General features: G+C 43.4%; 1 protein-coding gene across 1 annotated transcript; it reads left to right on the top strand.

Moving 5' to 3' along the window:
• Positions 1-5,578: 5,578 nt before the first annotated feature.
• NPTX2 (neuronal pentraxin 2) lies at positions 5,579-33,634 on the top strand. Its single transcript, XM_033167624.1, has 5 exons — positions 5,579-6,039; positions 10,524-10,740; positions 23,860-24,104; positions 28,620-28,799; positions 32,444-33,634. The coding sequence occupies exons 1-5, from the start codon at positions 5,605-5,607 to the stop codon at positions 32,669-32,671; spliced, it is 1,305 nt and encodes a 434-aa protein (XP_033023515.1). The 5' UTR covers positions 5,579-5,604; the 3' UTR covers positions 32,672-33,634.
• The last annotated feature ends 27,314 nt before the right edge of the window (positions 33,635-60,948 follow it).

Raw genomic sequence — 60,948 nt, 5'->3', positions numbered from 1 at the left:
TTAATACGTATTAAACTGAAGTTTTATCTTTGCTTAGCACTAAGATGACAAAGCAAAATGTGGGCAATAGCGAAGGCTGATGGTGCTAATATGAGACAATCCGTCCATCTCCACCATGTGATTTGCCTCACCAAACAAAAAGAATGTGCCATATCTCATATTGCCCATGTTAGACTTCTCCGCAATTGTATTGACCTTGCCTGTCAAAGCAAAAGACATACGGCTTTAATACCGAACAACACTTCGTTCTCATAACAAAGCTCTGTTGCACGTACCGCACACTAGTGCTCAATAGCCAGGAAAGTTGAACTCGATCCTGCTGCTTAGCACTTAGCTCTCCTCACTGGCTGGCTGACACATGTCAAAACTTCAAAGCTTGGTCATAAACTATAAGCCACAATCTTGGTGTAATCAGCAGCAAAATCCCCGTTGGCTGTAAATGTGAAAGTCCAGGGGTTGCAAGCAATGTTTCTGCACAAGCTAACCTTATCATCCAGTCCTTGCAGGGTGCTTCAGCCACGGAGAGAGATTGGCTTCGGATCAGTGTAGTCTGCGCCCATGGTGCCGTTATTTCAGCTTTAGTACATGAGGCCTGCAAAAAGTCACATCAAAGGGAGGAATTCACTTTGAGGCTTGCAAATAGTCCACAATGTTTTTGGTGAGTGTCAGAATCAGGTTCTGCCCTAATAAAATGTGGTTCAACTCATGTTTGGATCTTGCCAACATTGTTGTTGTTCAGTCGTTCAGTCGTGTCCGACTCTTCGTGACCCCATGGACCAGAGCATGCCAGGCACACCTATCCTTCACTGCCTCCTGCAGTTTGGCCAAACTCATGTTAGTAGCTTCGAGAACACTGTCCAACCATCTCATCCTCTGTCGTCCCCTTCTCCTTGTGCCCTCCATCTTTCCCAACATCAGGGTCTTTTCCAGGGAGTCTTCTCTTCTCATGAGGTGGCCAAAGTACTGGAGCCTCAACTTCAGGATCTGTCCTTCTAGTGAGCACTCAGGACTGATTTCCTTGAGAATGGATAGGTTTGATCTTCTTGCAGTCCATGGGACTCTCAAGAGTCTTCTCCAGCACCATAATTCAAAAGCATCAATTCTTCGGCGATCAGCCTTCTTGATGGTCCAGCTCTCACTTCCGTACATTACTACTGGGAAAACCATAGGTTTGCTTTAAAAAAAATTCATTATAGGAAGAGCTGTGTGAAGCTCTCCTAACAAAGGAAACATTCATACCTCACATTTAAAAGTAGTATTATACCACTTTAGTAGTCGCGGAGATTCCTGAGAACTGCAGTTTCTTAAGGGTGCTGAGAGTCGTAGATTTGCAAGTTCAGCACCTTGAGCAAACTGCAGTTCCCAGAATTCTCCATGACTGCTAAAGTGACATAGGAGTGCTTTAAATGTATGGTGCAGATGGAACTGGAAACAAGAAGACTTGACTATGAATGGGTGTGGGCTTTTTACCGTTAGCCACTAGAGGGCAGACAGAGTTAACCTTAGCTGAGTCAGCCCCAGGATCAATACCAAAGATCAGTGCATGGACCTGGAAATCGTAAAAATAAAAGTGCAGTTGAGCATGTGTAAAGTGGGTCACAACTGAGAAATTTCAACCAACTCACAAACATCTGGATTGGAAAAGGATTCCTGGTCAAGAGGTCTTCCTGGTTTTCGGCCAGATTTATCCCTAAAAGAAAAGTTCCAGTGCTATCTGGAAATCTTACTGTCTGCTCTGGAAGTTTTTTCCTTTCCCCACAGATATATGGGCTCTTTTGTTATGGGGGCGGGGGGGGGGAATGATACTCTCACTGTGCAGATGTTCAAAGAGGTTCTGATTGTTAGTGTGGGTTTGCACGTTTGGGCTGAACTTTGAGTAAGCTCAGGGCCTGCGCAAGAAATGACACTGAACAAGGAAGAGGTCTCTCCCCCCCCCACCCACACTTTACTTGAAAAATCACTTTACACCATATATGCCCACTTTGATCTGTACATAATATGCATTTTGCAGTTGCAAAGAACCAATCCTTCAGTGTGGCAGCTTTTTGGGGGGAGCTGCTAAAGATTTATTTTGTTTAAGTGAGCCTACCCAGACATCTACATTTGACATGTATTTTAATATGTACATATTATTTTACAATGCATATTTTAAACTGCTGACTTCATTGGTAATTTTATTGTATATTTAATGTAAGCTGCTTAGAGGATTTGATGATTAAGCTGCATATAAATCCTGTTAAAAAATTATAAAAGAATAAAAACAACCTTTCTCTTTATTCGTGTTCCACCAGCAACTGAAGACACTCATTTTTAAACAAGCTTTTTAAATTCTGTTTCAGCTTAATGTATATATTGTTAGTTCTGCTCTTTATGTGCTGCTGTTTCTAGTTTGGTAATTTGGGTTTTAATGGTTGGATCATTTTCGTATATATATTTGTCGGCTGCTGCAAGGAGCTTCTTTGTGGAGGGAAAAGTGGGATATGGATTTTTTTAAAAAGAAAATGAACAAGTCAGAATTTACACTGGGCTATTTTGAGGGTTCGTTCTACAGAACTAAACTTTTTTTTGATACTTCTGCAAACTTCTATAGTACTTCTACTGCTGCCTCCCTCTAATGGACAGATGTTGCCAATCTGGCTGTGTAAGTAATGACACTCACAGCTTGGACATTGGAAAAAAAGAGGAAATAATTAACCAACATGCTATCATTCTTGTCAGGAATTATGACCCAAATTTGTACCTCTCCTTTTTTTGTTGTGGGAGAAGTTTTCATTTTTATTCTCTGTATTTCCTTCCTTCCTTCTTTCTCTAGTTCCTTGTTTCAGGGATTCCCATACTGTGTGGCTCATAGACCACCAGTTGGTCCATGAGCTTCATTCAGGTGGTTCGTGGAGTGTTGGTGAAAATACAATTAATCATGTAGCATCTACTGAAGTGCATTACCATTGGTACAACAGGCAGAAAAAAAACCATTAAGTGGTCCACCAAGAGCAATTGCAAAGTGATCCATGGGGATGGAGATGGGAGTGTGGGAACCCCTGCCTTATTTCTTACATGGTTTTGAATTGTATGTTTTTGATTAAATACATTTTTAAAAAGCAATATTAAAAAATTATTAACAGGCATTATTATGTTTCGAGAAGGAAGGCAGTGAGAAAAAACAGCCAATTTTTATGACTTATTGGAATAATAAGGATTCAGCCTTGAAGAATATTGGGAATGTTACAAAGGAGGTGTTGATATGAATAAGACTTTGGCACTGGGTGGTTAATAATGTATCTGGTTAGCGATATAATGGCTTAGAATTTGAAAAACAAAACAAAAACAAAGGCATGGCATGGCATTAATTTGGGAGTAGGAGGGTGGAAATTACTTATCATCATTACATTTGAAGCTATAGAAAAAGTTTGTACAAAGCATTTGCAAAATTTAAAAAAAATGCAAATGAAAAATTATTATGATTTAATTTCTATGTCGCCATTCCTCTCACAGTGCAGAGCAACATGGCAACACAACTTGATTATTGCAATGTGCTTTATGTGTGGCTACCCTTGAGCCTGGTCTGGAGGCTCAAGCTACATTGTGCGCCCAGTTTTATGGAACTCCTTCCCAGTTGATGTCTGACAGGCCCTCCTTCCTTATGGCACCTGCTGAAGACCTTTTTATTCCAGTGGGCATAGCTGCCAACTTCTTGGGGCCCTGGGTGTCCAAGCACCCACAAAATTCCCCACGAAAGGTGCCAGGCACCCACAATTTTCGGTGCCAGGGCCATGCACGCTGCATGGCACCCATGACCCTGGGCACCCACGGTCGTGGGGCCAAGCTGACACTCCTGGCAGCAGGCATTTTAATTTACCGGTACGTTTGGTTTTGTCGTTATAACTGATGTTTACTTTTGGGGCATTGTATCTTTGTAAACTATTTCGAGATGACTGCAGTTCAGAGATACATGAAGGTTTTGAATAAATAAATAAAATTTATAACAATCACTTGCAAAATCACTTCTGAAGAAGTGTGCATGCACACGAAAGCTTATACCAAGAACAAACTTAGTTGGTCTCGATAAGGTGCTACTGGAAGGAATTTTTTTTTATTTTTTATTTTGTTTTGCAAAAACTGCAGGACCATGGCGAGTCACTATTTCTCAGCCCAGCCTGCTTTGCAGCGTTGGGGTGAAGAATTGGTGGGGAATCTATTTATGTTATCTTGAGCACCACGGAAGAAAGGCATGTTGTATAAATGTAATAAATATGAAATACAAAAGGTGTAGTTTCTTCTCACACATCATTGCACAGCAAATCTCTTGGGTCATTGTCCCTGAAGGGCGCTTTAATTGTGCCCAGACTCACCACAGCTCACTCAGTCTCAAATAGTATCGCGTTATAACAAAGAAAGTGCCTCTGAGAAATGTGCAGAGTGCTTGTTATTACATTTCAATCCTACCCTTCCTTTTTTATTATTATTAAAAAAGCACACATTCTTCCACTTTTATTCTCACAACAGCCTTGTGAGGTAGGTTAAGAAGATGAGTTAGACTCGCAGAAGATAATGCACATGTTCTGTGGCGCTGAGGAGTGACTTGCACCCAGGTTTTCCCAGTTTTATTTATTACTGTACACTGCTATCCCACCTTTCCTCCGAGTCCAAAGAGCTCTCCTCCACCCCATTTCATCCTCACAACAACCTTGTGAGCTAGGCTAAGCGGAGAGGCTGGTGAGCTCCATGGTTGAGTGAGGGGAGTTGAACCCTGGTCTCCCAGGTCCTAGTTCAGCACTCTAGCCGCTACACGACGCTGCTCACCACACATTAATAATAATAATAATAATTTCACTGAAATTTCACTGTTTCAACCCACATAGGAGAGAAGAGCTGCGACGGGCTGTGAGCCCAGACACCTCTCCTTCAGATTAGATGAATGAGCGAAAGCTTCTCCTCAGGGAATAAAAGCGAAATAAGCTTTCGCGCCTTTTCTCCCGCGCTTTGCTTCGCGCCAAAAAACCCTGCGCCCCGGCCCCCAACGAGCACGCGCCTTTCCCCATCCTCCTCGCGCGCATCCTTCTTTCTCTCCCAAGCGGGCAACGAATGAGGAAACTTCCCGCCTTCTCTCTCTCTCTCTCTCTCCCCCCCCCCCATACCGCCCCTCTCCACTCTTCCACCCGCCCCGCCGGCCAAGAGCTGAGAAGGCGTCACGCGGGCTTCCCAACCGACCGACCGACCGACCAACCAATCAGAGCGAGAGGCCGCCACGGCGCGCGCTCCCTTTGCCCCGCTCTTCCACGCCCCCTCCTTCCTCGGAGCTTACCCGGCTCAGCCTTTTAAGAGCGCGCGCGAGACGCTTCGCAGGCGCAATCCTAGTTTGCCGTCTCTTGCAACGAGTTGCTGCTGGGCGTTGCAAGCTTTCTCGCTCCGCACTTTCTTCTCCTGCGAAGAAAAGTGCTTCCCCACGCGGAGAGACGCTTGCCTGGGCGCTTCCCGACGGCGAGCCGTTTGGAAACCCCACCCCAGGAGCTTTCCCGGGTCTGGCAGCCTCTTCCCCGCAACCCCATGCTGAGCCAGTCCCTCCCGCAGTAAGTTAGCGCCCACCCCCCCACCCCACCGGCCGGCATGCTTCTGCCTGTCTTAGCGGGGCTCGCTTTCTCCGCGTGGGGGGCAGCGGGCGCCCAGGAGAGCCCCCCGGGGAGCCGCTTCGTGTGCACCTCGCTGCCTCTGGACGCCGCCAACCCGGGCTGCCCGCTGCCCCCCATCCCCATGCAAGGGGGCGGGCTGCCCCCCGAGGAGGAGCTGAAGGCCACCGTGCTGCAGCTGCGGGAGACGATCCTGCAGCAGAAGGAGACCATCGGGAACCAGAGGGAGGCCATCCGCGAGCTGACCGCCAAGCTCGGCCGCTGCGAGACCCCCGACGGCAAATCGGGCACGTGGAGGAAGGAGTTCGGCAAAGGCAAGGACACCATGGGCGACTTGCCCCGCGACCCCGGCAAGATCATCGATCAGCTCAGCCGCACGATGCAGACGCTCAAGGATCGCCTGGAGAATCTGGAGGTGAGGACGGGGGAAGCGGGCGGAGCCAACCGGCAGGAGCTGTCCGCGGTTCTGAAAGTTTGCCGGAGTTGTCTGTGGTGCTGCAAGGTGGCCTCTGGTACTGGGAAGCGAGCGCACCCCGTTGGGGGTGATTGACAGGTGGTAGCTAGGTGCGGGGTGGGAGCTGTTCTGGAGCTGTTTGTGGTGCTTCCATCTCTTTCTGGAAAAGAGAGCGGCATCCTTGTGGGTGACATCTGATGCCAGGTAGCTAGTGTTTGGTTTGAAGTTGAGAAAGTCACTTTGCCTTTGAAACTTCACTCTTAGGGAGTCCTAATAGGGATAAAACCACCTTTTGTGTGTCCGGGATGCTGAAAATTTGCTACTGGTGTGGATAGGTCCTAAAGGGGGCAAGCTAGACTTATGCTGCAATCCTAAAAGTAAGCCTTACTAGGGAGCAAGCACCACAGGGAACATTGGAATTTACTTTTTTAAAGTATTCATTGCATTGTAAGTATCATTGAGTTGAACTCTAACCCTTCCTCGACAGAGTTGAAGGCAATATATATATATATATGGGAAGCTGCCTTATACCTGAGGCAGACCGTTAGGTCCAGCTACTTCAGTATTGTCTGCACTGACTGACAGTGGCTTTCCAGGGTTTCAGAAGGAGAGAGTCTCTCTTAGACCTATCTGGAGATGCCGGAAATTGTGCATGCAAAACAGATGCTTTTCCACTTTGCTACTGCTCTCCCTCATGCCTCCCTGGCTTTCTTTATCGTTGTGTGACAGTTGTAGGCTGAAATACATTGACTAGTCCCAAGGTCACTCATAAAGCCTTGGACTGAGATTTGAATCAAAATCTCCTCAATCTACACCCCCAGGCTCTAACCACTATACTATACTAGCATGATGGCTAAAGGGAGCCTCCATGTGTAGGGGGACTGTACCTCTGAATACCAGTTTGCTGGAGGAGGCAACAGCTGATCACGGCAATAGCCCTGTTTGCAGGCTTGCCAGAGGCGTCTGGTTGGCCAGTGCAAAATGTTGAGCTCGATCCAGCAGTGCTATTCTTATACTGCTGTATAAATAACCTACACATTCTTCTGAGTAGTTGTAGTGTCAAGGAACAGGATTTGATATGTGCCCAGATCCCATTATAGCAGCTTTGCAACCTTCATTTTCTTAAAAATAGTCTATTGCTGTCCATATCTAGAGAATTGTGTGAAATATCTTCATTCCTAGTCTATGTGTCTGGTCCATTCTATAGTATGGTGCTGTTCCAAGTTCAAATACCAGGTTATTGGTTTGGGAAGAACTCCATATATGTACCCGCCTCTCTTCTTTTTTGCCATTTTCTTAGCCATTCAACATTTGTAACCTATACTGTAGTTTCATCTTCTAGGCAGCTGAAGGTGCGTCTCTCCTTAGGGGATTGTTGTCACCCGCTAAATATACACGTCGTAGATTATCAGGGGAGCAATTAGTGAAGTTTCAGCCTTCTGGGACACTGCAATAAACTGGCTTCATTTCCCAGAAACTCTTAGTCATTGTCGCATCTTTAATGGGATTCTTTTTTAAAAGAAAGGCTGCTCAGGTTTTATGTAAATCACTTTCTTGAACTTCTCTTTTATAAAAGGGGAACTTTATTATCACATTAGGCAGAGAAGCTATACTTTAATCCAGGCATAAGATGCAGAATATGAAGGGTAAGTGAGATTCAGAATTGGTCGATTTATCCAAAGAAATAAAATACACACCAGCTCCTGGCCCAGCAATGCAATGCTTGTTCTGAGCCCCGGTGCATATTTTGGTCCTGTGAAAATTGATTGCAACAAGTACAAACTACAGATCTGGTGTTTATGAGCTGCCATTTTCCCCAATGGAAGCACAAAAGGGTATAGATGTTCTGTGTGTGTTTACCAATAAAATGGATTGAGAGCAGATTTGAGGGTTTTATTTTCCTGCCCTGGTGCTTTTCATTTCTTTTTCTTAATCTCAGCCTCAGCTAAGAACATAGTTGCTTAAGAGGTTGCAGTGTAACATTGACATCCTAGATAATGTGTCCTTGGCATATGGTGCCACGTAAGAACATGAAGGTTTTTATTTCGTTTTAAGTGTTAAGTGCTGTTCCATCTTCTCAACAGTTTAACTATACAACCTGCTACAAAGACAACTGGAATGAATGAGACAGTATTTTAGATATTATTATTATTTTTATTATTAGATAAGATTATTTTAGATATTATTATTTTTCAGCCCAGTGGTCACTGATGCTTAAATATTTATGTGAAGTATATCTCCTCTCCCAATCCAGCTGTCATTTTGAAGGACATAGTTGAAAGCTTTTTGTAATCAATGCAGAATTCAGTGTTTGAAGCAGCTCTTACATTTGCTTGAAGTGCTGTCAATGTATAATGAGGAAGTCTCATAGTAATCAAATATCAAGGATATAACTGTTAAGGACAAGTTTTTCCCCTTCCTCTTTGGAAAACAACATTATCAGTAAGCTGCATCACCTTTGGAAATGCTAGATGCTTTGTTTGATTACCTGTGGGACACAGTGAGGCAACCTGTGGCCCAGAGGTCACAGGTATCCCTCTGTTTCATTTCATTGTGGTTTTTTTACTATGACATTGAATAAACATAAGGATGGATGAGCTCAGTAACATCAGGCCTATAAAAATGTAAATAAAACGGCTCGCAGCAATGTTTTTTATTGCACAGTTCAAAAGCACCCTCATGAATGCTACAGTAAAAGGATTCAAAGAGTTAGCCATTCAGTGACAATTTACACAAATTTATCTGCATTCCCCAAAATCACATGTCTAGATTGGCATGAGACCTCTGTCACATGCGCAATAAGCATTTAACAATTGTTCGTGCAAATAATAATAATAATAATAATAATAATTTATTTGTACCCCGCCCATCTGGCTGGGTCTCCCCAGCCACTCTGGGTGGCTTCCATCAAATATTAAAATACATTTAAAATATCAGAGATTAAAAACTTCCCTAAACAGGGAAGAAGTTTTAAAGCTGGCAGCTAATGCCCCTGTGGGAGCTATTGCATGCCACCAAAGTCACACATTTCCCCCCAAACATACCTGCATAGAAGTGACATCACTTTCTGTAGAATGGAGCGGCTTAAGAGTTATCAACCGTCCATTTGTAAACCAGTGTCAAAAAGTTGACTTCTGGGCATAACTGAAAGTGTTGGTTTGACCCAGTGGTAGCCAATATGATGCCCTCCAGACAGCATTCGAAATTCGCCAGGCACTAGGTGCATTTTCTACCTGGCTATCGGCCACTTGCGACCACGTGAAGATGCTTGGGGCACCAGGACGGCACCTGGTGTCTCTACTCTCTGGAGGTGCATGCCTTGGGATCCTTGGATCTCGCCTGTTTGCACACACTAGCAACACAGCCTGTAGAAGTCAATCCATTATATTTTATCTGCACAACCAGAATGAATTTTAGGAACCAAAAAGTTGTTTTGAAAAATATGACTTTTGAGCCACATGGCAACTAGGCATTCCATTTTAGTGACTGTAACCCTGATTTAAGGAGCCAATTGGCTCATAGCTTATATATCTGAGTTTTTAACACTGCCTCCAGATGTTTTCAGCTTCCAGCAGCTGCAGCCAGCATGGAGACCTATATACTTCCAGAAGTCCTTTTCCCACAGCTGATCTCCGTATTGATTGCTGAATTGCAATTTTTAGAGCATGAAGCCAGGCCATTTCTAGCATTGCTTCATCTTTGCAGGGTATCCTTCATTTTCGAAGACCCTCCATTTCTAATTTCCTAAAAAAAGAGAGGCTAAAACTTTATTTATTCCAGGAACCCTCTACAGTTGCCAGAATGAGATCTGTAAGGTCTAGCTGTTGGGGATGCTAGTGTGGACTGCTTTAATTCATTGTTTCGCAGTGCCTGTTTTATTTATGACATAGTTCATCTCCCCACACCCCCCCCCTGCTAGTTGTTTTTTTTTTAAAGGAGATGTGTTTTTCAAATGTGAACTATTGCTGCATTATAAATTGGAATTTAAAATAAGGCTGTGTTCCTAATCATGCTTATTTGAATATTAACAGTGTTGTATCCAATGCTATTCCTACTCATAGTAGACTCCTTGAAATTAATGGGAATGACTCCCTTGGGATACTGTTAATCAGCCATAGTATGAAGAAGGGGGAATTGAATCCCGCTGCTCTCTTCCTTCCTGCCCCGAGAGGCTGATCTGTGGAAATCCAGCTTTTTAAAGAGAGGGTGGTTTATTGGGTTCTGCATATACATCCCCAAAGGAGAAATGTACACACGTCTCCCATTTGCACACATGGTTCATAGAGATATGAACTAGAGAAGCTCAATTTTTGCTGCATATGGTTTGACTTCTAGCTGCCCTGGGGCTTCTGAGAAGATAATATATTATTAGTGCCTGCTTAAGTTTAATAAATGAGAATTGTGGCGTTTTGTTTTGTTTCCCCCTTGTCCCCTCTCCTTTATAGCATCAGCTCCGAGCGAACGTGTCCTACACAGCCCTGCCTCTCGATCTCCGAGAGATGCTTCAGAGGAGGCTGGGAGATTTAGAGCGCCAGCTTTTAAGCAAAGTGGCAGACCTGGAGAACGAGAAATCCCTGCTTCATAATGAGACTTCCACCCATCGGCAAAGGACAGAGGCGGCCTTGAACGCACTTCTTGAAAGGGTTTCTGAACTAGAAAGAGGTAATAATGACGCCTAATTTACATCCTCCTTTGTATATTCCGGCGTGGATTTATTTGTGTTTGACTTGTTGACTCAGCGGGAGCTCAGATGTCCTGCACCACTCCAGTCCTATGTATTGATTTAGGGTACAGTGATGCCTGGAGAAACTTGCATTGCTGGTAGTGGATGGGGACAGCCGTTTCTGCATTGGTCTGAATCTAAGCTGAATAAATAAATAACAAAATAAGGGCATCCTGAGTGCAGACTTATACTCACATTTGGGCAATGGATGAGCAGTACCTCCACTGTTGGAGGCAACATGTCTCTGAATACTGGCTTCTGGAAACCACAGCAGGAGAGACTGTTGTCGTGCTTGGGATCTGCTTATGGGCTTCCCAGTGAGGCATCTAGTTGGCTACTGTTAGAACCAGGGCTGGATTTAGGTTTGATGAGGCCCTAAGCTACTGAAGGTAATGGGGCCCTTTATATGTCCAGCTGTCCTTTGTCAACAACAAATGGTCGCTATTTTTTTGTGTTGAATATATGCTGTGTGGTAATTTATGGACCCAACAGGTATCTCAAGCCATTTGCACATGTTGTCGCGCAACCGGTCCATGCAGAATGTAGGCACCCTATATATAGAAATGAGCAAACCAGTGATATTTGAGGGAGCAGGCTAGCAGGCGGGGTCCATTACTTACATCATAGGAGCCTACACAACACAAAACACTGTTGCTGTATGTAGGTTTTTTTAAATCTTATATTTTAGAAATGTACATGCAGTTTCCCCCCCTTTTATTTTTTGGGGGGGCCCCCAAGAGAGTGGGCCCCTAAGCTATAGCTTGTTTGTTGTTGTTCAGTCGTTCAGTCATGTCCGACTCTTCGTGACCCCATAGACCAGAGCACGCCAGCTTGTTTAGCTTATACGTAAATCCGGCACTGGTTAGAACAGGATGCTGGGCTAGTTGGCCAATGGCCTGATCAGACAGGGCCCTTCTTATATTCCTATGTTTATGTAGCACCCCCTGTTGTTCAGTGCAGAATCTGCAATGCAGGATGCAGCTGATGTATTCCTGACCGATGGTTGCACAGCCCCTCCTTAAACACACCCATTGAAGGAGATGCCCACCACCTCTTGCTGTCAAAAAGCTCTGGCTGTTAGGAAGCATCTCCTGATGTTCAGCTAAGAACTGCTTCCTTCCCTGCAATTGACAACTACCACTTGGTTCTAGTCCTGCTCTCTGGAGCAACAGATATGAAGTCTGTTCCATCTTTGCATGGCGGTCCTGTAGCTATTTGGAGGCTACTGTCATGTCTCCATCACTACATGGAACCCATTCTCATGATCTCAAAGGGATGGTGTCGCGCAAGGAAGAAGGGGCTTCAATCCTGCACGATCCATTTCTGGCAATGGAATTCCTGCGGCCCCCTAGCACACTTTTCATTTGCAAAGCAAGAAGAGGCCTTGTGGATCAGGCTAGCAGTCCATCTAGTCCAGTGTTTCCTCAAACTTGGATCCCCAGCTGTTGTTGGACTACAACTCCCACCATCCCTGACCACTGGTCCTGCTAGCTAGGGATTATGGGAGTTGTAGTCCAACAACAGCTGGGGACCTAAGTTTGAGAAACGCCGGGTCTAATGGTGGTGGCTGGTGCTGCTGATTGGGACTTCTAGGGCGGATGGCAAGGAGACCAATAGCAGGCACATCCAGAGCCAATGACAGGCAGAGCCACCCACTGACTGGTTGTATGCAAGAAGGCAGGTGGTGGCTGGCTAAGGTCAGGCTTAGGTAGACAGGGCATTGTCCCATTCACCGTAGTGGACCAGCTTCCACTGTTTAAGAGTCTGTTTCCCATAGTGGCCAACCAGATACCTCCAAGGAAACCCAAAATCAGGGCATGAGGACAATAGCTCTCTGCCATTTTGGCTCCCCAGCAGGTGGTATTCAGTGGTTTACAGTCTCTGAACCTGGAGAATGCATACAGCTACCATGACTAATAGCCCCTGATAGACCTCTCCTCCATGAATTTGTCTAATCCCCTTTCAGAGCTATCTCAGCGGGTGGCCACCACCACCACCTTGTGGCAATGAGTTCCATAAGCTATAGCACAAGTCTGTCCATGTAATGCACAGAAGCAAATCCCATTGGATTCAGCATTGCTTATTGTTTGCAGGATTGCAGTCTGACTTTAAGTGTTGTGTGAAGGAGTACTGCATTTTGTTTGTCCTGAACCTCCTATCAGTTAGTTTAATTGGTAGACAGAGGAAGAGAGAGGTACTTACCCTACCTGTAAAGATGTCTTCTTTGCCTTTGAGCAAGCTGTGAAATGAGACAAACTTCCCTTTTCTTTTTTGCTTTTAATTAATTGCTGAATGTCACTTCTGTTCACTCCACAGACCTTGGGGCAAGCATGTCCTGTCTCAAATGCGCAACCTTTACTGTGGATTACTCCTGGAGCCACTGGGGGACACTCTTAATCCTAATCATTTAATCAGATCCTTAGATTTAATTACTGGGAAACAGCACGCTTGGCTAGAGTTTGTGTATTTAAATTTCAAGCACACATGGCAAGGGAGGAATAACACGAAACTGTCTGCATAATCATTTTTCCTTTCCCCCCTGTTTTTACAGAGCAAGGGTGTGTGAATTGTTTAAATATAGATTCTCTTTAAATGATATTTATAGTATTAAGCAAGTCTGGATCAAGACTTGTTCAGGCAAATTAATGATTGTACCTCCGAATTGTGCCAACAGATGCATTTTGTGAAGGTTAAGCCCCAGCCTTTGCAGGAGCCAGGTTGCATGCTATTACTCTTATGGGAAAAGGGTGCAAATGTTCCTTAAAATAAATCTCCAGACCACATAAGCACCTCTGGTTTCTCTTTTTTATTGTTCGTTGTTGTTGTTGAACAAAAGCAGGGGAATCTTCATTTTGGATCGCTTAGTTTTTGTTTGTTTTTGCCATAATGCGCTAGTTACAGGGATGTTTCTGATATAGGAAATCTAGTGATAGGAAGAGAGAAGGCTGCTGTGCTCCTGTTCTGCTTTGCAACCTTCCCAAATGCAATTCAATGCCTCCCTAAAGGCCATTTTCTCGGTCCCACCACCTTCGCAGGCATGTTTCGCGAGGACATGAGACAGGGCCTTCTTGGTGGCTGCTCCCAGATTGTGGAACTCCCTTCCACAAGAGGCTAGGCTGGCCCCCTCTGTGCTTCCCTTTCACTGGTAGACAAAATATTTGTTTGTTCAGACAGGTCTTTGGCCACTAACTGACTCTTTTGGCAGAGTATTCCATGGCTGGATGTTCTACTTTGGGTGTGGGTGGGTGGGTGTTTTTCAATGTTTTTAAGGGTTTGCAGTGCTCTTTTTTTTAATACAGTGGTACCTTGGTTTACGATCATAATCCGTTCCGGAGGTTCGTTCATAAACCAAAACAGGTCGTAACCGAAGGCGCGCTTTCGCCAATGGGGCCTAAAAAAAAATTGTTTGTAATCCTAAAAAACTGGGTCGTAATCCAAAAAAAATTCGCAAACCGGGACGCACATTTGTGGGTTTTAATTGGTCATAATCCAAAATGGTCGTAAACTAGGCTGTTCGCAAACCAAGGTACTACTGTATGGTTAGTTACTAGTTTTTTTAAAGAAATACTGACACTCGTTGTGTGTTTTAATACACTGATTGTATTTGTTTTAACTCATGCTATGTCCTCCCACTGGAAGAAATGTAAATCAGACAAATAAATTTGGTTGGCCGTGGAGGGAATAGAATGCTGGAATAGATGGGGCTTTTATGAGACTCAGCTCAGCTCCTCTTATGGTCTTGGGGAATGGGAGACATCTTCTCAGAATGAAATCCCAAACACACACTGTTGCAAATGAGTGTCTGTGGAATGAAAACAGACTCAACGCCTGAGACTGAAATTAGATGTGGTGGCGACGGACTAATGTGGTTCAGCCTGGCTGTTTCACATTTGGTCCCAAGGTATGCTCTGATGACCTGTCAGTCCCACAACCTTGCTGAAGCTAAGCAGGTCTGGTCTGATGGGTGATCACTTGGGAACCAAATGTGTTGTGTTGGCTTGGATTCCAATACATTGTGTTTCTTTGTGTGTGCAAGGTTCCATTGTAAGAGCAAATGGGACAATATCTAAGGTAGACCAGGGATTTGTATTGTGTCCCCAGGTTGTATAAAGCAAGTGAGGGGAAACTTTTGCCCTTTTGCCCCCATATGAACCAGCTGAGACTCTGCAGCCTTCAGCAGAGTCCCTTTTCCATGTGCCCCCTGAGGGAGGTACAGAGGGTGGCCACACAAAAAATTGGATTTTTAAGTGGTGCTCTGTCCCATTTCTGGAATGCTTTCATCAGGAAGATGCACCTGACACCATCCTTGTCCATCTTTAGGCACCAAGACTTATTTTGCTTAGGCCTTTGGAAAAAAAATGGCAACAATGTATCACAGCCCGCTTTTTTTTTTCCTTTGTTGGTGTTTCAGTGACTGTTTACCAGTGGAGACATTCTGACTTTTTTGTAACCAGATACAAGTTACTTTGTGGACTTTGGTGGTAACACTGCAAGTTAGGAACTGTGACTGACTTGGGCTACACGAAAATGGGCCCTTCTTGGCTTTAAGGAACTTATATTTTGGAAAATTAAAACCCTTTGCCTAAAAGTTGGATTTTCGGGACTGGTGTGGGCTCCTGGCTCAGCAGCCTCTTTGTTCTCAGGACTGAGCTGCTGGCCACCTGGTGTTTACTTTTGGGACTGTTGGCCTTCTGCTGTGAATGTCTGAGATTGTTACTACAGAAACTGGAGTGACCTTGAGATTACAGTTACAGAGCCCACAAGGAATGGAACTTAGATCAAAAGGAACTGGCTCTGAAAAAAGAAAAGGCTCTGTTTCCCTAACTCTACAGGAACAAATGGAGAAATTAGTTGTTAGTGTTGCAGAAATTGCAGCAGGATTGAAAAGCGTGACTGACGGGTTGAAGCAAACACAAGATCAAGTTTCATCAGGAAATACAGCAGTGAATTCAGCAATAGAAAAATTACAAGCTGATATAAAAGCTGACATTAAAAATTCTACGCAGACCCTAGAAAAATCTATCGGACAAATTGAGGAGAACGTAAGGAAGAACAGAGAAGAGATTAATAGGATTGGGCAAGAGGTGACCACCTTGAAAAAGGACTCAGAGGAAATTAAAGTGGTCAAGGAAAAAATAAAAAAGGTGGAGGAAAAATTGGACAATCTAGATTTGGAACAGATAGAGAATATTGGATCACGACAGAGGTCTGTGGAAGAGTCCCTCGCGTTTCTGCAACTACATCAAAGAGAGGGCAACATCCGCCTAAGAAATCTTCCAGAACTGGAAGGGGAAGACCTAAAAGACTACATAGTGAAGTTATTCTCAGGATTTTGGGAGATAGAAGAAATCAACGTCTCAGCACGCATAGTGAAGGCCTTCAGATTTGGTCCAAGAGGCTCCAGAGGAAAGAAAAGCAGCAAAACAGTCAGTGACTGTTTGATTGTGCTACACGACCGACACGACAGAGACTACTTTCTGGACTTGCATTATAGAAACAACCTGGTGGTTGAGCAGAATAAAGTAATTTTTTATAAGGATATCCCCAGATTTTTCCTTGACAAAAGAGTTCCCTACAACGATTTGGCAACTGAGCTTAGAAAAAGGAAAATCCCCTTCAGTTGGGAATTTCCAGAAGGCCTGGCATTTACGTTTGAAGGAAAAAAGATAAGAATAAGGTCCCTGGCGGAGAAGCAGAAGTTTTTGGACAAGCACCTGGAACAATTTAAAGGCACACCACTCGACCCAGCACAATTCTACAGGTTTCCAGAGGTATTTCCACCACCGCCGGGACCACCACCAAGCCTACCCAGCCCAGGCAAGGATCCAGAGGAAGACAAGAAAGGAGAAGCAACTGGAGGAGAAGACTAGAGAAAGGAAAATGGCGCTCAAGCTAATGACATGGAATGTCCGGGGATTGAATCAGAGACCAAAGAGACGCAGAGTGTTTTACAGCATAGAAAAGAAGAATTTGGATATAATATGCTTACAGGAAACCCACATAGCCCGACGTCACAGAAGATTATTACAGAACAAAAAATTAGGCCAAGAGTTTATATCATCGGATAAGGCCAAGAAGAGAGGAGTAGTGATATACGCAAAGGAGAAATATAGCCCAAGACAGCTTTTTAAAGATGAAGAAGGGAGATACATCGCAATTGAAATTAACATACAAGGCGAAAAATTCTTGATTCTGGGACTTTATGCACCAAATGATGGAAAGTCAATTTTTTATAAGAAAATACATGATTTGCTGTTGGACTATTTGGATTATAAATTAGTTTGCCTCGGAGATTTTAATGGTGCAGTTTCCACATTAATGGACAGATCTCAAAGAACTAAATTAACGAACGATGGGAAACTCCCAAAGACTTTTTTTGAAATGGTGGATAATCTGAATTTGGTGGACTCTTGGAGATTAAAAAATCCCACAGATACAGAGGCAACATACTTCAGCGAACCTCAGCAGTCATGGTCGAGGATAGATTATATTTGGATTTCGAATGAATTGGCTCCAAAAATACAAAAGGCAGAAATTGGCCCTAAAACTCTTTCAGACCATAATCCTGTACAGTTAAATTTAAAAATGATTTCCAAGGACTCTTTTAGATGGAGAATGGATGACGCTTTGATGAGAGACACCAAGCTAGTGGAAAGAGCGGTGAAAAAGATGAAAGAATATTTTCAGATAAATTGGAGCTCCGAAGTGGAGAAAAGAATTGCTTGGGATGCAAGTAAAGCTGTAATGAGAGGATTTCTCATTAGTGAAAAAGCAAAAAAGAAGAGACAACAAAATGCAGAGATGGAGAGATTGTTGAAATCAATCAAAGAAAAGGAAAAAGAATTAAGAGGACATCCCAGATGTGTCAAAATCCAAAAAGAAATTAAATACTTGCAATCCCAATATGCTAATATAATGAATCAGGACATTGAATGGAAAGTGAAAATGATGAAGCAAAGAACATTTGAATCGGCTAATAAATGTGGAAAATTACTAGCTTGGCAATTGAAGAAAAGACAAAAGGCAAATGTCATCAATACCTTGGTAGTAAATGGAAAAAACGTGGAGAAACCTGAGGAAATCAGATGGTGTTTTCAAAGATTTTACAAGCAACTGTACAAGGAGGAGAAGATAGATGAAGCAGAAATTGACCGATTTCTGGAAAAGAATGGATTGCAAAAGGTCCCAGAGGAAAAACTAGTTACTCTCAACCACCCAATAACGACACAGGAGATAGAAGATGCAATAAATAACATGCAATTGGGGAAGGCTCCAGGACCGGACGGTCTAACAGCAAAATATTATAAGACATTGAAAGACTGGCTATCGCAGCCACTAAGAGAAGTATGCAACAAGATACTAGAAGGAGATAGGGCACCAGAGACGTGGAAGGAAGCCTTTATCACACTGATTCCAAAACCAGATACTGATAAGACTCAAATGAAAAACTATCGCCCAATATCCCTTTTGAATGTGGATTACAAAATTTTTGCAAATATATTGGCTACAAGGCTGAAAAGAGTGTTGAAAGACTATATACATAGAGACCAAGCAGGTTTCTTGCCAGGAAGACAAATTAGTAATAACACGAGAATTATTGTGGACATTTTAGAAAAACTGGAGAGAAACATAAATACAGATGCGGCACTATTGTTTGTTGATGCAGAGAAAGCATTTGATAAAGTCTCTTGGACATTTATGAAAAAGAATTTGGAAAGGATGGGAGTTGGTCAAAAATTTTTGAATGGCATTAATGCCATCTATACAGAGCAAAGAGCTAAAGTAATAGTAAACAGTGTGATATCGGAGGAGTTTGAAGTTGAAAAGGGAACAAGACAAGGGTGCCCTATCTCCCCTTTACTTTTCATTACGGTCCTGGAAGTCCTCCTAAATATGATACGAAAGGACAAACAGATAAAAGGAATTCGTGTGGGAGAGAAGGAATACAAACTACGCGCCTTCGCAGACGATTTGATGTTATCCCTGCAAGAACCGGAAAGCAGTGTCCCCAGAGCTTTGGGAATAATCGAACAATTTGGACTTGTAGCTGGTTTCAAGTTAAATAAGCAGAAAACCAAAGTTTTAGGAAAAAATATGAGTGCAGAACAAATTCAAAGAATACAGGAAGGCACTGGCCTCAATTTTGTCAAAACAGTAAAATATCTAGGTATCAATCTCACAACCAAGAATTTGAACCTGTATAAGGACAATTACGAAAAACTGTGGATGGAAATAAAGAAAGACATGGAAATATGGACAAGATTGAAACTGTCGTTAATGGGAAGAATTGCCGTGATAAAAATGAATGTCCTACCAAGGATGCTGTTTTTATTCCAAGCCATACCAATTTTGGACAAACTGGACTGTGTTAAGAAATGGCAAAAGGACTTATCAAAGTTCATATGGCAGGGCAAAAAGCCAAGAATTAAGTTTAAGATCCTAACAGACTCTAAAGAGAGAGGAGGCTTTGCCCTGCCGGACTTAAGACTTTACTTCGAAGCAGCGGCCTTTTGCTGGTTAAAGGACTGGTTTAAACTAGAGAATGTTGATGTATTGGACTTGGAAGGGTATGATAATATGTTCGGTTGGCATGCATACCTTTGGTATGACAAGGCTAAGATCCACAGAACTTTTAAGTCTCATATAGTTAGAAAATCCTTATACCAGGTTTGGTCTAGATATAAAGACTTGTTAGAGAGAAAGACCCCTAGATGGATCTCTCCAGTGGAGGCCAAGGCCTACAAGAGACCGAACATGTCTGCAAATTGGTTAAGATATATGGACATATTGCAGCAGGAAGGGGACTCTTTTAAGCTAAAAAGCTACGATCAAGTGAAAAGTCAGGTCCCCGACTGGCTGCATTATCATCAGGTATATGAAACATTCAAAATGGACAAAAAAGTTGGTTTTCAAGTAGAAAAATCAAAACTGGAAACAGAACTGATAGAATCGAACTTTAAAAACCTTTCCAAAATGTATAATCTTTTGCTAGAGTGGCATACGAAAGATGAATTGGTTAAATCGTCAATGATAAATTGGGCGAAAGATATAGGACACAATATTATGATGGATGACTGGGAGGGATTGTGGCAAAAAGGTATTAAATTTACTGCTTGCCATAGTTTAAGAGAAAACATAATGAAAATGGTTTATAGATGGTATTTGACACCAGTTAAGATAGCTAGGATGAATACCAAAATGTCAGATGTATGTTGGAAATGTAAACATGCGAAAGGTACCTTTTTTCATATGTGGTGGCTGTGCCCAGCGGTAAATGCTTTCTGGGATAAGATTTATAATGAACTCAAGAAGGTAATGAAGGTTACCTTTTGTAAGAAACCAGAGGCATTTCTCCTGAGCATAACCAATGAAGAGATACCCAGTCAGGATAGAGTGTTTTTTATGTATGCCACAACAGCAGCTAGAATCTTATTGGCAAGAACATGGAAAGGCGAAGAGATACCAACGGTGGAAGAATGGCAGATGAAGATGATGGAATATATGGAACTCGCAGAGCTGACCGCCAGAATCCGGGACCAGAGGGAGGAGAAGGTGTCAAGGGATTGGAAGAAATTTAAGGATTATTTAGTCAAAACAGTAAAATTGAATATCTGAGCAGAATTAAATAGAATAGCGGCTTTAGTAGATATATGTTAGATAAAATTGTTGGTAAGATATTTTTGTGTGAAAAACTTAATTGTTAGGAATGGTGTTAAGATTTGGTGTTAAAGTTAAGATATGATTAAGCAAAGTAAAGTGTATTAAAAATTGAGTTAATGTGAATAGAACAAGATACAAAGCTACCTTGAAGATATATATGATTTTGAAGACAGTGGAGGGAATGGGGGAAGTCCCTCAAAACAGAGAAGATAGTAACAAGAAAAGTAAGAGGATAAATGTTAGTTTAAAGGTTTGTATATGTTTCTTTTTATTGTGATTGTCTGATTATGTTTTTGTATTGTGTTTATGTATTGTATTTTGTATTTTTATATTGTGAATGTTGTTGTTTATGTTATGTTTTTCCTTTGTCTTAATAGAAAATAATAAAATCTTATAAAAAAAAAAAAATATTTTGCTTAGGCCTTTGGTAATTAAGTTGCATCCTGTGGTCATTTTTTAGTGGACTTGTCCTTATTAAAATGTTACTGGATGAGCGTTTTGTGTATTTTGTAGTGCTCATTGTTTTAATTTTTTTCTGGTTTTAAAACATTTTTAGGTGCTGTGTTTTGTCAAATAGCTTTTAGATTTTTTCGTTTGTATGAACAACTGATAAATGCAATAAATGATAATTATATAGTGCATAAAATTGCAGTGGTTGATATTTACATTACATTATATTTAAATACTCCACCTTAGCTCCCCAAAGCTTAAGTCATTATTCATGGTTTTTTCCCACTTGCCCCATTTATCCTCACAACAGTCTTGTGAGGTAGGCTAGCCTGGAAGATGGTGGCTGGACCATTGGTCATGGTAGCTGGGGCTGATGGGAACTGGAGTCCAGCCACATCTGGAGTTCTGCAGACTCTCTATCTCTGTACACAGGAGGTCCTCCTGTGTAACTACAGCTCCCATCATCTGTGACCATTGGCCATGGTGTCGGGGACTCATGGGAACTGGAGTCCAGCACCATCTGGAGAGTCATGGATTTCCCATGCCTTCTTAAACCTCTAAATCACACTGACCCTTTATATGAGGGCAGGGCCAGCATTAAACAAACAGCTCGGTTGCTGCTGCATCCAGCTTGAACCTGAGTAAACATGTATGGAATCAGGCTGAAAGATGGACACGGTGATAAAAAATTAACAGAACCTTTCATCCAAGGTGAAAGGCAGCATGCAATGATAATTTTCATCTTCTCCCCAGGGACACGTGCTGTTCACAGCTGGGTTTTAACCTCTTAACAGGGTGGCGATGCATTCATAGAAAGAGCTTCCAGAGGCAAGCAGGCTGCTGCAGAACTTGCAACCAAATACAGTTAAAGGGAAAATGAGTCTGAGAAAGCTGCAGGTTAACTGCTGCAAAGCAAATCCCCAGGTCTTTAAAAGCAGTCAAAAGCTATTTTTAAAAAGCTGACCTGCTAGATTTCTTTAAAAGCAAACCATTTGGGACTGGTAGTGTCGAGATCTGCCGGAAATTGCCACGTGCAGTCTTGATGTAAGTTACCTATATCCTCAGTGTAAAAAAAACACATTTACGGCGAAGTCTGCTCCATAGAAATCAAAGGCTTTGTGTTCTGTTTCATTGCAAATGAATGTGCTTACCAATTTTTTTCATATATATATATATATATATATATATATATATATATATATATATATATATATATATATATATATATATGTGTGTGTGTGTGTGTGTGTGTGTGTGTGTATGTGTGTGTGCGTGCATATATATGTGCATATATATATATGTGTGTGTGTGTGTGTATGTATATATATGCCACACAGAGGAAGGAAGGAATAAAACTCATAGTGATTTTTTTAATTAAAAAGAAGGCAGCCATTCACCGGTAAGCACAGAATCAGAACGTCTAATCAAATGAAGATACCGTTGCTCAGTGGCAGAACACATACTCTGCAGAGGGTCTTGGGTTCAATCCTCAGCATTTCTAATTAAAAGGAGCAAGCTGCCTGAGACCATAGGGGACACTGCCAGTCAGAGTATGTAATACCCAGTTAGATGGATAAAATTGTCAGAATTGGTACAAGGCAGCTTCCTATATTTCTAATCCTGACCCAAACAGCCTACAGTCTGCAATGTTTGCTTCAGAGACTCAGGCAAGGGATATCTTTTCAGCACCTGTGGCATGACACCCAATAATCCCCACATACCCCAGAGGAGATTGCAGTAAATGCTGCTGTCCACCAGAAGCTGCTCTCTGGGTGAGACTGAGCCATTGTGTTAGCTTCCTGGCAGTTGGGTTGCTGTTGCTTACCCAGGAGGGATGGAGGCAAGGCAGCGGAGAGGTTGCTACAGTGCAGGTACACTTGCAGTGCAGGTACTGGATTGGCTCTGCTGTTGTGTTTGCACTGCACCAACCTCCCCGCCGACTCACCCACCCCTCTTCTGGTAAGCAACAGCGACCCACCTGCTGAGGAGCTAGCATGGTGCCGCTGCCCCACTCAACAAGGCTGTTCTGTGATGCCTGCTATCTATTTTCAGATAGACATGTGGAACTCACAACAAAATATTACACTTTACAGTATTGGTCACCCAGCCATGCTCTTTTTTCAAGGTTACTCCATTCCATTCCTACTCCTGCCCGATCTCCCAGTCAGTTAGCATTCCATGCCTACTGAGCATGCTCAGTCCTCATTGGGCTTCCATAGAGCTTTCCTTTCCCTAAATATTTGTTATACTTTTGTTGTATGGGTTGGCTTCCCCACCTACAAATTTGTTGTACTTCTGCAAATCTTGGGGTTCTCCCAAGCCTGCTGATACCTCCCTCTTGTGTGTGGGTGATGCTGTTTTGGCTTCAAAAGCAACACAGCCGTCACAGCTTGATAGGTTCAGGACAGCTTCTTAACCAAATTGGAATAAGTGGGTTTTCAGAGTCCTTTTAAAATCCAGCACTTGTTGTTGTTGTTGTTGTTGTTGTTGTTAATCCTGTTATTAATTTATATAAATCTTATTGCCAGAAAAGGCTTCTTAAACAGTGTTCAAGTATAAAAAGCAATTCCACAAGCATTAAAGTATAAACATCCACAATAAAAACACACAATAAAATGATCCCATTCAAACTTTCAAATACAGGGGTCACCACTGAAAAGGCACTTTCTCCTGTCACATATATCATGAAGATCCATGAAATAGATATATTTTATGTTTTAATTTTAGACACTTAATATTTCTGGGGGAAAACTTTCTGTGCAGAGATGAAGAAAGCACGCTTCTTAGTTTGCTTTCAGAGCTCTTGTGTTACTTTTATGCAAATGTGATTGATTGATTGATTGATTGATAAACCAGGTAAAACCTGTACAATGAATCAACTTCTTTATATGATTGACTTCCCTGCAATTTACATGGGTAACCTCGTGTCCTTTGGGATATGGCTATAGGTACCAGCGCCTTCAAGTCACCGGATGAATTTAAAGTCTCCCTCCCTCTCCGCACCAACTACTTGTATGGGAAGATCAAGAAGACGTTGCCTGAGCTGTATGCCTTCACTGTGTGCTTGTGGCTGAAGTCGAGTGCCTCTCCGGGAATAGGAACACCCTTCTCCTACGCTGTCCCTGGGCAAGCTAATGAAGTGGTGCTGATCGAGTGGGGGAACAACCCCATTGAGCTGCTCATTAATGACAAGGTGAGGAAAGAGTTACCTTCCAGTGAGCCAGTGTGGTGTAGTGGTTGAGAGTGGTGGACTTGTAATCTGGTGAACTGGGTTCAATTCCCCACTCCTCCACATGCAGCTGCTGGGTGACCTTGGGCTAGTCACACTTCTGTGAAGTCTTTCAGCCTCACACACCTCACAGAGTGTTTGTTGTGGGGGAGGAAGGGAAAAGGAGATTGTTAGCTGCTTTGAGACTCCTTAGGGTAGTGATAAAGCAGTTTATCAAATCCAAACTCCTCTTCTTCTTCCTCCTTTTGAGAATCCCATTTCTTTCCATCAGCCAAGGCAGGGAGAATAAAGAACTCCTGCTGTGCAATAGTGAAATGTTAAAGGATTAAGCTCTGCTGCACCATAAGATGTAGAAGAGTTTAAACCTGCCCTGGTAAAATAGTAGGGCAATTCTTCATTCAGTCTGGAGGGTCAATGCATTTGAGCCCCATTCTTGTTAAAACCATAAACAAGCATATGGAGTGTCTTGGCCCCAGGCCCCTGGGATGGCAATCCTGTGCACGCCCACTCCCTAGCAAGTCCCATTGAACTGAATGGGACTCGGTTCCAAGTAGAGATGAGCCAACCGCTTTCTCGTTTTTTACCCAATCTTAAGTTCTCCACACCTTTACATCAGTTTGCATAAAATAAAAATAAAAATCCTCATGGAAATTCATTAGCATTTTAGTGCAAATATCTTCTGATAGGAACATTATTTGTACGCAATTTTGCCTAATGCACACATTTATGCAAAGCAAATTCTGCTAATATAGCACATTTTTGCACATTATTTTCACCAGTGTAGTTTGGTACCCATTACTTGTCTGCAGAACTGCACTACAAAGAAAGGTGAATTTTGAAATATGGCTTTGTTTCATTCTGCATATTGTTTTGTAAAGTGAAGATTTGGGAGGCCACATGACATTTACTTGCTTGTAAAGGGAAGGATGAGGCTCCCAGACTTGCATTGCTGCAAGTACGCCCAGTTGATTGATCAGGTTGTAAAGCTGCAGTTCTTGAATTACTTTGCCGGTAGAAGCTCCTTTCACCAGAGTGCGGCTCGTTGGCTTGGCCGCTTTAAAATTAGGCTGTAAGTCACGTAACAATTAATCAGGTTTGCAACTGACCTATTACAAATGTGGTCATAATAAGGCTCTGTCAGAGGAGAAATGTGTTTGTGTGTGTCTGGGTTGGGGAGGAGAAAGTGCCTGTTGTTCTGTGCAGATGCATTGTCGTAGTCTCATAAACATCGAATCCCTGGGAGCATTGTAAGAGGTTGCTAAGAGACATATGCATCATTCAGAATTTGCCACAGTTTATAATATATGCACACAGGGCTTCATCAGCATCCAGGTACAAAAATCAATTCTACTAGGCAATTCTAAATGTACCGTATTTTTCGCTCCATAGGGCGCACCGGACCATAGGGCGCACCTCATTTTTAGAGGAGGAAACAAGAGAAAAAAAAATATTTTTCTGGTTTTCCTCCTCTAAAAGCCCTGTTTTTTTGAGGATCAGCTAAAAGTTTTGCAGCTTTTTTGCAAAGGGAAAAGCCCTGTTTTTTTGAGGATCAGCTAAAAGTTTTGCAGGTTGTTTTGCAAATTAGGAAAAGCAAAGAAGAAAAGCCCCATTTTTATGGGGTTCAACTCACATTTCTGCAGCTTCTAAAGGAAAGGGAGCCTTTTCTACAGTTTCCAAACATATAATCTAATCAGCCAGTCACATGTCACGGGGAAACAAACAACCTTCCTCTGCAGCACATTCAACAAAGGAGGGCGGGGCTGAAATGCATCCTGGGACTCTTATCTCTCTCCCGATCTCTTGCTGATCAGCTGCTGAGCGGGGTCCTTTCAACAACCCCTTTTCTCTTTGTAAAATAAAAAGCACGGTCCTCTGTTGGCCCTTGGGCAATTCAGCTCCAGGGACCACCATTCGCTCCATAAGACGCACAGATATTCCCCCTTACTTTTTAGGAGGAAAAAAGTGTGTCTTATGGAGCGAAAAATACGATATTTAAGCCCGTTCAGAGGATATTGCTGTTACCACTGGGGAGCTACAATGATTCCAGATAGAAAGAATTGTAGAATTGTTGGAAAGGACCCCAAGCGTCATCTAGTCCACCCCTTGCAGGACAGGAATCTCAACTAAAGCATCCCTGACAGATAGCCATCCAACCTCTGCTTAAAAACCTCCAAGGAAGGAGAATCCACAACCTCCCAGGAGAGTCTGTTCCTCTATCAAACAGCTCTTACTGCCAGAAAGTTCTTCCTGATGTTTGGTTGGAATCTCCAACTAAATATTTATGGAACCGAGGACGAGTTTTTGTGACAGACTGTATGTCAGGCCTTTTCACTTTCCAACACAAAATAACTGAGAAGATTTTTTTCTTCGTCAGACCAACGGCTCATCTAATCTAGCATCCTGTTCCCACTGCGGCCAGTAGATGCCTGTGGGAAACCTACAAGCAGGATTGACCGCAACAGCACTCCCATCCACTCATGATCCCCAGCATTCAGTGGCATAGGAACCTGCATTACACCGCGTCAGGCCATTGGCCTATCTAGCTCAGTATTGCCTACACAGACTGGCAGCAGCTATCCAGGGTTTCAGGTGGGGCATTTTCTCCAGCCCTAGGCAGAGATGCCATTGGGGATTGAACCAGGGACCTTCTGCAGATGCTCTGCCACTGAGCTGTGGCTTTTCTGCTTCTGATACTGATACTGCAAGTTAGCGCATAGCCTTCATGACTAGTAGCTATGACAGACTTCTCTGAATGTGGCTAATTCCCCTTTAAAGCTTTCCTAGTTGGTGACCCTTGGCTGCAGCTTTTGGTGGAGAATTCCATAGTTGGGCTATGCGCTAAGCACTTTATTTTCCCTGCCCTGAATCTTCCCACACTTACCTCTGGTTGTGCAGTGTAAAACTGGTTGGAGGTGTCATGGAATTCTACTCAGTATTGATCCGGAGCCAGACTCCAATGTATAGTTAGCAGAGTAAAAACTTAAAAACAGGTTGCAGGATCCAGCAGAGCTTTACTGCTACTGAAGGCAAAGGAGCATAATGGTCACAAATCCCATACGTTCGGGACTGGCACTGTCCATAAGAAATCCAGTTGCAGCAGCCTTAACTTAAACTTAACAATAAGTCTAAACCTTAACAGAACACCACACCAGAAGGAAAGGAGATAGAAAGAGAAAGTGAAACCCAGGCTCCTTCTGGCCTCACTTTTATAGTCAGCATGACCTTGACAGAAAGAGATAAGACAACCATTTTAAACCAGCTGTACTCGGCTTCTCTGAAGGAATAACGCAAACATCATGAACCTTCTGCTTGTTTCTTTCACACAGAGAAACTTGCAGAACCCTCTTGAATTAATTAGAACAGGAAAGATCTGTACCCGTCGGATCAATACTTTCTGCACTAAGAAATGCAAACTGACAGGAGGATTGTTGGGGAGGGTGCACCTCCTTCCGCCCGCCCCCATTGAGAACTCTGCAGTGTGTTAGTGAGTGTCCAATCTTCACAACTCTTTTCCTTTAGGATTTGGGTTCCCTGAGGACTAGGCTCTTGCCGCTCAGCAAAGAGGTCCAATGGATGCTGTTACACTTTGGGATGAGCAGGGCAGAAGGCAGGGAAGCCAGCGACAGTTTTGTCCCCACCTTCCTCCCTGCTGAATTCTACAGTTCAGCGTGATCCTGCTGCTTAACATCTGTCTCTCCTGGCTGACTGGACACATGTAGGAATTGCCAAGCTTCGCCATAAAATACGAACCAAGATTCCAGTATAATCGGCAGCAAAATCCTGTTGGCTGTAAAATGGGAAAGTCCAGAGATTGCAAGCCATGTTTCTGCCCTAGCCAACCTTACCATCTGTTCTTTGTAGAGTGCTTCAGCCACTGACAGAGACTGGCTCAGAATCAGTGTGGTCTGTGCCAATGGCGGCTGGTGCCCATTGGGACTCCCAGGGAGGAAGGCGAAGAGGCCAATGGTGGGTAGAGTCAGTGACCAGCAGAACCAGTTCATTCTAGTTTTGTCCCCATCCTCCTCCTCGCTTCTACAAGGGGCAGCACTGAGAGTAAAGAGGAGGGAGCTGGCAGGCAGGGCCTCCACTTGGATTGGGTGCAGGTGAGAAGAAGAAGAAGAGTTTGGATTTGATATCCCGCTTTATCACTACCCGAGGGAGTCTCAAAGCGGCTAACATTCTCCTTTCCCTTCCTCCCCCACAACAAACTCTCTGTGAGGTGAGTGGGGCTGAGAGACTTCAGATAAGTGTGACTAGCGCAAGGTCACCCAGCAGCTGCATGTGGAAGAGTGGAGGCGCGAACCCGGTTCCCCAGATTACGAGTGAGAAGGCAGGCAAGCAAGGGTTGGCTGAAGACATTCTGAGTTTTGGTGATGCAACATGCCACTCACCCACACAGACCAGCCTTCGCTGGACAGGCCTGCACCCTTTGGGCGTAACACTCCAGGCACCCACAATAACCTTTATTGTCTTCAACAGGTCGCCCAGCTCCCGCTCTTCATTAGCGATGGAAAATGGCACCACATCTGTGTGACATGGACCACGAGGGACGGAATGTGGGAAGCTTTCCAGGATGGGGAGAAGCTTGAGACAGGGGACAATTTAGCCCCTTGGCACCCCATTAAGCCAGGAGGGGTTCTGATCCTTGGTCAGGAGCAGGTGAGTTGTTCGAGGAGCTTACTTCCCACCCTTTCCTCCTCCCAAGAAACTAAAACAACAACAACAACAGGAAATTGTCATCTCCATTCCTCTCCCAGAGCTTTAGTTCACAGAGTAGTAGTAGTAGTAGTAGTAATTAATTATTTATACCCCGCCCATCTGACTGGGTTTCCCCAGCCACTCTGGGCGGCTTCCAACAAGAGATTATAAATACATTAAAACATCAGTCATTAAAAACTTCCCTAAACAGGGCTGCCTTCAGATGTCTTCTAAACGTCAGATAATTGTTTATTTCTTTGACATCTGATGGGAGGACGTTCCACAGGGCAGGCATATTTCAACGATCAATCACTTTTCAAAAGGGTATCTGAGAGTTTTAGCTCTGTGAGGGGAATAGAAGGCCTCATAACAATTCTCATCGCCCTTAAGAAACTACAGCTCCCAGTATCCTTTGGGAGAAGCCATGACTGTTTAAAGTGGTATCATGTGGTTTGAATGTGGCCTGAGAGGTACCTGCAAAGTCTCTCCAGATATCCTTTTTATTGTGCATTCATGGAGTTGTATCCAATATTAGTCTTGCTCAGTGTAGACTAATTGAAACCAATGGGAAGAAGAAGATGAAGATGAAGAAGAAGAGTTTGGATTTGATATCCCGCCTTTCACTACCTGAAGGAGTCTCAAAGTGGCTAACATTCTCCTTTCCCTTCCTCCCCCACAACAAACACTCTGTGAGGTGAGTGGGGCTGAGAGACTTCAGAGAAGTGTGACTAGCCCAAGGTCACCCAGCAGCTGCATGTGGAGGAGTGCAGACACGAACCCGGTTCCCCAGATTACGAGTCTGCCGCTCTTAACCACTACACCAAACTGGCTCTCATGGGCATGGCTAATTTAGACCTATTGGTTTTCAGTGGGTTTACTCTGAGCAAAGTATCATTGGGTGCAACCCATGATGGTGTAAGGGTGGTTATACACGATCCCACTTTAAATACTGTTTGGGGCAGACACAATGCTTCATCATCAATCAGTGTGTGCCTTGCAACTTCCTGTTGGAATCTAGTAACTTTTTATACCACAAATGGCTCAGTGTGTGTTTTGGTTCTGCTTTTGTTGCTCTGTAGTGCAAGAGTGCCCTTCTCTGTGGCAATAATGCTGAAGCATTGCACGATAACAAATATAGCAGAATGATGTGACCAGTATAAATCGTAGAACTGTAGAGCTGGAAGGGACCCTGAGGATCATCTAGTCCAACCCCCTGCAATGCAGGAATATGCAGCTGTCCCATATGGGGATCGAACCCTGCAACCTTGGCATTATCAGCACCACGCTCTAACCAACTGAGCTATCCAGGCAGTAATGCACTGTTATTGCTTCAATGACATGTTGCAGAAGAATGCACCTGTCTTTCAAAAGAAACAAAAACCAGTAGTTCAACTAAGTGCTATGCACAAAATGTGTTTCAAAATACAGCTTCTGCCCACAATTTTGCAAATCAACTATGGGAGAGACCAATATAGAAGGGGAAAGAAACATCCCCAAAGGGTGTGATTTTCAGCTGCAGAATGGCAGGGGGGAAGGTGGGGAAGGGAGGGAGGAAGAACACATAGGGAGCTGCCCCATACAGTGGTGCCTCGCAAGACGAAATTAATTTGTTCCACGAGTGCTGTCGTATAGCGAAAATTTCGTCTTGCGAAGCATGGTCAGAGGAAGCGTGGCTTTACGGGGGGGAAACAAAAAAAAACCGTAAAAAGTTTTCGTTTTGCGAGTCACGGCCATAGGGAAATTCGTCTTGCGAGTCACCCTTTCGTTAGTGAATGCCTTTCGTCTAGCGAGGCATTCGTCTAGCGAGGCATTCGTCTAGTGAGGTACCACTGTACTGTGTCTGATCATTGGCCCATCTAGCTCAGTATTGTCTACACTGACGGGCAGCAGCTCTCCACATTCCCAGCCTGACCTAGAGATGTCAGTGATTGAAACAGGGACTTCCTGCATGCAAAGGCAGATGCCATACCATTGATCTGTGGCCCTTGAGACTCTCCTTCCTCTTTCCCTAGTATCTTGCTTCCCACACTTGTCTGGCAAATGTTTTTGGGAATCTCATAACCAGTGCCCAACAGCAGTAGCCCTTTCTGACGTTGCTGCCCAGCAACTGCAACTCAGTTGCATGCTGCCTCCGAACATGAAGGAACATGATCCATCTTGTTATTTCTGGCCTGCTTTTTTAAGCCCATACCCTGGGGCAGGTTACAACAAATCAATAAAACGCCACATTAAAATTTGAAATTCAAAAGCATCTCTTGAGCTTTAAAATAGCTGCAGTAGAGAAAAGTTGTTAAAACGCTGCACCATAGTTCTTTCAGCTAGGTGTTTGGGGCCTGCCTAAAGGCCAATGAGGAGGGACCAAACCTGGGGGTGGTGTTCTAGGAATGCAGGGCCACCACAGGAAAGGCCCTCTTCTTCTTCATCTTCTACAGGGAACATCTGTAGCTCATGGGTAGAGCATCTGCATTGTATGCAGAAAGTTGCCGGTTCAAATCCCTCGTGTCACCAGGAAGAGACCCCTGTCTGAAATCCCAGGGAGCAGCTGCCAGTCAGTGTAGACAATAAAGGCTCAGTATAAGGCAGCTTCCCATTTTGTGTGTGGTTATTATCCTCCACCATCTCTTCCCCTCCTCCTGCTAATGTATTATAACATAAAAAACCTAACACATCGCTGACATATTGTTGGCCATACCGTATTTCTTTATTACGTGTGTCTTTTACCTTTCCACCAGGAAAGTGTCATGGTTACAAAGCAATATTTTACCCAGCGTGGGGCTTGATCCCACGACTCTGATGTTAAGAGTCTCATGCTCTACTGACTGAGCTACCGAGGGCCTCACATATGAGTACATCAGTCTCAGTATGTTGCGAATGGCAACACCACACATGCTGCACACAAGTAAAAGATTCATGGTTGTAACTGAACACAGTGAATAAATCATCCTTCACATTCCTGCGCTCACCATCCCTTGCAAGGGTACTGATTCCATTGTGCTAATGAAGCTCATTGCATCACTATGGGACTCCCCATTCAACTCAATAGAGGGGCACGTCTACATGGGGAAATCTGCATCCTCAGGAACAATTTGTTTATTGGGGTGCAGTCTCCCCAAAGCTGTGTTGCATTCTTGCATTGCAGGGTCTTGGATTAGATGACCCTTGGGGTCCCTTCCAACTCTACAATTCTATGATTCTGTGTGTGACCTAAGGATCAACTGGAGGAGATACTAGAAATAGGAAACCAGAGTTGGAGTCCAACAATACATGGAAGTTCACAGGTCCCCCCACTCTTGGTATGTAGGACTTGTATGCAGATGGCCCTAGATTCAATTCCTAGCATCTCCAGGTAAGTCTGAGAAAGGCTCCTGCAGTTCTTCCACCACCGTTAAATAGTCAATACTGATCTAGATGCACTGGTGGCTTGACATGACACTGAACAGCTTGCTAATTGAGAAAACCAGGTCCCCAGCTTTCTGCCTATGCAGAAGTAAACTGCACTGGTTTCTTTTTCACCTCATTTCTGCAAACATAAAGATACTGATTTGGCCATCTCTTTTAAGGACGGTCTTGAACTAATCCAAGCTTTGGTTTTCATTCACTTTAAGGACACTGTTGGAGGAAGGTTTGATGCAACTCAAGCTTTCGTTGGGGAGATGAGCCAGTTCAATATATGGGACAGAGTCTTGAAGCCTGAAGACATCATGAATATTGCTAACTGCTCCACCAACATGCCGGGCAACATCATCCCCTGGGTTGACAACAACGTGGATGTGTTTGGAGGTGCAGCGAAATGGCCCGTAGAGACGTGCGAAGAGCGTTTGCTCGATTTATAGCCATGACCATAACCCATTGAAGTGCCCCATTTTTCTTAAGACAATCTCTCGTGAGGTCTGACGCTCTGATGCCCCTATCCACTTCCTTTAATTAATGTTAATTTTAATTACCCCTTAGTAAACTCACTGCCAGGGTACCAATGAGAGGCACAGTTCTCCACAAGTGCTTGCATCAGTCTCACTTAAATAAACGGAAGGTGGTATACAAGACAAGGGTTCCCAAACTGGTCTGCAGACCACCAGTGGTCCATGAACTTCATTCAGGTGGTCCATGACATGTCTGCAATAATACCATTAAAAATCACACAGCATCTAGCTCAGTGCACTGCAATTGCTAGAGCAGGCAGAAAAACCCTTAAGTGGTTCACCAGGACCCTCAGCAATTTTCAGATAGTCCATGGCGGGGGGAGTTTGGGAAGCATCTGTACACTATTATGCCCTCAACCTGTCCATCTTTGATTCTGCTCAGCGGAGCTCCTGCAGAAGAGGTTCGTGGCCAATTCTGTCTGTTACTTGCATGGGTTCCTGGCACGGATTTCCAAAACCATCAAGCTCTCAGACTTGTGCCATGGATCCACATCCAAAGCTTACCTCTATCCCTCTGGCAGAAACCCCATGTCCCGTGAAAATACTTTGTCCCTGCTTAGTGACAGAATGCGTCCCCTCCTTAACAGCACATGGTGTCAATAAAGCACAAACGTCGTAGGGGTTAAGTGTAAAGACTTACATGCAATTTGGTCTTCGCAATAGATTCATGCTGTTTCCCACTGAAACTGTAATGCCCACCCCTGTGTTTACAGCCAAATGGAGGAGTTGGGAACACTTGTGGGGCTGAAGTGAAGGATGGGAAAGGGGAGGTTCCTTAAAGCAGGGGTGAATTACTTCCTGTGGCCCTCTGGGTTTCTCTAAATGGCCCTATGGAAATAGCAAAAGGCCCTGTCTTTCCTTTTCCATGCCCACTTCAGGCTGAGTTCCAAATTTCTGGAGGATCCCGTCATGTGAGAATGAAACTTGTGTCATGGAGGAAAAGGCTATCGATGGCTACTAGCCACAATGGTTGTATTGTCCACCCACTGTCATAGATGCAGGATGCCTCCGAATGTCGGTCGTTGGGGACCCCAAGTGGGGAGAGAGAGGTTGCACTCAGTTCCCATTTTGAGGCTTCTTGTAATCTGGTTTGCCACCATGGGAAGAGGGTGCTGGACTAGATGGGCCAGTGGTCTGATCCAGCAGGCTCTGCTTATGCTAATAGAAATCCAGCTTATCGGGGTTATGGGTTTTTGTTGATCTTCCTTTCGCTTTAGATTTCCACATGCAAATTGTTGTGTTTTTTTTAAACCACTAGCAGTATTCAAACATATGGCATATGCAGCCTGCAGTCTGAAATGGTCTGTTTCTGCACTTCTGAATCATGTCAAGGAAGGGGTAAAATTAAATGTGTCTATTGCCCTGGTTCAATGGGACTGGGACTGGAACTTTGATGCAGACATAAGCTGCCCTGTCGACAGGTTTCCCTGTTCTTTTCCAGTGGAAGAAACAGACCTGTGAGCTCATCCTACCTTTACACCAGGTGTCCTCCTTTGCGACTTGGGATGGAGGAAGAAATTTGATTCCATTTGCACTTAAAGGGGAACCAAGCTAATGCACACTTTCAGAAACAATCTACAAATTGAAACACAGCCGTCCTTTGAAATCCATTCTTCTCTGAATTTTGCAGTGCAATTCTCCACCCAAGTAATGTGTACAAAAATGCATCTGCTAGGGTAAAGTATGTATTAAAATATTCATATCACTGAAAACAACATTTGAAATGCATTATATGAGGGGGAATTGCTTTGCAGAAACATGTCTGTTGCACATAGTTGCATACAAGCATGTTTATTGAAAGGAATATGGTGGATTTTCATGAGTTTTTTAAAAAATGCAAAGTGCTGTGAAAAATGTAGATAACTTACTTTAAGATTGTAAGTGAGAGACTTTGAGAGAACCAGAATTCTGCAGCCGTTCGTGAAATTGTTTTTTAAAATGCTCATGAAAATTCACCAGCATTTTAGTGCAAATTTCTTCTAATAATCACATTTTTGTATGCAGTTTTGATTCACGTGCACATTTTTTGCAAGCAATTCCTCCTAATAAAATGCATTTTGAATGTATTTGTTTTTGTGCACACTTTCCCCTAATATATGTATTTTCGTAAACGTTGGTTGGAGAACCCTATTGCAACATTCGAATAGCTGCAAATTTCAAGGGATGGCTGTGTTTGGTTATATTGTTTGGGAAGTGCGAATTTAATAGATTCGGCTTCAGATGAAAACTGAATTGGATTTCTCCACCATCCCTGGTTGGAAGTAAATCCAAATATGGCTATGACAGGTTGTGAATCTTGAGGCACGTTGCTGCCCTCCTTTCACGCTTCCTCTTCAGAGTATATCATTTGCAGTTCTTCTAAAGTTCTTAGGCAATAGTTAGGATCTCTAAGTAAACCCAGTCACAAAGAGAGCCCAAACCTTTGCTAATAGGATCCTGACCTCCCCTTTCCTCAGACTCCAGCCCCTGTGTTTTGGTAGTCCTACCTTTAAATAAAAAAGCACTTTTTAAACGCTATGGTAACTTTGTCTTAATATTGCATCGTTCAGGCCCTTAAAAAGCAAAAGATATGCACTATTTACATTGCAAAAAGTGTTGCTGTACAGCTGAGAAACGGGAAACATCTTTCTTGGTTTTGTTGTATGTGTGTGTTTGTGATGTAGTACAATGTATAGGAGTCTGTTTTGCGGCTCGCCATTTCACTCCAGCCTCGCAGGAAAGTGTTAGCAGCAGCACCTACCCTGGATGTACTCCTGAGCAAGCCCCTCTGAAATGAACCTTGGAAGGTGGTGGACTCTCCTTCCTTGGAGGTTTTTAAGCAGAGGCTGGGTGGCCATCTTCAAGGATGCTGCAGCAGCAGAGGATTTCCTGCATCGGACAGGGGGTTGGATAAGATTACATTTGAGGGCCAGTTGTGCCAAGAACTTGGTGGTGCCCTTCTGCAGCTCCCCCGCCCCATTCATTTCAGTGGAGGCTTGTGCAAGAGAGCTGTTCAAATGGATTGTGCCATCTGTTTTTATTTGTTCATTTTATTTGACCAAATTTATATACTGCTTGATTGTAAATAGGACTTTACAAAAAACAAAACATTAAAATTGTCACTTTAGCAATTCTGATGGCGTTCAGTTTAGCCAGCAAGGGATCTGCCCAGGGTCTCTCTCTCTCTCTCTCTCTCTCTCTCTCTCTCTCTCTCTCTCTCTTTCTTGTATCCACTACTAGTCCTAGGCTGTGTACACACTATACAGTACCTTTAAATCTCATTCAAAGCACATTTCCCCCCACCACAAAGAATTCTGGGCACTGTAGTTTGTTAAGGGTTGCTGGGAATCGTAACACTGAAGGATAAACTACACTGCCCAGAATTCTTTGAGGGGATAAATGTGTGTATGCAGCCCAACACAGAATAGACCTGTTGAAATTAATGGACATGACAAACCCAGGCTCATTAATTTTAATGGGTCACTTACTTTGACGTAACCCTGTCTTCCTCCAGGGCAGTTCAATTGTTGCTGGGGCTAAGGTTTTCTGATTGTATCCATCGTCCTTCGTTGGCTGATGAATGTACTGGAAGTTGTTTGCTGGGTAGTTACATGGAAGCGAACCCAGCCCTTCCTCCGTTCCTGATCCGTTACGCTCGCATCACACAGTTGCATGCACAGAGATTCTGAACAGGGTTGCCAACTGACCGGAAGGAAGTGATCTGGGCTGCTCTTGTGCCTTGGCCAACAGCTTGCACTGCATAAGGGGAAGCTTTTTGCAGCATGAGTCAGTGCATCTGGCTGTTAATCAGAAGGTTGGTGGTTTGAGCCCACCCAGGGATGGTTGTGGGCAGGATTCCCACATTGGGGTCCCATCAAACTATAATTCTATGAGTGTGTGATCCTCTCTACTAAGGCCTGTATGTCAGACTGCTGTTGGAGGTGCCTCTACAGAGAGCTTGTCTGGAAACCCCACCAGTTGTTGTTTTTTAACCAAATGCATGAGAGTTGGAATTCCCACTGGGTGACATGGGGAAAATCCCATCTCTCATGCACATTGCTCCCTTAATTCTCTGCTTTGGGGGTTCCCAAAGGCATCCAGCTAGGCACTTGGGGAAGCAGGGTGTGCTGGATTACTTGGACCCTTGTTCCGAGTCAGCAGAGCTCTTCCTGTGTCCTGAACAGTTGGCAACCTTATTCCGAAGGCTAAGTTCCCAGAGTTTCTGCTTGTCCATTTATTAGCCCCAAGGCACTATGATTCAATTGATAGGGGAGGTAATCTGGCTATTGGGAAACCATGTGTCCTACTTCTACAGAGGGTGGTCCTCTGTTTGAAGGCGTCTTCTATTTGAAGGGCTGTCTGGTCCAAAGATAAAAAGCCTAAGAGAGAAGAACAGGAGGGATATTGAAGTTGCCCATCCTCAGTTAGCACTTGGGCAGCAGACAGAGCAGATGTCTTAACCCCACCATGTTGAGATGTATTATATTTTTATTCAGATTATAGTTAATTATTTCCAAATTCTGTCTGTACACTGAAATTAACTTATGCAAATATGTGTCCTCCTTGTCCTCTTTTTTTCGGTGATACCCTACATCTGAGTAAGGAGCCTTGATCTTTATTAGGTACCAACTCTTAGCCATATTTAACCTTCTGGGTATTTTTTTTTTTAAATTTCCTTTAAAATTATCTACCTTTCATATCTTGCCTTTCATAAGCATGTGCCAAAGTTAAAGATGTTGTTTTAGTCCCGTTCCTCCCCCCCCCACTTGCTAAGAAACATTGGCTCTTCACTGGGCTTTTCACCTGCAAGTCCCATTGAAATGAATGGGCACAGTAGTGCTTTAGTAGATTCCGCCCATTCATTCCAATGGGAGTTGTGCAGGAGGCCTTCCTGTTTGCAGGGATGGGGAGCCTGCTGTCCTCTATATGCTGTTAGACTACCAGTTCCCATCAGCCAGAGCCAGCATGGCCAAGGGATGATGGGAGCTGTAGTTCAACAAAAACCCGAAGGGCCACAGGTTCCATATCCCTCTTGGACAATGTTTATTATTTTCTTCACCTGTCCCAATTAAAAAAACAACTTTTTTTAATTAAAAAAAACAAAGAAATATCCGCTGTGATGGTCCTTTGTGCTTTACAAAAAATAAAAATCAGCTGTGTTGCTTTTTAGTTCTTGTTCGCTATCATGATATCTGTAGGCACTGAACTGTCTTTAAATGTGTGTGTTTTTTAAAATAAAAAACCAAATGTGTTCTTTTCCCAATACCTAGTAGATGTGGCCCCCCCCCCTTTGCATCTGGTGACTGTTTGGCTTGCATCGCTAAGAGTACTTACATGACATATCAGGGCGGTGGGCGGGGAGAGAGAAAGCTGATAACGTTTTCTGATTTTAGGGGGGATTTTAAAGGGAGGGGAAGGGAGGGAATTTATATATTTTAAAAATCATTATTTTTCAAATGTTTGGATTGTACAGAGCTCTCGTGTAGTGACTGTATCATTTGTAGGAGAAAGTTACATATTTCCATTAATACATAGTAAAATGTTCTTTTTTTTTAAAGAGGAAATTAAAAACTTGCACTGTAAATTTAAAATGTCTTGGTGCTTTTGTGAAATGCTGATTCCGCTGCCACGAAGTTCGCATGTTGGTTTTTCCACTCGTCTCCCATCTTAACTTTGCAAATGGGGAAGATTGAGAACATGAGCTAGTCACATAAATGTACCTAAGCCCTACTTCTTTCAAAACTCCTTAAACTCTGTTTTATGCATGCGTTTCTAAATCTCCCCTGAATAAATGGAGCTGGAAGGTGCACGACTTTGACAGGATTGTGCCTTAAGCAAGGTTAGCCAACCTGATGCATTCCTAGGCGTTTCGGAAATTCGGAATACAAATCCCATAATCCTTGGCAACTGACCACACTGGCTGAAGCTGGTGGGAGTTGGAGTCCATAATATCTGGAGGGTTCTAAGCTGGCTACCTGTCCTTGCTACCTGACCTTGCATTGGCAACACAAAGACCTTTCTGTATTGTGAATCTATTTTCCCATCCTTTGTTGCCTGTGCAAAATGATAGTGCTAATAACAATGACCTGCTCAAAACCTCCCCAAAGTTGGATGTCATATGTTTACAAGAGACTCACATTTCCAAAAAACATAAAAGAATTCTGATAAATAAAAAATTGGGCTTGGATTTTGTAACAGCTGACAAAAAGAAGAAACGAGGGGTGGTTTTTTATGTAAAACAAAGGTTGGAACCCAAACTAATCTATAAAGATGAAGAAGGGAGAGTGATAATTGTGCAAATAATATGGCAGGGCGAAAAAATACAGTTAGTAGGAGTATACGCCCCAAATAATAGAAAAGCCAAATTCTACAAAAAACTGGAAGAAATAATGTTGGAATACGCTGATCAAAAACAAATCCTAATGGGAGATTTAAATGGGGTAGTGACCCCAATGATGGATAGAACATCAAGAAGTTCGGGTTCAGAGGGCAAATTACCAAAGACCTTTTTTACGTTAACAAATAATCTAAGCCTGATAGACATCTGGAGAGTAAAAAACCCAACAACAAAACAATATACACATTTCTCACAACCCAACCAAAGCTCAGGAAGAATAGATTACATCTGGGTCACGAAGGGAGTGATGCCAAAAGTCCAGAAAATAGAGATTCACCCGAGAACTGTATCAGATCATAATGCCATTTATATGGAGTTAAGGGGAGAAGGTGCCAAAGGTAGATGGAGATTGAACGAGAGTTTATTTAATGATGAAAAAGTAGTAGAGAAAGCAAAGAAGGTGATAAACGATTATTTTGAAGTAAATGCAAACAAAGGTACTGATTTGAACATAGTTTGGGATGCCAGCAAGGCCGTGATAAGGGGCTTTATGATTGCACAAGATATTGGAAAAAGGAAGGACAGAGAAAAGAAGAAGGAAGAAATTCTGAAAGAGTTAGAAGTCAAAGAAAGGCAATTAATTGTGAAACCACAAGATAAGGAATTGAAACAGAGTATCAAAGACTTAAAAAATCAATTTGATATTTTGATTAACTATGAGATTGAATGGAAGTTAAAATGGCTGCGACAAAAAAATTTTGAATATGCAAACAAATCAGGAAAATTATTAGCATGGCAGCTAAAAAGAAGACAAGAACAAAATATAATAAACAAAATTAAAAAAGAAGAAGTTGTGATAGAGAATCCAAAAGAGATTAAAAATGTTTTTCAGGAGTTCTATAAGAATTTGTACCAGAGAGAACAGGAGGAGGAAGAAGAAATGGATTTGTATCTAGAGGAGAACAAACCAAGGAAAATCTCAGAAGAAGATCAAAAACAATTAAATGCTCCAATAACAGAGGAAGAATTGAACTGTGCAATACAAAAACTAAAAGGGGGGAAAGCACCAGGTCCCGACGGCCTTTCGGCTAAATATTATAAAGATCTGGCACCGCAATTAATACCGAGATTGTTGGAAGTAATGAATAAGATCTTAATCAGTGGAAGGATTCCGGACTCGTGGAAAGAGGCATTCGTAACGTTAATCCCAAAACAAGGCACAGATTTACTGAATGTGAAAAATTACCGGCCGATTTCCTTATTGAATTTAGATTATAAACTATTCACTGACATATTGGCAGGAAGGTTGAAAAAAGTTTTAAACACAATAATACATAAAGATCAAATGGGGTTCCTCCCCGGGCGTCAAATGAAAAACAATACAAGAATAATTGTTGATTTAATTGAATATTTGGATTTAAAAATAGATAAGAAAGCAGCCTTAATCTTTATCGATGCCGAAAAGGCATTTGACAATGTATCATGGCAATTTATGGCAAAGATTTTAAGAAAGATGGAGGTGGGAAGGGAATTTATGAATGGGATATCGGCGATTTATAAAGAACAAACGGCAAAATTAGTGATTAACGGCTCATTGACAGATAAATTCGGAATAACAAAAGGTACAAGACAGGGGTGTCCGATATCCCCGCTTTTATTCATTATTGTCTTAGAAATTTTAACAAAAAAGATAAGAGATATGGAAAATATTAAAGGAATTAAGATTGGCAAAAGAGAATTCAAAGTGAAGGCATTTGCAGATGATATGGTTATGACGCTGGAGGAACCTATGCAAAGTTTGGGGAAAGCGCTGGAAGTGATAGAGGAGTTCGGAAAGTTGGCAGGGTTTAAGCTAAATAAAGGGAAAACAAAGATACTGGTTAAAAATTTAGAAAAGAAGGAAATGGAAGAATTACAAGAAAAATATGGCATTATGATTGTTAAAAAGGTAAAATATCTAGGAATATGGCTCACTCCAAAAAACATAAATCTATTTAGCGATAATTACGAGCCAATGTGGAAGGAGATTAAAAGGGATTTAGAAATCTGGAACAAATTAAGTCTATCGATGTGGGGTAGAATAGCGGGTGTCAAAATGATGGTCCTACCAAGACTCCTATTTCTTTTTCAAACGATACCGGTAATCAAGGGTACAAGTCAGCTGAAGGATTGGCAGAGAAATTTGTCAAAATTCATTTGGCAGGGCAAACGCCCAAGAATTAAACACAAATTACTGATAGATAAAAAAGAGAGAGGAGGATTTGGATTGCCGGATCTCAAAATTTATTATGAATCATCATGCATGATTTGGTTAAAAGAATGGATGATATTGAAAGATAAGGAGCTGTTAGACCTTGAGGGTTTTAACAACAGGTATGGATGGCATGCCTACCTCTGGCAGGACAAAGTAAGAGTACACAAAGAATTTTTGACACATGTATTTAGAAAACCACTTTATGAGGTGTGGCAGAGGTATAAGGACTTGGTAGAAAGAAGAACACCGAGATGGTTGTCACCCACAGAGATACTGACAATTAAAAAAATATATACAGAAGAGGAAAACTGGATAACGTATGAGGATTTATTGATTGAAACAGAAAAAGGATGGGGAATTAAACCATATGATCAGGTGGCGGATAATTTGACAGGATGGATCCAGTATCATCAGATATTTAATCTATTCAATGAAGATAAAAGAAAATGTAATTTCGATAATAAAAAATCAAAGTTCCAGATAGAAATATTAGAGGGAAAAGAGAAATTACTTTCAAAGATGTATAATTATCTTCTAGATTGGTATACAAAAGATGAAGAAGTGAAGGAGGTAATGGTGAAATGGGCTATGGATGTGGGTCATAATATACAATTTGAAATGTGGGAAAAACTTTGGAAGGAAAATATGAAATTCACAGCCTGTATAATATTGAAAGAAAACATCATGAAAATGATGTATCGCTGGTACTTAACGCCAGTAAAACTAGCGAAAATGTTTAGAAAATATGACAAAAAATGCTGGAAATGTGAGATCAAAGACGGAGAGTTCTATCATATGTGGTGGACATGTGAAAAAGTGAAAAACTTCTGGGAAGCAGTCTATAATGAATTAAAGAAAATATTTAGATACACATTCGTCAAAAAACCAGAAGCCTTCCTGATTGGCCTAGTAGGGGAGGAGATTAAAAAAGAAGACCAAAAATTCTTTCTATATGCCACCACAGCGGCAAGAATATTGCTGGCGAAAAATTGGAAAGTAAAAGAAGTACCAACGATAGATGATTGGAAAAAGAAATTATTAGAATATGCAGAATTGGCGAAATTAACAGGAAAAATTAGAGAACAAAGAGATCAAAGGTTTCAATTGGAGTGGAGTAAATTTATAAACTATATGAAAGAATAGAAAATCTGAAATCACTTACAGGTGTGATAGTAATCTTGTAACAGAACAAAACATGGAAAGAAAAATGTTTACAGATAGTAATTGAAATAAGTACAAAAGAAGGTAAAGCGAAGGAATGATGTAAATTTAGAAAACCAAAGTAAGGATGGAAGGAAGTCCAAAAACTCGGCGGAGTTTATGTATTACTGTAATTGCTTGTATGAGGATTTGTGAGTGTTTCTTTTTTGTTTGCTTTTTTGGATGAAAATAAAAAGAAGTTTGCAAAAAAAAACAAAAAAACAAAACCTCCCCAATGCTCCTCAGCTGAAAAGAACATGGGTCTTGGTCCAATGTGTGATGTATCCTTTTAAGAATGTGCACAAATTCAAAATTTTGGAGGGCCCTGCGTATGGCTGGAGACTCTGCCCGTTTATTTATGAACTTTGAGGCAGTTCATAGTAGTAGCACTGAAAGGCGATGGAGAATTCCGATGAAACTGAAAAGGAAGCAGAAGTTGTTGTAATTAATTTATTATTATTATTATTATTATTATTATTATTATTATTATTATTATTATTACCCCGCCCATCTGGCTAGGTCCCCCAAGCCACTCTGGGTGGCTTCCAACAAATACCAAAATACATTAAAATGTCACAGATTAAAAACTTCCCTAAACAGGGCTGCCTTCAGGTATTTTCTGAATGTCAAGTATTTGCTTATCTCTTTGACCTCTGATGGGAGAGCATTCCACAGGGCGGGCGCCACTACCGAGAAGGCCCTCTGCCTGGTTCCCTGTAGCTTTGCTTCTCGCAGTGAGGGAACCGCCAGAAGGCCCCCAGCGCTGGATCTCAGTGTCCGGGCTGAACGATGGGGGTGGAGATGCTCCATCAGGTATACAGGACCGAGGCCGTTTAGGGCTTTAAAGGTCAACACCAACACTTTGAATTGTCTGTGGTCAGGAAGGGAAATAAATCAAGCAAGCGGCATTCATTCTGTGACAGTGTTGTTGGCATTTTAAGTCCACGAATGACACACAATTAATGGCTTTTTAAAAACCTGTTGTTGATGTGTAGGTGGGTTTCCCATGGGGCAAGACACAGTGATAACAGCAAGAACATTTATTGAACTACATAACTGGGAAACAGGCAAAGCAACTGGTTGTATACATTCCTGAAAGCCTGGGCCACTCCCACTCCCAACATGATTGGCTGTCTAAACTTCCAAGCTGCGAATTATGACTCAGTTCAAGGGCCAATGGCAGAGGCCCAAATCCTGAAATGTTCTGTGATTGGACACCATGTATCAAATCAGGAGCTCAGAATCCTTAGTCCAGACTCAAGCTCAGGCAAACACAGTCCACTGAATACATAACAGCTGTGACATTTCCTTTACATTGAAATGAATGTAAGTGATGTAAGTTACATCTGTCCTTGAAATTAGTTACATAAGTTATGTGACTTATGTTAACCAGTGGACAGTGGGACACAACATAGCATTGGTTGGAAACTGAACTGCAGAGGAATAGAAACAGTGCTGATTTTGGCATGTACAGGCTGGAATGGAAAACGCTGTCTTCTTACATCCCTGGTAGCACCTTCTCCAATTTCCTGGCCACCCATTTCTGCCAATCGCTGAGAGCAGCAATTACCTGAAGAATATCAAAATCTACTGTTAAGTACACACCTCGGACTCCGTCCTGGCTCTTGCTGAATGAAGAACTCGAACGCAGATCAGTACGATACATAGACAAGGCAAGGGTTACAAGGCACAGCAGGTGGACTGCAGGGCTGAGCTAGCTAAGATGCTGATCCAATGAATAACAGGAGCAGGATGACCACAGCTTTAGCACAGCAAGCAAGCAAGAGTCATCTTTTGCATGTGGGCAAGCAAACGGGTGCTCCTTTGAGAGGGTTGGGTCTGAGTACAGTCAGATGAATCACAACCTATCCCTGAAGCATAGCTCAGTTGGTAGAGCGTGAGACTCTTAATCTCATGGTCATGGGTTTGAGTCCCACGTTGGGTGAAAGATTCCTGCATTGCAGGGGGGTGGACTAGATGACCCACATGGTCCCTTCCAGCTCTACAGATCTGTGATCCTAAATGGATCCTAAATAAATTATTATTATTATTATTATTATTATTATTATTATTATTATTATTATTATTATTATTATTATTATTATTATGGTGGTGGTGGTGGTGACTGAGAAGAGCCCCTTTGATCAGTTCTCTGTATTGCCATGCCTTTCCCCAACATTTAGGTATCTGCTTCTGTTTATAGAGTACTTTAAAACTTGTTGTTTTGAAAACAACAGCAGCAGCAACAACTTAAGCTGCATAGTGCCAAGCCATAGCTGAGCTTTGTTTCTTGAAATGCAGACATCTCTGAGGTGGAAGATGACAGCCAGTTTGATGGCAAAATGCAAGAGACTAGTTTGCTTGGAAGACAACAACTTGTGCACTCCGCTGTGTTAATACAATGCCTTTAAATTGAAGAGGCTTTATGATAACATAGAATTCCTTAGCTAAGAGTTATTTACTGAATTGCGACTGCCTCTGGGGTGCAGGACAGCTGCCAGCCAATTGTGCAGAAACGGAGAATGGCTGCTTGATGAAAGATAAGTACACACAGATGATGTTGTCAGTCAATCACAGCAGGGGATCACTTCCATGCTCTTCTGTCATTAGAAAATCATCTGTCTTGATAAAAAGAATAAAATATTAATACTTGCCTTGAAGTATGAAGGGGCATGGCTAGCATTGTTGAACCTGAACTTACATTTTTCAGCAGGAAAACTTTTGCTAACCTGAAGTTCAGAACACACAAGTTCATCCCTCTGGCTACTCTTAAGGTGTTTGCAAAGATTAATAGGCAACTGTTCAAAAAATATGAGAAGTGGAATATTTATTAAGATGGAGCGGTATGTCTCCATCTTACAGGGATAATTATCATGTGAGAAAATGGAAATCAGTTTTGGGAGTGCTGTTAAAACATACACAAAGTCTGCACTTACAACTTACCCCTAGAAGACAGAGTCATTTAAGAGCTCTCTTAAGCTGCATTCAGACATGGGGAATATTGCATTAGTTTTGTAATTCTAGTGTTTCTAATTTCTTTCACACTGCAGTCCCTGTTGCATTATGGAACTGTGGCTTTTTGGCCAATATACCAGCATGTCATGCTCAATTTCATTCACACCCATAGCAGTGGTGTGACTCAAAAATCAACGTCAAGGGACAATGCCACTGCTCCCCCACCTTTCCCACATGTGTGCTTCTTTCACCCCGTGATTCATCCATGAACAGCAGGAACGAGCTGTACGCCAGGATACCACTCCAAATTTAATCACTTTACTCCCGTAATTTTGCAGGTTAAGTTGGCTGCGAATGGATTCTTTTCTGGAAGCAATTAACACAGAAATGAGTGTTAATCTTCCAGTACTTTCTGCAAGGTTTCCGGAAGTGGCTTTTACATCACGTGAAAGCTCAAATATAATGTGGAAGTTAACGTTAGAGAAACTGAATAAACTGTTGTGTGAAGGTCAAGGATGGGAAGCCTATGGTACTCTGATGTTGCTAAGACTACAAATCCCATCATCCTTGATCATTGGCCACCATGGGAGGGTGGGTTGTCATCTGCTGGGACCCTCCCTCAAATCAGACATCTCTTGGGGTTCAGAATCTACAACAGGCTCCCTCAAACTCAGCCATCCACATGTTTTGAGACTACAATTCCCATCATCCCTGACCACTGGTCCTGCTAGCTAGGGATCATGGGAGTTGTAGGCCAAAAACATCTGGAGGGCCGAGTTTCAGGAAGCCTGATCTACAAGTTCTCAACCTACCGGGAACTCCCTAAGGTCTTCCTGAGCTTCTCCTCCTTCTCCAGGTCTGACCACCCTGCACCAAGACACTTCCATGGGACTCTTTGTGCTGGTGCAAATAGATTTTACACTCTCAGCCTGCTTGCTGAAGTGTTTGCTTGCTTGCCTGTCCAGTCCTGAGCCTCGGGACGTCAACTATGCAAATGCAGGTGTCCACCCCACTCTTCAGAAACAGAGATCAGGGGAATAAGTAAAATGTTGCATCCGTGTTTTATTGTCTGCCTAGCCATGTGTTGTAGAGCTCCAACACACTTCTTGACTTTGCAGCCTGTAACCTAGTCTTGGGTTCCATGATCACTGCAGATGGTTACAGTGGTCACAAAATTAAAAGACACCTGCTTCTTGGGAGAAAAGCAATGACAAACCTAGACAGCATCTCAAAAAGCAGAGACATCACCTTGCCGGCAAAGGTCCGTATAGTTAAAGCTATGGTTTTCCCAGTAGTGATGTATGGAAGTGAGAGCTTGACCATAAAGAAGCCTGATCGCTGAAGAATTGATGCTTTTGAATTATGGTGCTGGAGGAGAGTCCCATGGACTGCAAGAAGATCAAACCTATCCATTCTGAAGGAAATCAGCCCTGAGTGCTCACTGGAAGGACAGATCCTGAAGCTGAGGCTCCAATACTTTGGCCACCTTGTGAGAAGAGAAGACTCCCTGGAAAAGACCCTGATGTTGGGAAAGATTGAGGGCACAAGGAGAAGGGGGCAACAGAGGACGAGATGGTTGGACAGTGTTCTCGAAGCGACTAGCATGAGTTTGACCAAACTGCGGGGGGCAGTTGAAGACAGGAGTGCCTGGCATGCTCTGGTCCATGGGGTCACGAACAGTCAGACACGACTAAACGACTAAACAACAACAACAACCCAATTTATGTTGGGGCACGGCCGTGAATTTTGGAAGAAACCTTTTAATCCTAACATCTGAGACGAGAGCATGAGTACTGAATCTGTAAGTGGAAGCCAGGACATGGGGGCAGGCTGAGGTTGGGAGAACAGCACCCCATTTTACTGAATGGACCGGCCGCCTCTGGCTGGCAATGGGATAGTGTCCTCCTTTGCCACTGAGCACAGCAGGCTAGATTATGGGTTGTAGGACACAGCCCATGGGTCCACTGCCCACCTCTCAGATTTTGTCGCCTGGCTCACTCTGCCTCATGCCTAGAATGTAGAGGGCATAATCTAATAAGAGTCTGCAATGATGCATCTTTGCAACTAGGGGATAGTAAGAAAAGAGGGTGGAATGAGACCCTGAATCACAGCATCTTTATTTGGGTCTGACTCACTAGATCCCAAACTTTTTGTCACTTGGAAGGCAGGGGAGATGCTGCAGATGCTATGTTTTTCTAAAGAAACAGGGCTACATTATTTCGCAGGAGGGAAGGTGGACGTTTATTTGAATGTGATAATTATTGCAGTGATGCATCAGGAGGGGAAAAAATATATATACCGAATAAAGCAATGGGAGAGCAAATAAGGAATGCCTAATGCCTGGATGCTGAAAACAAGAAATGAAACGACACCCTAATTGCTACTGCAATATTAGTTTCTGCTGAGGGGGAAAAGAGGTGTCGGCATCCAGAGGGAGTCGGGCTAGCCCCCAGCTGGATCACGTCCTTCCAGCCGGCCTGCTGGATGATCCCCGGTCTCTGGTGAGCACACTATATCAGCACTGTGCAACAGAAGTGGCGAGAGAGGCTTTACAAGTGGATTTATTGAGCATAAATCAGGACGGAGAAAAACATGACGTCTCTCCTTTGTCTCCTCAGAGAGAGTCGCAAAAGCAAAAGCAAAAGCTATACGCAAACGGAAGTTCCCAGAAATCTGTGCTGGTGTGTAAACAGACATGTGACACGCAACAGTTCTGTGTCTGTAACTTAAGGTGGAATGGAATTTCCTAACAGTGGGAAGAGGGTCATTTTCTGTTTTGACCCCCAAGAGGGAAAAATGTAGAGTTCATGCTCACTCAGGATCAGGGCCGGCCCAATACATTTTGGCACCTGAGGCGAAGCACAAGGTGCCCTCCCCCTGGAAGAAGGGGTGAGTGCTGATCTACATCAGCAATGGGGGGGGGGGAGAGACAAATCAACCTTACCTGATGGTTGAAGTGAAAATCAAAGGGCGTCATGGGGGAAGGGAAGGTGGCTGATCTAAATCGCACTGATATCCCAGGGGCCAGCTCTCACCATTTCCTCCCTAGGGGTGGGAGAAGAAGAGCTGCGGCTTCTGTTTGCCAAGAGGCCACTGTAGAGGTGGCATGGGGAGAGGCCAAGAAACAGACCGTGACTATCACTGTTGCTGCAGTAGCAGCAGTGGGTGATGCATTCCTTGGAGCCTGGATCTGCTGTCCCTGAGGATCTTTCCACCCGAGGCAGTCTCCTCGTCTTGCCTCATGGGTGGGCCGGCCCTGAATGGCTGCTGATGCAATATTAGAGCTCTGTTCTCCTATGACCAACGCCTGAGTATGTTCCGGCCCCAAGCCTCACCTGAGGTGAGCACTTGTCCTAAAACCATGGGCATCATCTGGGATCTGGGTCTTCGCAGATACCAAACCATGATGTTGCCCCTGCAGTGAAAGCATATTCACAAAATCAGAAGGATGGTGGTTCGAATCCGCACAACTGGTCGAGCTCCTGTTGCTCTGTCCCAGCTCCTGCCAACCTAGCAGTTCGAAAGCATGCCAGTGCAAGTAGATAAATAGGTATCACTGTGGCGGGAAGGTGAAACGATGTTTCCGTGCACTCTGGCTTTGGTCATGGTGTCCCAATGTGCCAGAAGCGGTTTAGTCATGCTGGCCACATGACCCAGAAAGCTGTCTGTGGACAAACGGCAGCTCCCTCGGCCTGAAAGCGAGATGAAAGCTGCAACCCCATAGTCGCCTTTGACTGGACTTAACCATCCAGGGGTCCTTTACCTTTTACCTTTATATATAGATGCCAAACTTTTCAGAAAACCTACCTTTTGCTGTTTCTTTACGCAGTGCCTCCCTTGGCTCCTGGGATCCAAAAATGCCGCAGCTCAAATCATCCCTTGAATAAAATAACATTGTCTGTCAGAGCAGAAAGAAGGAACTGTTTGTTGAGGGAATTGTCCACTGTGACAAAATATTAAAACTGTGATGAGGGCTGGGGGGCAGGGGGGGGTGCAGACGGACCTTGTTTCTTTCCATTGACACCAGATGTCAGAAACAATGTCACTCTGAGTGGCCTTTCAGGACGGATCTGCATCATCTGAACCTCGGGGACTGCAGACAGAACCATCTTCCACCCTCTTTGCCTGAAGGTCAAGATTGCATTCTGCAAAGTAGCATTGCAGGTGTTGCCTGCACTAGACACATTCGTTTTCATTATAGACTACCCCCCCCACCCCCACTGGCAAGATCGAGGAACAGAAGAACTTCGTAATTACCGGGAACATAATCCACCTACTTTCCCAGATGTCAAAATGACCCCCGTAGTCTCACAAAAACCATGAAGTGGAAAACAAAGTCAAAACAAATGGATGTCTGCTTTGGGGATTTTATGGGGGGGGGAGGAAACTGCCTGCAGATTTTTTTGGGGGGGGACAGGAGGGTTGGTTTACACCAAGATGCAAAGTCTGTTCCCACTCTGTTCACCTCTGCAGCTATTTCTACACAGAGGGGTGTGGGGGGGAGAGCCTTTCCCTTAAATGCTTGGAGCGCCTGAGTGAATTTTTGACTAGGGAAGATGTCCCAGGAGGGAAGAAGCTAAAATAAGTCTGGGCACAATGCTCTATGAGGACTCTGCTGGGTTGGATGAGGCTGCCACATTCAATCTCACCACTCCATGCCCTCTCCCCCACCACCGTCAGTGCCCACTGATTTCACCCCACACTCGGTCAGCTGCAGGCCCTAGCAGGCTTACCTGGTAGAAAACAACAGTGGCAGCAGTGGTTTTCCAGGCTGGGCTGAGTGGCCATCTCTAACCGCTATTTAAAATTTCCCACAATTCTCCTGACGTGGGTGCTGCTGTGGTCTAAACCACTGAGCCTAGAGCTTGCCAATCAGAAGGTTGGTGGTTCGAATCCCCGCGACGGGGTGAGCTCCCATTGCTCGGTCCCAGCTCCTGTCCACCTAGCAGTTCGAAAGCATGTCAAAGTGCAAGTAGATAAATAGGTACCACTCCGGCGGGAAGGTAAATGGTGTTTCCGTGCGCTGCTCTGGTTCGCCAGAAGCGCCTTAGTCATGTTGGCCACATGACCCTTAAATTGTCTGCAGACAAACGCCAGCTCCCTCAGCCTATAGAGCAAGATAAGCGCTGCAACCCCAGTGTCATCTGCGATTGGACCTAACTGTCAGGGGTACTTTTACCTTTACCTTTAATACTGCCCCAGGTCATTGTGGGAAATTCAAAAGAAGGGTAGAGCCAGCTACCTGGTGCAGTTTGGAGCACCAGTGGATTTTGAGATATATAAAAGCAGAGGTGGGGGGACCTTTTGCAGCCGGGGGGGGGGGCACATGCCAGTGGTGGGCAGGGCAAGAGGCAAAAGTGGGCAGAGCAAATTAATGTAAACATTACCGTTGTACAGTAGGCCAGTTTCTGCACTCAGGCTCCTCTCCATCCAGGCAAGGAAGAGTTCAAATTCACATTCCAGGTAGGCAAAACACTTGTGGCATGATGCAGGGTGAGTGAGGGCCAGAGAGACTGGTGTAGGAGATTCCTGAGGGCCAGACAGAGAAGTCTGGGGGGGGGGGTGCAATTGGCCCTCAGTCCTGAGGTCCCCCTTGTCTGTTTAAATTACAGCCATTGTTTCTAAAATTGCATCTCTGCCCATCAATCAGCACAGGCAAAGCTGTTTAGCAATTAGAACTTGACTTTCCTCTTGCTGCATGGGATTCCAACATCTGAATTGGCTCCAGTGGATTTGCAGTCACAAGTGGATTGGTTTCTCCATATCTGCACCAGCTGAATGAGCCGGGTTTTTTTTTTTGCCCAAGTCTGCCTCGTCTGTGAAGTTGTGCTAATTAATTTGAACCTGGAAGGCTGCCTCTCTCAAACTTTCAAAAGACACATTAATTATGACCGAATGCGGAACGGCAGATGTTGAGTAGTATTTAAAGATTACAGGACCAAGGTAGGTCAAGTTATTTTGGTGTGACCCTCTGGACCCATGGCAGCTCTTTTAAGCTGATTATGAGACAGGAACCCAATTGCCTGCTTCCATCAGGAGAAATTCATCATATCTCACCTCCCCTGTTATGAATGGGAAAGGGAGGAGGGGAAAAGTATTTTGGTCGGTGTTTTCTTTTGGCTTCTGCCAAATGAACTCATAATAGCATGTGGCTTTCTCAAGAAGACCAGGTTGCCTCCTCTTCTCAGAATATTGTGTCTGTTGCAAAATAATGGAATAAGTCCCTGAGGTTCTGTCAAGGGGGTGGAGCCTGGAGGAGGCCGTTTGGAAACCAAGACGTAAAAGGTCTCAGTCTGTTCCCAACCTTTGTTGGAGCAAGGTGCTCCCTTGGAGCTGTCCGTGGTACTTTCCTTGTGGGTTCTGGCATAGGACCAGACCTCAACAAAGGATGTACAGAGGTGCTGCTGCCAGGTGAGCCCATGAGGCTGCCCCCTGCCCTTAGCCCAAGGATGTGGTATTTCTGCCCTCTGACTCCACTGCAGAAGACTCTGGAAGACCTTCCATTCTGCTCCACCATTCCCACTAGGCACCAGTTGCTACTGAGTGGCTAGGTTAAGTCTTTAGGCTCTGTCACAACTCCCCCTTTCTCAGCAGATATGTGCAGTAGCAAATAAATGAATTTTGCAAACAACCGTCAGTTTTAAAGCAGTGCAAAGAACACACACGACAGTTTTATAAATTATTTTGCCTCATTTTATTGTTTTACCTCACAATATGTTGAATGCCGGTTTCGGGAACCCAATTTCAAAGCAATGCTCCTTTTTCTCTGCTGTGGCAGTTTTCCATATTGATGTTCCAATGAGACTTTGGCAGGCAGCTTAGGCCCCTCTGTTGAATACCTATTCAATATTTCTTTTTCAAGTTTCCTTTGCTTTGCTGCCTTCTGTCTGTCAGGTGGCTTAATTCTCAGGGCCTAACTAGATGAGATGATGCAGAGCTGGGATTCGGATTGTCTTCCTCTTTACATTTTACCAAAGAGCAGCCTGGTAGTCTCTTTGTAAAACTTGTGATGCTGGGGCTTGGCTGGGGCTACAGAAATAGGATCTGGCTGGCCACATCTGGCAGGACACAGGGACATGTGAGGGGAAGGGCTGTAGCTCTTGGAGCATCTGCTTTGCATGCAGAAGGTCTTGGGTTCAATCCGCAGCATCTCCAAGCAGGGCTGGGAGAAACTACTGTCCAAAACCCATGGAGAACCACTGGCAGTAAGTATGGACTAGCTGTGGGGAACCTTTTGCCCTCCTGATGTTGTTGAACCACAATGGCTATCAGCCTTAGCAAGTATAGTCAATGGGCAGGGATGATGGGAGTTGTAGTTCAGCAACACCTGGAGGGCCAAAGGTTGCGACAATAATGAACTAGATGGACCATTAGGCTGACTTTGTATAAGGCATCTTCCTATGTTCTTATGATAGAGGGTCATGTTGGGCTTAGGAGAGGTGACATGGGGTGAGGAAAGGTTTTGATGAAAGCAGTACCTGGTGTGGAATCGCCTGATCTGCACCACCCCAACCTAAGTGGGGCTTGTCTTGGGCAGCCACTCAGGAATCCATACACTAGTGGATCCTCCACAGCTCACGGATCTCAGTAGGCTGAGGACTACCTCTTGTCCTTATTATTATTGTCCTTCTCTTGCTTATTTTTTGTGAATTAATTCCACAACCATCTTCCAGTGGCTAGCTAGCATGCAAAGTTCCTTCATTCGCACATGTTGGAAACAAAGTTAGTTTCCACTCTGGGAGTCTTGATCACATGCTGTTGCTCCCCAGGGGACCAATGTGATGCCCTCCAGATGTTGGACTACAAGTCCCATCAGCCCCAGACCATGTGACCTGTGGTCAAGGATGATGGGAATTGAATTCCATCCACATCTGGAGGGTGCCATGTTGACTACCCATGGTGAAGAGAATGCTGGACGGGCCAATGGTCTGTAGGGTATAAGTAGGGGCAGCAATGTAATGGGGGTTCCCGCACCTTTAAGAGTTATGTAGAATTCCAGTAGTAGTAGCTTCTCTTAAATTTGCAATTTGTCTTCCACTCTCTTTCTCTCTGTCACAATCTCTGCCAGACGTTAGATATTTCATGACACTATAAACACAATTTCCGCAGGTAGATTAATGCAAATAGGGGCCTATTTGCATATGCTCATTAACTTGCATAGTGTTTTGTTATGATGCATGGATTTTAGCCAAAATGTTTAGGTCACCTTGCTATCCGATTTGAAATTATTTGATGCAGAAGTTACCCAGCTCTGTATAAAAGCCTTGTGTCTGCTTGCACACCTTAAAACGTCTGAGGACGAGTGTTTTGCGTGTGTATTTTTAAATGTACACCCACTTGGTTTATGAGTGGAAGGAAGCTTTTAACTGCTGTTTGATGGCTTCAGAGTCATCCCATACTCATTTGGGATGCCCATCCTTTTCCTTACATAAAAAGCAGACAACATAATTCTCTCTGATAGTGAATGTCAGTGTTGAGTGTCAATCGAAACAAAGCCAAAACTTAAAAACAGGAGTGGGGTATCAACATGCTCAGAGAAACCCCGGGTTTCTCTCTCTCTCTCTCTCTCTCTCTCTCTCACACACACACACACACACACACACACACACACACACAAAATTTATTTTCCATTTAATAATAGACATTCACATCATTATTATCCACTTTACCTCCCTGGCTCTTTAGAGCCTATCAACTTCCTTCACTCCCACCTCATGGCTTTCAAAATTATCCTTTAAATCACTGCATTTTATATATTTTCCAATTCCAATTACACTCATTACAAAATAACTCAAAAATTAGATAAATATAGAGAGGTAGAATACTTCTCATTACAAGTCTTCAGATAACCCTGCTGGTGATGTTAATTGCTTACAATAATTTTTCAGATATCGTATAAATTTACTCCAGTCTTTTTGGAATACTTGATCATGCTGGCTTCGGATTTTTCCTGTCAGCTTCGCCACTTCTGCAAAGCCCACCATCTTCATCTGCCACTCTTCTTTCATTGGTACTTCTTGTTGTTTCCATTTTTGGGCTAAAAGAATTCTTGCCGCAGTTGTTGAATAAAATGAACAGGCTTTTATCTCCCCCTGGTATCTCTTCATCCACTACACCCAGTAAAAAGGCTTCTGGTTTTTTTAACAAAAGTATTTTTAAACATTCAAATAAAACGGTGAGTTGTTTGTTTAAAGATATATAAAAGGAGGAAAGAATAGTCAACACAGACAAGAATACAATGTCAGGTGTTGGTCTCGTTTGAGTTGTAACGTTTGGACAAAGCTAGAAATGCAGAGGTTGTTATCTGGAGAAGAGTGGATAACAGTTATTTGGAACGAGGTCATGTTTTTACTGCGCGGGTGAGAGGAGATTTGGCTGCGTGACTTGTAAATACAGTGCAGTAGAAACTGTGGCAAAACGATGCTGTAACCCCAATTGAACTGTGAGAGGATAAGCTCTGTTCATGCATGCTTTGCGTCAGGGGAGATGAACGACCGATTTGGAAGTGTGATTGCACTACAGGGGTTGACAGACAATCAGCTGTGATCTGGCTAACTTGGCAGGAAGAGAGTTGTGTGCCCCCCCCTGCCTCCTCCTCACAATTGATTTATCAAGTTCACATGTGGGCACAAATATTGAGTGCTGTTAAATCATTTGAAAGTCCTCAAAGTTGTTACAGTAATGGCGGCGGAAAGAGAAAGAGTACCCATGTGTGTGTATGTATGGGGGGGGGAATTAACTCAAGGACTGCATTTTCTCATGGCTAACCATCCATGGGCTACATGCCTGGGGGGCACTCCATACAGATGTAACATTTTGTGCCAATTACCTAAAAGCCCTGCTACTTCTTTCCCAACAAAGAGCTTTCATGCTCGCAAGACTAAATGCTTTCCCCTCCGCAGTGACCACAGGTAGATACTTGCAAATTCCTTATCAAGCCCGCCTGTGTGCCTGCAGTCAGGGAGTACCAGACTCACTGGACCATATTCTTTTGGACTGCCCTTTGCACAGCAGACTCCGCAAACAGATGCTGAGCAAGATGTTGGTCCTGCGACCCACGGCTCCGAGAGGAAGCCAAATGAGGTTCCTCCTAGCGGATAGGGACAAGGACGTTACTGCCTCAGTGGCTTCCTTTTTAATCTCCATCTTACCCGAAAGGGTTCTTAATGAATCATCCCTCTAGCAAATAGACAGAGTGAAGCAGAACAATCGAGTGCCTTGTGACCCTCGACAGCTTCACTCCTGCCCCTTTTAAATTTATCCCAGTGATTTGAAATGTCTTAACTTGCAATGCCAATAGAGGTATTTGTATTGTAACACACCCCACACTTGTTGTTGTTGTTGGCATCCACCTGTCTCGAGAGACAAAGGAGTGCACCCAAGGACAGTAGGGAGCAGGTCCAGAGAGTCACGCAGCCTGGAGTGAGTCCACAGGGCCAAGCAGAGAGGGACCCTGGGCCGGCTGCTGTTCCCTACCCCTGATGTCAAAGAAGGATAAGCGCATTCATATTTTGACAGCCCCCTCCATTGCCAAACATAGAATCAAGCACTTTGCTACCTATGAAACGACAAGCGCAAACAGGATGGAAGATGAGAGACAAGATATAAATGGATTGCAGAATAAATCATTGATTAGAACATACATCCGAGAACCTCTTTAGAGCTTACCAGAAGCTGGGAACACAGGAGCAGAAATGTACTGCAATGTGTGTGTGTGTGTGTGTGTGTGTGTGTGTGTCTATCTATCTATCTGTCTGTCTGTCTGTCTGTCTGTCTGTCTATCTATCTATCTATCTATCATCTATCTATATCTATCTATCTATCATCTATCTATCTATCTATCTATCTATCTATCTATCTATCTATCCATCTATCAATATAATCTATCATCTATCTATCATCATCTATCATCTATCTAGTGTGTGTGTGTGTGTGTGTGTGCATATGTGTATGTATATGTATACTGTATATGCATATGCACACACACACACACACACACACACACACACACACACACGGCTCCTCACTTGGCACTTCACTTCAAAACACCAGCACATGACATGCCAAACAGAAAGCAAGGTTAATTGTGTGTAACATACGTTAATGAAAGCTGTGAAAAAGTGTTCCCCCTCCCCCCCCCGAGACTTCCCCGCTAAATAAATTACCATTCATGTTTTATTCAAGATGGCAGAGCTGTCAGTGGAGAACACAGATCGCAAGCCGGCTTTCAATTAAGGCAGAAGCAGCAGGGTTTTCCTCCCGGCGCTCTCATGATCCATTCATTCTCTGACGCTTTGCGTGCTGCATTCAACATGGTTTTGTGGGCACCTGTGTGTTGTGGTTTAATGTGAGCTCAGTGGAGAATGCATCTCCTGTCCAAGCACGCCAGCTCCCTATGATCTGGCACTTTCTCACTGTCCTGTCTGTGGCTGAGGTGGAGCTGGATAGACTGTAGAATAATTTATCCTCTGTGCAAGGAACCTGAGGGCCATATTGCCTTCTGGGCAAGGATCTGAGGGCCACACCTCAATAGTGGGTGGGTCCAGAGGCAAAAGAGGGAGCAACAGTTCCTGTAAATTTAACTTTTGTGCAGTAGGCTAATTTCTGCACATACATGCACACCTCTCTCCAGCCTCCATTCAGATTAGCAAGAGGAAATCTCTGAGTTCAGTGACACAAACTACGGTAGCCAGGTTGAAACACCCAGGCAGAGTAGCCTAGAGGGCAGGGCTGGTGATGGGCATGGTCTAGGGAAAGTTTTGTGGGCCAGATAGAGAGACTTGGGGGCCACATACTGCTCCTGGCTTGAGCTTCTTCACCTCTGTTTTATCCTCTAAGATCCCTTACCTTCCATGCCTCTTACTGTTTTTCAGCAACTGGTGAAAACTTTCCTGTGCAATGTTTTTGTGCAATGGACTCCCTTTTGAGAAGGTTTAAAATAAAATAAAAAATTGACCAGGCCTGTTTCTCTCATCCTTGCTCCCTGGTAAACCCACCAGTTCTTTGAGTCATCTTATTCGGGCAGAACCGCTGTGGAAGTGAGTGACACAGCTGTGGACGGGGAAGTGGTCTCCCTGCTCTGTTAAGCCCCACCGTTCCCTGGCCAGAGTTTGGATTGAAAGTTATCGACTTATTTTTCTGCACACTTATAACTCCAATTCTCCAACATTATTTACAGGGCTCCCCCCCCCCCAGCTGGAACTTGCTGGAAGTCAGTTCAGACACCTCTTGGGTGGGCCATGGCCATCCTAAGAGAACGAGGGAGGTGTTCATGGTGAGTTCCAGCACACCTCTTTTTCTAGAAAAAGAGCACCGACTATTTATATACATAGTGTACTATAATCAGGCGTTCACATCTCTCCCCGAGTAAATCTCTGCCCCACATAAACCTCTTTTTCTATAAGCACTTGCTTGGGGAAAGCCTTCCACACACCCCAGCAGATCCCCCTTGGATATCAAATTCTAAACCGTGTGCTCTTCCACGTCGTTTTTAGATTTCCTTCCTGTGACACTGGAGCAAAAACACTGATTGAGACCAGGCCAGAAAATGAGGGATTTAAACTTCCTAATGTGAACAGATGTCTGTTGTCGCTGCTCCTAAACATCTGTTCCCACTTTCTATTTTCAGAAATAATGAAAGGCAGAAGGGGGGGGCGCTGGCAGCAGGTTACCAATGTTGCCTCATTCTATGTGACCCTGTAAATGATCTTCCCCTATCCCTGTAGTTATCGGGTAAAAGCAAGTGCTTGCAGAAACTCATTGTGCAGCAGATTTCACAATCTGTTGAGCAACCAGCATTCCATTTTTTAATTGAGCTTTTTTTTTTTTGGACAAGTACACTAAGTAGTAGAAAATAACCGTAGAGAGACAAAGCATGAGGAATATGGGGAAGGCAATGCCTGCATTCCCATGCCAGTTTATTCTGTTTTCATGATTTCCCCCCTTACTCTTAACTTCTGCATAATATTTTAGCATTCACACACATTAAAAGCCACTTCTGGAACGATGGTGGAATATACAGGTGAAACTCAAAAAATTAGAATATCGTGGAAAAGTCCATTTATGTAAGCAATTGTTTTCATTAGCTACTGGAGTGTAATATATGAGATAGACTCATGACATGCAAAGCGAGATATGTCAGGCCCTTGTTTGTTATAATTGTGATGATTATGGCGTACAGCTGATGAGAACCCCAAAGTTGAGATTGTTAATTTGGGGTTCTCATCAGCTGTATGCCATAATCATCACAATTATAACAAATAAAGGCTTGACATATCTCGCTTTGCATGTCATGAGTCTATCTCATATATTAGTTTCACCTTTTAAGTTGAATTACTGAAACAAATGAACCTTTCCACGATATTCTAATTTTTCGAGTTTCACCTGTAATGCAAGTTCGGCGCTTGTTTCCTTGTTGTTTGGCTCCAGAAAAAAATTGTTTGCAAATATTATGGAATTGAATGCTAAAGATAAACTATATTTCAGTACAGTTCTGGAATATAGTGTGAAAACTCAAATACAATGTGGACATTTATAATTATAGTGTTATAGGAAAACAGCATGGAAATGGAACAAATTGCTATGTGAATACAGCCAATGATGGATATGGTACCAAAAAAATAAAATAAAATGTTAGCATTATGAAATTGCCAGTCTGGATGAAACTATTGAGTCAAACCGAAAGGGATGTCAGAGTGTCTCATCTTTGTTATTAACATACATACTAAATTGAAACTGCGTCTCAGAGACCTGGTCTTTGCATATTCCTCCCCTTGCTTTCTGGCAGCTGTGTGTTAACTTCTCATTCAGAGCCAATTGCCATATCTGCTTATGCATTCTCTTGCATAAAATGTTTTGCCAGCGGAACAAGTATGCCGCTAAATGACTTTCACTTAGTGCTACTTTGGATACAACCCTCTGGGTCTGAATATCTAGTGGGGCAATGCCTTTAGGAGGCCGGCCAAAATGTCATGCTACCGGATGCATTTGAGTTCTCCAGCACACTCCATCAGGCTGCGATTTAAGCAAAGGCTGAGGGGGGGGGGAAACATCTTGGTATTAAAGCAATAAAATTTGCATTGATATCAGTCTTAAGGTAGAGTCTGGGAAAAGGGCAATTGGCTTTAGAATCATAGACCCTTGATCATCTTGGCTGCCCTCCTTTGCACATGTTCCAGCTTGTCAACATCCTTCTCAAACTGTGGTGCCCAGAACTGGACACAGTACTCCAGGTGTGGTCTGGCGAAGGAAGAATAGAGAGGTACTATTACTTCCCTTGATCTGCACACTATAATTCTGTTGATGCAGCCTAGAATAGCATTAGGGGTTCTTTTTGCGGCTGCATCACACTGTTGACTCACGTTAAGCTTGTGGTCCACTAAAACCACTAGATCCTTATCACATGTACCGCTAGTAAGCCAGGTGTCCCCCATCTTATATTTGTGCATCTGGTTATTTGTGCCTAAGCAGCACCGTACATTTGTCTCTATTGAAACTCATTTCGTTAGTGAATTCATTTAGACAAATTCATGGAGGAGAAGGCTATCAATGGCGAAGATCGACCTCCACTGGCAGAGACTGCATGCTTCTGAAACCAGAGGAGAGGAGAGTGGTCTTGTGCTCAGGTCCTACTTGTGGGCTTCCCACAAGCACCTGCTTGGCTACTGTGAGAACAGAAAGCTGGACTAGATGGGACATTGATATGATCCAGATAAATGTGAACAAAGGTGTTGTAAGATATTTAAAGTCCCATTTCATTCTGTGTAAAGGTTAAGGTAAAGAGACCCCTGACCAACACTGTTTCCGTGTGCTGCTCTGGTTCGCCAGAAGCGGCTTAGTCATGCTGGCCACATGACCTGGAAGCTGTACGCCGGCTCCTTCGGCCAATAAAGCGAGATGAGCGCCGCAACCCCAGAGTCGTCCACGACTGGACCTAATGGTCAGGGGTCTCTTTACCTTTACCTTACACTAGTCAATTAGTAAGTCAAACAGAAAGTACGAAATAAGAGAGTAGGATAGCAAGATATGATACAAAGCATTTGGTCAACTGAAATACAGTATTCAAAACAATCAATTATCCTATCACATTGCTGCATTCAGTGCAGCAGGTAAACTCCCCCTGCTAGTTAGGCAAATGGCTAACATGCCACAGGTGTGCTGAAATGTCAATAGCTCACAGGTGTGCCACCATGCAGGCTAAGATTGCAAACACACACACCTCTCTGAGTAGCACCATTGGCTACATTAATATTAAGAAACCCTAACACTAACCACCACACCACACTGTCTTGTATTGTTTTCCCACCTCACTCCACTTCACTGTGCAATTGTTTCAATAGCACTAATGTAATGTTCATTGTTCTGATTTGCCATGCCTTTGAGGAAGAATCTCCATTTGAAGAAGGTCAGGCCAATAAAACCCTTATTCTTTGGCACCCTTCAGATTTCTCCAGCGATTTAACAGAG

This window comes from Lacerta agilis, chromosome 13 (assembly GCF_009819535.1).
Source record: "Lacerta agilis isolate rLacAgi1 chromosome 13, rLacAgi1.pri, whole genome shotgun sequence".
Classification (NCBI taxonomy): domain Eukaryota; kingdom Metazoa; phylum Chordata; class Lepidosauria; order Squamata; family Lacertidae; genus Lacerta; species Lacerta agilis.
Note: the sequence above shows the minus strand (reverse complement) of the source record. Positions and strands in the feature narration are given on the sequence as shown.

Excerpts from the sequence above, each read along its gene's own strand:
- NPTX2 (XM_033167624.1), top strand. The coding sequence starts at position 5,605 with ATGCTTCTGCCTGTCTTAGCGGGGCTCGCTTTCTCCGCGTGGGGGGCA. Across the intron at positions 10,741-23,859 it reads GGTTTCTGAACTAGAAAGAG|GTACCAGCGCCTTCAAGTCA; the intron begins GTAATAATGACG and ends ATATGGCTATAG. Across the intron at positions 28,800-32,443 it reads TGATCCTTGGTCAGGAGCAG|GACACTGTTGGAGGAAGGTT; the intron begins GTGAGTTGTTCG and ends ATTCACTTTAAG.